This window comes from Lycium barbarum, chromosome 11 (genome assembly GCF_019175385.1).
Source record: "Lycium barbarum isolate Lr01 chromosome 11, ASM1917538v2, whole genome shotgun sequence".
Taxonomy (NCBI): domain Eukaryota; kingdom Viridiplantae; phylum Streptophyta; class Magnoliopsida; order Solanales; family Solanaceae; genus Lycium; species Lycium barbarum.
Window position 1 is genome coordinate 3,813,133 of NC_083347.1, and position 72,089 is coordinate 3,885,221.

The 72,089-nt window shown below is 38.5% G+C and overlaps 3 protein-coding genes, 1 long non-coding RNA gene and 1 pseudogene across 4 annotated transcripts; 4 read left to right on the top strand and 1 right to left on the bottom strand.

Annotated features, from left to right (window-relative positions):
• The first annotated feature begins 984 nt into the window (after positions 1-984).
• Positions 985-2,563, top strand: LOC132620362 (uncharacterized). Its single transcript, XR_009574815.1, has 2 exons — positions 985-1,231; positions 2,195-2,563. It is a non-coding gene; the product is annotated as an uncharacterized LOC132620362 (long non-coding RNA).
• Positions 2,564-11,243: 8,680 nt separating this feature from the next.
• LOC132617208 (uncharacterized) lies at positions 11,244-11,726 on the top strand. The gene has a single exon (XM_060332161.1). It carries the CDS (start codon positions 11,244-11,246, stop codon positions 11,724-11,726), a length of 483 nt encoding a protein of 160 aa, XP_060188144.1.
• Positions 11,727-12,233: 507 nt separating this feature from the next.
• Positions 12,234-14,877, top strand: LOC132617207 (uncharacterized). The gene is made up of 2 exons (XM_060332160.1): positions 12,234-13,237; positions 13,497-14,877. Exons 1-2 carry the CDS (start codon positions 12,249-12,251, stop codon positions 13,510-13,512), a joined length of 1,005 nt encoding a protein of 334 aa, XP_060188143.1. The 5' UTR covers positions 12,234-12,248; the 3' UTR covers positions 13,513-14,877.
• An 878-nt stretch (positions 14,878-15,755) lies between these two features.
• LOC132617589 (probable protein phosphatase 2C 80) lies at positions 15,756-16,088 on the bottom strand. Its single transcript, XM_060332630.1, has one exon. It carries the CDS (start codon positions 16,086-16,088, stop codon positions 15,756-15,758), a length of 333 nt encoding a protein of 110 aa, XP_060188613.1.
• A 45,201-nt stretch (positions 16,089-61,289) lies between these two features.
• Positions 61,290-62,860, top strand: LOC132617593 (probable alkaline/neutral invertase B; annotated as a pseudogene).
• The last annotated feature ends 9,229 nt before the right edge of the window (positions 62,861-72,089 follow it).

Below are 72,089 nucleotides of genomic sequence, written 5' to 3' on the forward strand. Positions count from 1 at the left end.
TAATATCATTATTTATACTAGTAAATCTTAATTCAAGTTAATAAGATGTTATGCATGTATATGTAAGACATCACCTTGGATTTGGTTGTAAAAAAAATATTTACTAATATGAAGATTTGATTAGTTTAATCAATGTACTAAAATATTTTTAATGTTAAAACATGAATAGTCCTTCTTTCTTTCCTTTTAAATAAATTCTTGCATTTTTTTTCTTCTACAAATTTAACATTATATAAATAAAAATAAAACAACAAATTCACTATTAATATTTTTGAAAGCCCATGAGGAGATTATTATTTGATAACACGGAAATATCCAGCTGATTCACACAATTACCCTTTTCTAAGTCACCATCTACATTTTATCCTTATCTTTAAAATTGTGTGAATATTACCCTTAGAACTTACAAAATATTAGATTGTCGTATAACGTTTACAAAATTTTAGACCGTGAGCAGAGGCGGAGCCAGGATTTGAAGTTTATATATTAGGTATTCTAGTTCATTTAAGTTACTGAGTTCTAAATCAATAATTTATACATATTAAATGGATTTCTTAAGATAAATACAATATTTGGACTAAAACTATTGGGTTCGGCCTAACCCGTAAGCTCTACACTAGCTTTGCAGCTGACCGTGAGCTAATGTTTTCTCAAAAGATTTTTAATTTGCTCAGAATTTTAAGATCATAGTCTAAAATGTCTATAAAATCCTAGAGAAATAAAAAGAGAATTATTTTTTAAAGAGTTGTCCAAAAGAAATTGGGGCTATTTATAATTTCCCAAAAAGATAAATAAGTAATTAAGATGGTTAGTTTTTAAAGCAAAAAAGGACTAAAAGGATAATTTTTCTATACATTAAAGACTATTTCGATTATGTGATATATATGAAGGACTAAAAAGATAAACATTTGTGACTATTTTGGATATGTGGTACATATGATGGACTAAAACAGTCCAATGACCCATAAATGAAGGACCGTTTTAATAGTTCTCTTCCCAGCGGGAAGTGAGCTTTCTTAAAACGAAAAAGAGAAGCAACTCCATCGTTTGAAGAAAAGCAAGGGAAAGGAAAATAGTGCTTTTCCATGTAGCTGATGCCGTCCTACTAACCCTTGCTTTTCAATTTCAATGATAAGGGTATAGTCTCATTAGAGACTCTGGCTATGCCATCAAGGAAGACATTGTTGTAGAAAATTGCGGGGGTTTTGTTTGAGGAGCTCTTGTTATAGGGGTAAGTTTTTTTGTTTCCTTCTAATTAAAAGCACCTTTTGATTTTACCCAAATACTATAAAAGTATTGAAAAGCTATATTGGCTTAAAAACACCTAAAATAAGCCCACTAAACTATACTGGGCCAATTTGTACTAGAGGGATCTCATCCCTATTGCTAATGGATTAAGAGCTAATAGAGCAAATTAAGGAAACATATCACTGTAAAAATGTCAATCAAATATTGTGTTACCTTAATCATAATATTTTCCATTATTGTAGTTGATATTGTGGATCTTGTTTCCATTCAAAAGTTGTATATATACACATGTAATTAGTCATTACTCAATACAAGCAAGTTTCCAACTTCATTGAATCTTATATGGTGTTAGAGCCTCTCCAAAACTCAAACGAGTAAACTCCATTCGATCATCTCTCTCTTTTTTTTTGTTTTTTTGTTTTTTTAACTGTTTATCTTCATTGCTCATTCATGGAAGAAACACAAACTTCAGCCACCAATACATCATCCGCTGCCCCTTCACTGTTGGTCAATCCAATCACGCAAATTATGAACTTCAATCCTTCTTCCCAACTGCCTATAATAATAGTCTTGAAACCTGATACTCATAAGCAAACGGTGACTAATAGAAATAATTATTTACCTCTAATATTAATTTATAAATGTTATGAAGAAATGATATGAAACGTCTTTTGATCCCTAGCTATCCGTACTAAAGGTATGTTCAACCGTTAGGTCCTTTGTATGCTAATTCAGGAGGATTTTTTTAAAAAAAATCTAAATGGACAGTTAAACACTTCATAGAATAGAAAAAATGAAAAATCAGAGAGGTAATTTCATCTTTCGTGGGAAGCTTTTTCCCCTTTCTTTTGTGGAACTATTTACTAATAATTTTGGTATATACGTTGGACTAAAATAGTCCAACCCCCATAGATAAGGACCATTTTGATGGTTTTCTCCCTCGTAGGAACTGATCTTTCTAAAAAAAAGGAAGAGAAAGAAGGGCTCGATATCTTACTCGATCGTTTATGAAGAAAAACAAAGAAAGGGGAGAGAAAAGTGAAGAAGAATGGCGATGTTTTTTGCATTTGGCTGAATTCATAGCGGACCCCCGTAAAGAAGGGTCTTTTGAAGACTCCTTTGTTCAGAAAAAACGAGTTAAAGTTTCCCTTAAGGTAGTATACAATGAGCTTCTTTTTAATTGCATAATAGCCTATTTACCCTTGCTTTCAATGATACAGGAGTATAGTCTCATTTGAAACTCTGGCTATGCCATCAATTAAGACATTATTGCTGGAACTATGCGGATTTTCTTTTTGAAGCTTTTGTGATATTAGTAAGTTCTTTTGATGAACTTTTCATTTTGTTTTTTGAATTGGTTTTCAGAACGAAGAAAAAGGGCTCGATTTGTTTGTTAAAACCATCTCTATGAGTTTGAATTCAAAATAGAAATTGGTTTTTAAGTAGCGTTCCGAAAACTTTCAATTAATTTATGTAATGAACCCAAATAATAAAATAAAATGGTTCAGCTAGGTTCTCAAAATGATTTGGGTTGGGGTTGAATTATGGGTTTCAAGGGGTCGAGTCGATCCAGGCAAAAATTAGCCCACCGGTCATAGGCTGGGAGGTACCTATCTTAAAGGGGTCGGCGTTTGGGGTCCAAAACTAGCCAATAAGTATATTGTCGTGGAGAAGTGCGTTGAGTTTCTCTCTATACAAAACTAAGTCACTAGTCGAGTTAAGATTTCATATATGTTGCAAATGTAATCCAAATCATTGAATTGAAAATTTATGTATTAATCTATTATTGTGAAGTGATAAGGATTACATTTTGTGAAGTGAAACTAATTTTCTAAAATATTGTAGCTTTTATATACCACTGTCAAAACCCATAATTCTTTAGTATAAAGTGATTTTTCGATGGTTTTAGTTATTCTTTCCGACTTTATGTGAATATTTGCCTATGGTGGATGCACCAGAGAATGTTGTGGTAAAAGGAGAAAAGAATTGCTGAAGGAAGAAATTATGGTAGATATTATGCAGATTTTGGGTGATTAAAATTTTGAAATAAATAAAAGAATTACAACTTCATATAATTTATCAGTGATAGAGTATGTTAATAACATGAGAGTTGTACTTTTAATGATGCTTGATAAGTACGAAAAGATGAAGTTTATAAACACTCAGTGAGAAAAGATAATGGACTACACATCACATCCAAACATTTCAAACCAGTGTATTAGCGAAGGAAACTATCATTTCAGTTAGCTATGAATATGAAAAAGAAAAGAAAAGACCACCTATTTGTCAAAAGTAAAAGTATTTTAGTACAATGATTAAACTAATCAAATTTTCATATTAGTAAATAAATTTTTTCTTAAGATCCAGAACCTTGAATAACATCATCCATAATTACATATGAATGTCACCCATTTAGGTCCAAAGTTCACAAGATTATGCTCAATCCACTGCGATTGATCCAATCCGACTAAATCTACACAAAACCTTGTCATCCTCATTTATGCTAAAATAGTCTACATAATAAAGGAAAACAAACTACAAGAAAGGAATTGGGCAACACTAGAAAAAGACACTGTGCATACATGGAAGACACAAAACTGCGCATACAAGTGTTAATTGGATTGCTATATGTATTCTGTATTATGTGATTTTCTAGAGTTTGAAAACGAGAAAAACAACACTTCTTCTTTGGTCAGAATACTAGGGTAATCTTTCCCATTTATCGGAGCTTAGGACTAACAATATGAGCAAGTATGTACATGTGAAGTTTATACTTCAGTTTTTGGAATTGCAATTTTTTTGAAAAAAACTCTCTTATGCAAATAAACAACTTATCTAAGAGTTTAAAGTTCTATGTACTGAAAGTATAGAAATATTTACCAATTATATTACTTATCAGGTAATTATAGATAATCTCGTAAAAATGGTTACTATTTGCTTAAATTGCACTGATACGGTAAAATAACATTATACTGTCACTTTGTGATATTGCCCTATTCCATGTCTTGCAACATTTAAGCTTGTCTTTTCACATTGCCAATTTGTGATAGTCATAGAGGGACTTCAATTCTGTTGTGAGTCATATCCACCATGTTGCTCTTCTAAAATAAATTTAAAATTTATATATCGAATTTATTATGAGAGAATGACTTACATGAGATAGGTTTCTTCCTTTATCAAAATTAACTACTCCCTCCGTCCCAATTTATGCGATATAGTTTGACTTGACACAAAATTTAAGAAATAAACGAAAACTCCGTCCCAATTTATGCGATATAGTTTGATTTGACACGAAATTTAAGAAATAAACGAAGACTTTTGAATCTTGTGGTTTAAAACAAGTCAAAGATATTTGTGTGGTTATAGATCATCTCGTTAAGCGTTAAAGGTAAAGTTTAAAGTTAAATTGTTGTCAAATAAGAAAATGTGTCATTCTTTTTGGGACGGACCAAAAAGAAAAGTGTATCACATAAACTGAGACAGAGGGAGTAAATATTATCAACACTCGTCATTTTAAAAAATAAAATATTTTTTTTCTTTAATTTCTGTTACATAACCCAAACACGATTTTAATATTAACATTTCTACAAATTTTGTGCTCATTAATAAGGATATATGCACAAGCTGGAAGTGCTAACTTATAAATTCATCTCTTCATTTTTTAAGGGAATTTTACATAAATGACTAACATTTAGGGGTTTTAAATTGGGCATAACTACATTTTAGCTATTTATATTTTGTAGCTACAGCGCGCGCTAGAGTAGTTTGCTACAGTTGATTGTATTCAGAAATCAGATTGTATTCAAAATTCGGTTGAGTCAGATTTTGCTGTATTCAATTCAGATTTTGCTGTATTCAAATCAGATGTATTCAACTAAAACATCAAAAACACAAAAATTTGCACTAAAAAAAATAACGAATACACTCAAAAACTGAATACAAGAAATAAATTTCACTTTATTCATTTGTATACACTTCAAAATTCACTGTATTCATTTGTATACAAGAAATAAAATTAACGAATACACTCAAAACTGAATACAAGAAATAAAATTCCGATCAGATTCCGGCCAAATTTGGTTGTTCCCGTCTAGATCTGACCGTTGTCACCGTCGTCGTCATCAACACCGGATTGTATTAAAAAATAGAAAGTCATTTCCGGCCAGATCTGATTGTTTCCGTCCGGATCTGACCATTACGGGAAGCGGAGTTGTAAGCCGTCGTCGTCGTGAGGGAGAAGAGAGAGAGAGACGGTGAACAACAACAACCACCACAGCCAACAACAACAAGAACACCGTAAAAATGAATACAAAGTCTCCTAATCTTCTCCGCCACAACAACAACAACAGCCAACCCATGAGCTTACTTCTCCGGCGAACCACAACAACAACAACACGAACCACAACCAACATCAACATGAATTAATCAGTGATTCCCCAAGTACAAGAAATATCCCTACAATGTTCCGTCTGGCTTTCGCATGAAGCAATGGTGACGATGAGGGAGCAGTGACCGAAGCTCGTTCACCGGAGCTCCGACGGCGATATTGAGAGCAGAAGGGAGGGAGAAGGAGGGAGGAGAGATAAAAATGTGGATACAGGGGATGTTTTTTTATTTTAACCTATTTTGTATGTTTTAGTTATGGAGTGTAATTGATATACACGTTTTAGCTACGAGGTGTAAATAAATTAAAATATAGCTACTAGTTAAAAATAAGGTCTAATGTTAGCTACACCATGTACATTTCCCTTTTTTTTAAACCAAAAAAGTTTCACTTACCATTTAGTACCCAAAAAGAGAAAAAGAAAATTGTATTATTAATTAAGAATAATAGAAGAAGGACCTAGGCGATTTTCTTTGGGCCAATAGAGACTTTTCCAGAAGCCCAAACGACGCCAGATTTCATTTTTTTGCACGGATTGCCCTTCTTTTGGGGTGGTCTTTAAATTTTGCCCCTCATATTTGTGGTCTTTAAATTTTACCCTTGGTTGGATACCTGAGATTCTGGGTTCGAACCCGCTCAGGCATAAAATAAAAAAATAATTTCGCAGGGCAGGGCTGGGGGGAGTGTATGCCGGATCCGGCATAAAGTCCTTAAGGAAAAACTAAAGTTATGCCGGAGGGGGCATAACTTTTCCTCAAGGCATAGTTTAGTTATGCCTTATGGGGCAAAACTTTTCCTTAAGAAACTATGCCTTATGGGGCAGACTTTTAATTAAGGCATAACTAAAAGTATGCCCCATAAGGCAGAACTTTTTCTTAAGGTATAGACTTTGCCTTATAAGGCAAACTTTTAGTTATGCCTTAAGGAAAAATTCCGCCTTATGTGGCATACTATAAAAGTTTGCCCATTAAAAGTATTTCCCCAACGGCATAAACTTGTGAAGGAATTACCAAAGTTATGCCGAACCCGACATACTTATGCCAAGTCTGCCCATAAGGCAAAAGTATGTCAGGTCCGACATAAGTTTAGTAATTCCTTAACAAGTTTATGCCGGTAGGGGCATACTTTTAATGGGCAAACTTTTATGCCGGACCCGACATAAACTTGTGAAGGAATTACCAAAGTTATGCCGGACCCGGCATAATTATGCCAAGTCTGCCCATAAGGCATAAGTATGCCGGGTCCGGCATAACTTTGGTAATTCCTTCACAAGTGTATGCCGGTGGGGGCATAGCGAAATTTAAACTTTGCCTTGCGATTTTTTTTTAAGATTTTGACTGTGTGGGGGTTCGAACCTGGAATCCATGGGGTTTAGCCGAAGGTCAAAATTTAAAGATTTCAAATATGAGGGGCAAAATTTAAAGATCACCCCAAAAGAAGGGCAATTCTGCGAATTGCCCGCCAGATTTCCGCCATACTGGTGTAGTACTTCCTTGTAACGGTGGCCCCCATATTCTCTCTCGAATCTTTTAAGTTGTTAAAAGTGAATATTTTTCGTCTCTATCAAGTATTTAATAAGGCGAAAGAACGCGTGTACCCCCTCAAATCAAAATAATTACTCGCTCATACTTCTATTACTTTCGTACCTCCAGAAAAAATTAAAACTATTTACTCGAGATGCCCTCAAATTATGATACCAACATGGTGTATATATATACTGAGATGGTATCATCGAAGATTGCTTCAGTTCTTCTCTTAGTCCTTCATGATACCATCATGATATATGAATATACTGAGATGGGATTATGGATGATCATGTTCATTTATTAAAAAAGACACACTTTTCTCGAAAAAAACATTTGTGATACCATCATCTTTTATACATATATTGTGATGGCATCATTGAGGACTACTTCCGTCCTTCAATGAGATATTCCTCAGGACCATGGTACCATCTTGGTATATAAATATACCGAGATGATATCATGGAGGACTGCTTCAATCCTTCGCTTAGTCCTTCATGATACCATCATGATATATAAATATACTGCGATGATATCATGGAGGAAGGGGTTTGGGCGAGGGGGTGTCGGGCAAATAGTTTCAGTCGGTCGGGTAGTAAGAAGCGAATTAGTTTAGGAGGGGCATGGGGCGAGTAATTATTTTGTATTTTAGGGGTATTTGGTGTTGTTTTCCTTTTAATTAATTCTGGTTAACGAAGATTATGAAAAAAGTGATTTATTGGACTCCTTTATATTGATTTTTTTTCCAGTTTGGCGAATAAAAGAGATTAATTATTTTCTTTCATTATTGTCCTTAATATCAAGTACCCCCCTTCCGATTTTTCTGAAGTTACAATTTTAATAATTATTAACAAAGGTTAATTAGTAAAATATATTCTTAATAAATACTAATTTATTTAGGGGCGTGCTTAGTTAATAGAGTAGTAGAGGATTAGTAAAAAGTAATGGAGAGAAAAAGTAGGATATGTTGCACTTAACACTTCATCGGAAAGAGGCTTTTCATCATCTTCGTGGGAGGCTCTTTTTAATTTTCTACTATATTAGAAGAGTGGGTTTGGTCGTCAACCACCCACTCTTCTAATATACTCCCTCCATTTCAATTTATATGAATCCATTTGACTGAGCACGACATTTAAGAAAGAGGGAAGACTTTTGAAATTTGTGGTTCAAAATAAGCCTTGAAAATTTATGTGGCTGTAAATCATTCATAAAGTGAATTTGTTTCCAAATTAGGAAAAAGGAAATAGGTTCAAATAAATTGAAACAGAGGGAGTAGTTACTAAAATTTTCTTTTTAAAAAAAAAAAATTAAAGGTGGGGTCCACGTGAAGAATTAGGAGATAATTATAAAAAAAAATTAAGGTGGGGTCCACGTGAAGAAGTAGGAGACAATTGCGAAGAAAAAAAAAGGACATTTAAATAATGATAATAAGTTCAGAAAATGGTAAAGGTACGCTTAGAGAAAATTTAAAGAAGAGAAATTTAGGAAAAAAGAAATAACGATTTAAATTGAACACAAAAACCGCTAAAGAAGTCATAAAACCAAAAGATTTAAAACTTATACCTTTGGGTAAGGTAAAAAATACACTAATTTTAGACACATACGTCTCACACAAATAATGAGGAATAACATCAAGAAGACGAAATATAAACGGTCAAGAAACTTATACACATATTTTCTTAAAATGATGAAGTTGGTCTATATTAAAAATTTAAGACTACAACAGATGCTAACACATGAAAGCGCTTTTCAGTGTTGTTGAGTAGAATGAGATGATGGCATGAAACTCGGTAGGAGAAGGTGTATTTCAAATCTTTCAATTGGAGAACCAAACCAGGAAAGTCATATATGGGAGAAGCGGACTAGGTAAAATAATTTATTGATATTTTCAATTAATTGATTTATAATACTTTCTATAATAAAAATTCCATAATTATATTACTAAAAGGTACTCTTTCTGTCCTAATTTATGTGACATAGTTTGACTAGGAACGAAATTTAAAAAAGAAAGGAAAGATCTTTGAAACTTGTGGTCTAAAACAAGTCATAGATATTTGTGTGGATTTAAATCATTTCATTAAAGGTAAAAAGGGAAGTTTCAAGTTAAATGATTTCTAAACATAAAAATATATTATTCTTTTTTAGACAGATAAAAAAAAAAGTGAGGTACTATTTTTTGTGTTGGACCTGTGCTAGCACGAGCTGTCATCATCTAGTCTATGGCTAATTTATTGAAGACTAAAGAACGTAGAAATAACCAACATTCATATTTGAAGGTTTTTTTTTTTTTTTTTACTGCTATTTGACGGTTCTTTTATTTTTTTCTCCTTCTTGCTATACATGTGATAATAAGATATTGATGTGATCGTGAGAGAAAAAGGTCAAATAAATACACAGTCTTTTATTCGATTTTTCATTTAATCGCTTGTACTTAGTACCTATTGAACACTCAAATCCTCCAAAAGTGTACCTAATAAACGTTAAGAGGACAAGAAGTGATATAAGCGTTAAGAAGACAGGAGGATACCAGAGTGATCAATAAGATGATGCAACTTTAATATTAAATGCTAAACAACTCCAACACTCATATAATTAAAGGAATGTGAACTTGAATAATAATAAAAAAAACAAATGTGACATAATTTCAGGATCGTCATTTCTTTCTTGTTGAGATACTTCTCTCCTTTTTGTCAGAAAAAGCATATGAAAATTAAATAAACCACAAAAAAATCTCCTTTAATTGCTTGAGATGATAAAGTAGAAGGGAAAAAGAAAGAGAATTTTTTTTAAGAGTGGAGTAATTATTTTTGGCATGTTCAGAAAAGTGTGGCAATTAATGCAGCTACATGATTCTTGCCTATAAATAGAATTTTGAGCTGAAATAAAAAGAATATAAATTAAGAGCAAGGTGCAAAATTATCTCTGTATGGGTTATTCTGTCCCATAATAATATTCTTGAAACCCTGATGAGAGATGCGAATTGTGAGTAATAGAAATAAATATTTTTTTCCCTCTAATCTTAATTCATAAATGAAAGAGTTTAAGTTATGAAAAACGTTTTTGAAACCTCTTTTGATCCCTAGCTATCCATGGTAAAATTATATATGTTCAACCACTACGTCCTTTGTAAGCCAATGTAGGAGGAATATGTCATCTAAAATGGACAGTTAAACACTTCATAAAATAAAATAAATAAGAAAATCAGAGAGGTAATTTCATCTTTCGCGGGAAGCTCTCTCCCCCCCCCCCCCCCCCCCCCCCCTCCCCAATCCTCCTTTCTTTCGTGGTAATTTCATAAATGACTTCTTCGATCTTCTTGTGATATAAGTGTAATGTTGAAAAAAGAGTCCTTGAGAAGATAAAAAAAATGGTCTTTAAAAGACAAAAAATGTAATAGAGATGTGATGAATAATAAATTTAGAAACAACGCATAATTTTAACCTCACCATAATAACCATGAAAGATCATGCAAAGTTTTTATATTAAAATGTTAATTAACTCCTGTATCATTAAATGAATGAATTTATAACAAAAAAGGAATATGAACTTGAAGAAAATAACATGTTACGTAAAATATTGCTATTTTATCCCAGATAAGGTATGAGTCCAAGAGTCAAAGAAAAATTCAATGTTTTAGAAACTTTCCACTTTTCTGTTATGAATGAAAATGTGGTTGTTGTTTCCCTTTTCTTGTTTCTTTTTTCTTTTGGCATGTCCAGCTAAAAGTTGCTAATGCCACTACGAGATTCTTTGCCTACAAATAGAATTTTGAGCTGATCATATTGCTTTGTGTTTGGTAAAACTTGCCCCAGGTGTTTACATCAAAGCAGTGTAACTTACCGTGGTTAAGTGATAGTTGTATATATTCATAACACATGTCATGCATACATTTCATGCACATACCAGAAAAATACCACATTACATGCACTTGCATTTGTGGCAGTGTGAATACACACAGAGCAAATTAAGTGCACAACTATCTTTTTTCTTATTTGGGTTATTTATATCCTACTACATTCTTGAAACCCTGATGTAAAAAGGGGTAACAAAGAAAGAAAGAGAATTCAAAAACTTGATATTGATCAACAATGGATGATTCAATCCTGGAAGAGAGAGAGGAGCTAATGGTTTCACTTGTTGATGAACAAGTAAAACCCATTTTTAGAGTTGCTCATTTTCTAAAACCAACTATATATTCTGCTGAAAAGCTTCCATTTTTACCTTCAAGATCCAATATTTCTTGTTCTTCACTAAAGGTTCAGTTTAGGGGTGTTTTTTTATACATGAATGGATGGTATGAATGGGTTGATGAGTTAAAGCCATTATACGAAGATATATGGAAAAAAGCTGGAATCTTTGAGGCTATTATAGCTTCCACATTCGAGATTTATAGGCATAATGATTTGATTCTTGCTCTAGCAGAGAGATGGTGTTCGGAGACTAATACATTCATTTTACCATGGGGAGAATCAACTATTACTTTGGAGGATATGGTAGTTTTAGGTGGTTTCTCTGTTTTAGGCCATTGTGTGTTGAAACCTGTTAAAGACCAAAGATTCAGTAGAAGTTGAAAAAACTCTTCGAGAGGCTCATAAAGTTATTAGGGCAAGCAAAGGGAATATTGTTAGTCACCATGACTGGATGGAATATTTTGCAGGAAAAGGTGACCATTTAGAGCATGTTGCATTTTTGACCCTTTGGTTGTCAAGGTATGTGCTTCCTGCTAGATGTTATAGGAATGTGCAACAAGCTCTTTTCCGTATTGCAATTTATCTTTCTCAAGGAATTCCAATAGCACTTGCCCCTGCTGTTCTTGCTAGTATTTATAGAGATTTAAACTTTATTATGTTCAGTTATGGGCATGGGAGAGATTTGCGAATTTGCAGCCTAAGCCTAGTGTTATTTACTGTGGGGAGCCAAGAGTGGCTAGATGGCATAAGGTGAAAAAACAAAATTGTGTGGATCCTAGGCTTGAATTAGATGATGCAGCAGAATGTTTTCTGTGGCGTCCTTATGCTATTGATACTGTGAAGAATTGGGACACCAGCAAATATTACAAGGAAAGGGAGGAATATGTGGAGTTTGGACCAAAGATGGGAAGAGAGATTTTGATGTTCACTCGACTTATTCGTGCTTCTGAATTAGTTGGAATGGATTGTGTAGAACAGTATAGTCCACATAGAGTATCAATGCAATTTGGATTTGATCAAGATGTGCCCGGTTGTGTGAATCATGCTTGGAGAGACTATGACAGACCAATCAAAGATGCCAACCTCTATATACCTTCTAGGCTCTTCGAGTCAGATGTCAGCAGCCAATACTTGGAGTGGTGGAAGAACCAAAATGTTGCACCTGAGGATGCAGCTAAAACTCGTGAAAGGATGCCAAGAATGTCGTGGGGACATCACGGAAAGATTAATGCCTCTGCATGTTGTGATTTTTTGCAGAATGGTGATGAGGTTAGCAAAGATGGTAGTTTTCAGGATTGTGAAATGAGAGCTGTAGAATCATCATCAGATGATGACAATATACCAATTTCGGAATCTTTACACAAGAGGAAGCTCATGAAGAAAGAGAGTACTCTACCTGGTAGTCAAGAACCCGTTGTTAGCACCCAAAGCCAATCTTCTTCAGCTTCAAATGATGGAACTGCTAGAGAAAGGGAGACTATATTGGAATCAAAACTATTAAACGAGAAGCTTGAGACTTCAAATGGAAAATCAGAGGAATTAGATGAACATGAGGCACATGTAGTTAAAGAAATGGTGCCACTAGAGAGCAAGGACAAGAATTACAAAGATGTCTCTAAGCTCAACTTGCCTGATAATTTAGAACTTGCAAGAAAGGGTCCAGATGCAAGTGGTAGATATGCAGAATTTTCGAGCAAAACTTCTGTGGAAGCACCTAAGGTAACTGCAAAAGGCAGGACCAACATAACGGAAGGAAATATGGAGACGGGAAACACTAACCACCATGAGAATGTGAACAATAGATATGAAATGACTGATATTCTGAAACTTGAGATGAGGATTAGAAACCTTGAAAACATTAATGCTGGAAAGGTTCCAAGATTCAGGACAAGGTGAAAACAAGATAAAACTAGACTACAGTGTTGATGCTTCTCTAGCTTAGTCTTTGTTTTGTCCAAAAAGTAATATATTCTTCTCTATTTCCTATTCCTCAAAGATACTGAGATACTGGCTTGTTCTTCTATTTAGGTCCTCTTGTAACTACTCAGCTTTATGCGATTTTACACTTGAATTATGTTTCAGTTCACTTTGTTTATTTTCCAGGTTGCAAACAGTTTTGCATATTAACAGCCATGCATTTTTTTCTTCCAGGGAGTGGCTGTTGTGAATGCAAAGTCAAGATTACAGATAACTTCGCCTATGCTAATTTTTTCACTCTCCCCTGGAGTTCATCTAGCACTGTTAGGTTCCCCATTTGAATTACTGCTTCCATATCTACAATCATGAAGTTCAAATAATTTGCTTGATTGCTAGTAACTGGCACATGAAACACTTTGTGGAATATTATTATAACTCGTGTGACTATCTGCATGCATCTTCTATAATTGAAATAACCACTGCTGTGTTTCACTTCACTCGTCAATTCTCATCCTCTCATTGTGCTAAAAATGGTTTAAACCTGCATGATTGCTTTTGTTCCAGTATATCAAGTTACTCTGAACTCTGAGTTCTTTTTTAATTCCTTTTCCTTCTTCAAACAAAGCAAGTTGAGTAATGAAAATCTCCTTTATGGTGTGGAGACTGGAGAGTAATTAGAAGTAAAATTCCGGTGGGTGAGGTAATATTGAACTTTGGCCATCTTCTTGTCTCAAAGTGTACTTGTTGCATATAGAAAAAACTATTGGGCGTGTCTTTGTTTCAGGGGATATTGCAAGACAGGTATGGAGCTATTTTGCAGGATCATTTGGCATATCCAGAGAATTTAAATGGAGAAACATGGTTGTTCTTCTTGTTACCATTCAAAAAAAAAAAAAAAAAAAACATGGTCATTCAAGATTTATATAGCCGGGTCCAACTTGTTTGAGACTTAGGCGTAGTAATCGTTATTGTTGCAGTATTAGGCATAGCCAGACAGGGGCACACGCTTGGTACAATGTTAAAGGTTAATGCTCAATTTCAAGAATCATTCATGACATTATTTTCCACTTGAAGATATTCTCGAAGAGGAGATGGTCAAGGATATAAATTAGGTGGTTTTGGAATAGAATATTCAGAAAAATAGAAGTATGTTATGGAAGAAACCATAGTAGTAATGCAACTAGGAGGACTGCAGATAGGAGAATTATTAGGATTTTTTTTTTTTGGAGAATTTGTACCAAGAATTAGTCCTGATCATAGGAGAATTGTGCACATTTTTTTTTGATTAACTATCAGATATCCCTAACCCACTGGCCAGACTAATTTGGATTTGCATTTGAAACCGAGACATCTGATTAAGAGTTGAGAAATTCCAACCATCCCACTACACCCCCCAGTGGTCAGTACTCCTACATAACTGAAAGAAATATGGAGATGGGAAACATTAATAACTATGAGAAACGGAGCTACCGAAACTTGAGATGTGGATTAGCTCATTCTTCTATTAGGTTCTCTTGTAACTATCTCAACTTTAGTGAAAATTTTACACTTGACTTATATTTCAGTTCACTTGTTTGTATTCCAGGTTGCTGACTGTTTTGCATATTAACAACCATGCAAAGTCAAGATTACAGATAACTTCGGCTATGTTAAATTTTTAGCCCTTCCTGGAGTTCATCTGGCACAGTTTATTCCATTTGAAGTTCAATCTACAACATTACTGCTTCCAATTCTACGATCATGATGCTCATATAATTTGCTTGATCGCTAGTAACAACTTTGTCGAATATTAATACTACTCATGTGAATGTTCGCATACATCTTCTGTAACTGAAATAACCACTGCTGTGTTTCACTTATCGGTTCTCATCCTTTCATTGCGTTAAAAATGGTTTAAACCAGCATGATTGCTTTTGTTCCAGTATATCAAGTTACTCTGAACTCTGAACTCTGAGCTCTTGCCTAATTCATTTAACCCCTTTCCAAAACAAAGCAAGTCGAGTAATTAAGGTCTCCTTTATGGCGTGGAGAGTAAATAAGGAGGAAAATTCCCAGTGGATGAGATAATATTGAACTTTGGTCAGATTCTTGTTTGAAAGTGTACTTGTTGCAGACAGCCTCAAGAAAGAAAAAACTGTTGAAGCATGTCCTTGTTTCATGTTGCAAGTTATGTATGGAGCTATTCTGCAAGATCATTGTGCATAGCCAAACAGGGTCACACTGTCCGCAAATTTTTCATAAGATTTACGTTATAAGTGATTTGATTATGTAAATATTTTTATATACCGTGCATGAAATTTAAACTCATAAAGAAAATAAAGGGGAAAGAAGAAGACTATTAACATTATCAATACCTAAAATTATACTGTAGTAAGAAAGTCCATTCAAACTCATCTGTTTGCGAATTTGGTCAGGCATATTTTACATCATACGTTCATAAAAGAATGAAAGAATATGTTTTACAGCTAATTAATCCTAAACCCTTAAATCGAACTATAGAGGCAAAATATGGGCAACTATCACTGTGATGTCATCAGGCTTGCCACCAACATGATGTTTTCCAACTTCGGAACACTCTCTAGCAAAAGGTGTATAATTCTTCTTACTTTGTGAACTCCGCAGTGCATATTCTGCAATCCTCTGTGCTAACATCTTCGAAAATATTCCCAGTTCGCGCAAATCCACTAGCCCCTTGCGTACTAATTTCTCCAACTCCAAGTCATGAACGTTATCGAACAATCCATCTGATCCCATCACTATCACATCCCATGTTTTTACTGGAACCTTAATTTCTTGTGCCACACTTGGATGATCACATGTATCCATTCCCTAACTGAAAGGGACAATTGAATCTTTTTTGCTGAATTTCTGATTTGTATACTATTACCCCGTCTCTTATAACAACAAACCCACTATCTCCAACGTTGACCGCGTGTACAATATCACACGTTAAAGTCAAAATACAAGCTGTCGATGAACCTTGAGATTTAGCGTTAAAATAAGCTTCATTGAGAACTTTCATCGGGTGAATTTTAGTCCCTTGTTCTTTCTGCTTGTGAATCGATAATTCAGCGTTTTTAACCAACTATCTCGAATATTCTCCAGAATCGATACCTTTTTTTGCCCAGCCACCAACGCCTTCGGCTACACCTATGGTTTCTTCCTCGATGCAAATAAAATGTGCATCTTCCCCTAGAGGGGCTTTGTTATATTTTGGTATGTAAAATGCGCCAGCCGCCATCCTCGTGCTGAAATTCCCATTAATAGAACTCGGAACGTTAATACTCTCATTGTGAAAGTTTAGACACTCGACGTCTATATCCATCTCGTCTATATCCATCTTTTCTATAGCCATTTATGGAACTATTAGAGAAGTGTCACTTTCTGAAATACTAAAGTACTATAACACCTAGTATATGAACTGCGACCTAAAGCAATTTTTGAATTCCTTTTACCACAATAACATAATCTTGACATATTTGTTTATGTCATGGAATTTCACCGGTTCGCATGTAACTAAAAACAAGAAGAGCAAAATCTTTTTTTCCTATTTGTGCATAACCCCAAACAATTTATCGAGACTCTGAATAACACCTTGAGAAAGTACTAGGTATATTATAAAATAAGTTAATTTCTTTACATGGAGGCAACCTACTTCTACAATATTTTGGATTTGTTTAAAGGTTCGGGAATTTTAATCCGGTTAGGAAATGTAAATTGACGTTTTTTCTTTAAGGAGAATTTACGCTTTTAATCCCTGAAATATTGAAAAATTTCATTATTTGTCCTTATATAACAATGTCACAACCTAAAATTAAAAAAAAATCAATTGCATTCCCGTTAAATCGTTAACCTTTTCATAGTGGATGATTTTTTTTTTTTATGAACACATTATGCAAAGGGAAAAGAATACTGTGTGTCTAATGGCCCAAAGTAATGTCATATTTGGTCAATATTTGGGCCTAATAACCCCAGGAGTCCGCTCAACCCAAAATAATGCCAAAAAATGGCCGGCCGGCCCAAAATAATACCAAAAAATGGCCGGCCGGCCCAGCAGCTCAAGCGCTTTTTTTTTTAAAAAAAAAGTCGCCACTAAAGGCCTGCTATAGAAAAATCAGGCTTTTTAGTGGCAATTAAAAAAGTAGCCACTAAAGGTTAAATATCCCAAAACATGTATAATATGTGTATATTTAGTGAGAAATATCCCAAAATATGTGTATATTTAGTAGTATATACAAGAATGATACATGTTTATATACATATGCTGGAATTAATTATACATTTATTATACACATATTATACAATAATGATATGATTTTTTTATTTTACATATACAATAGTGATACATATTATATACCACAATGAGACAGTTTCTATGATGCATTTTTTATACGTATGATATACTTTTTATACAAGACTGATACAGTTTATATACACATGCTGGAATTATATATACACTTTTTATACAAAAATGATACATATTGTATACAAAAATGATACATACCTTAGTGATTCATATTTTATACAGTTTCTATACATTACAGATAGGTACTGATACATATTTTTATACACAAATAATACTTGTTATATACAAAAATTGCCTCAGATTTTTTTGGAATATTTTTTACAAAATATACACATATTGTACATGTTTTGGGATATTTAATCTAAAAATTCGCCACTAAAAAGCCTGATTTTTCTGTAGCAGGCCTTTAGTGGCGACTTGTAATTGCCACAAAAAGTCTGACTTTAAAAAAAAAAAAAAGCGCTTGGGTTGTTGGGCCGACCAGCCTTTAGTGATGAGTTTTTAAATCTTTTGTGGCGACTTTTAGTCGCCATAAAAAGCTTGCTACAGATTTTGGCTACCGGATGGAAATTGTTTAGGGACTACTTTTTGGGTTTGGGAAAACTTGAGTCAGGGCGTGGGTTTATTTTAGGCCCAGCGGCCATTTGTGTCCTTTTCCCTTATGTAAAACTAAATGAGTCTTACGTGGGCCCAACGATTTGGATTTTAATACAACTTCACTTTAAATTGCAAGTTTGCAACTAATAAATCAACATAAAATTTCCTCAGATGTATAGTTAAAAGTTCTGGTATGCCAAAAGAATACAGGCAAATACCAAATTAGACACAAAAACTCTACGATGACAAACATGCCCGTCGGCTGATATCTCCAAGTTGCGAAAAAGTAACATTCAACCTTGAAAAATCACCCTAGGATCAGGGGATACCTCAATGTGTTCGCCATGAACTTGATTAAAGAAAAGAGTCACCTTCAATCTTCTCTTGCAATTGTATGTAGGCTGTAGCCAAGACAAAATGTTTTGCCCTATAAATTTCCAGTGTGTTCCATTTTTGTTTCTTGTACGTCTATACCTGCTGAAACTAACCCCCTCCTCCTGCTAATGCGGCTGGTGGGTAGGAAACCAAGTACCGACATTTTCACCATGCATAAAAACTATAACTTATGGCTGCACCCTTGACTCGACCTATATAAATAACTCATAGGTCTTAAGGATAAATCTCTTTTCTCTACATTTTTCAACTTCTTTCGAGCTTATGCAGATACATAGTGAACATATGGGTTTCAGTTAGAGCCTTGAACAACCTCTATCGAGGTAACTAAGAACGTGAGAATTTTGAAAGATTGGAACTTCAAGAGACTGGATTTTAAATTATAGGAAACTTTTGTCATAAAAAAGTGATTCCCTATCACTTAGCAAAAAGATATACTCTTTTCGTCAAAGCAGAAAGTAGAATTTAGTATAAAAACCAACGAAATATAAAGTAACGAAATACTTATCGAATATCATTCTAATTTGATAAATGGCTGAAACCAAACAGAAAAGCCAGGACTTTGATTTTTCAACCTGAAGAACAAAGTCATAGAAATGCAATGTTTACCAAAACAACCTTAATTCAGAGAGAGCATATAACACTTGTCACACCCCTTTTTCGCGCCCCGAAGGATAAACACACTCAGGTTTTTATTGTTTAAAAGGGTTTTTCCATTTAAAGTGACGGTTTTGAATAGAGATTATTTATTTACAGAGGCGTCACTTGGAATTGAGTTTTGGTGTTTCAAGTCACCTTATTAAATCCCTAATCAAAAGGAAATGACTCTTTTATTATTGTTCTGTGAAAACAAAAGACCGGGTAAGGAATTCTGTTGACTGGGGAGAAGGTATTAGGCATTCCCCGAGTCCCGTGGTTCTAGAAAAGTGGTCCTCTAATGATTCTCCTAATTTCCTCTAAAATACTGACAACTCATTTCTTCGTCTTACTTCAAGCAAGTCTTACTTACCGGGAAAACTGGATTAATTAATCGAACGGGTTGCTAATGTACATAACTGGCATACTAGCTTGATCAGTCTTGGGGAATTGTTTTTTGTGATAACTCTTAAGGCTCTTCTTCTGTAGCTTGCTCTTTTAATGCTTAGATGGTTTTCTTCTTTCACCCATTTCTATACCTCAAATTTAACTTAAACCCTTTAGGTTATAAAACGCCGTCGGTGTATTCAAACGGTTACCCACTCACTAGTATTAACTTAACTAAGTAACTTAAATCGTACTTCTACTAACTCTGGTGAAAATTTTTGATTCACTGTATCTACTCAAACTTACTTACTATGCTTCTTTTAACCACTTGCTAGCACCATATTCTCTAATTCTTCTCTGAGTACTAAAGTGAAACATAAGGTTATTTCTAACTTTTCTTGGTCATCTGAACTATAGACATGGATCACACTTAGGGAAATTTCATATGTCTCAAACGAGAAATTGGAACAACTAACCCAAAACTTCCTATACACTTTCAAAATTATATCATGCTATACACATCAGGGATAAATACTTAATCACATAACCTAAGAGGGAATTGTCATGTCTTTTATCTCATAGTAATATCTGCTTCTTGTAGTAACTTACTAACGTCATACTCTCCAGGTTTGATTTGAATAAGCTTAAATAATTTAAAACTAACCCTAAAAAAAATCAACATTGTCTCCTCGTGGTTTTCTTATCGCATCAATCCCTTCCTAATCATGTGCATAGATCATATGGCAAATATATATATATATATATATATATATATATATCCTTGAAAAAGTCGAGACTTTCTAGTATTACAGGGGGTCGGCTCTTAGGCTATTTCCTGCTCAAAACTACCTTGGACAATTTATGCCTGCTGCGGTTAACTTCATAACATGATACCTCGTGGGGTCTTAAATATGAACCATCACCCTTATACTATAGCTCCATGGTCAAAGAGTCCAAATAAACTTACTCTATTAGGGTATATAACCTATGTGTGCTACCATACCGAAACTTGTCTTTCAAATGGTACTATCACCTGATAAACACACCATGCACTATTTGGCAAGTCTTGGGGCTCGAATTTCCTTCTCGCCGCTTACGCATTCTTTACGTTCAGAATTCGATGGAAAAAGAATGTTACTTACTGCTCTAAGCTTCATGGCACGAGTTAGAATAATTCATGATGACTCCATCTGAAAGCAACACATCGCTAATGATTATATTTACATCTTCCTCATCCATTGAGACGAGGCGTAGTCGGTACAACGGGAAACAACACACGAGTCCGAGTGATTTCTGAGAACATAGCTCTATTGCACGATCTAGAGATGAAAGAAGTGAGACAATCTTAAAAGTCTTGGTGGTCAACTATTTATATGTGTGGGCGCCACACACATATAAAAGTGACCCCACTAGACACGGTTTCATAGACTCCCTAAGACACTTGAACCTAGGGCTCTGATACCAAGCTTTGTCACGCCCCAAACCATGGTTGGGCGAAACACGACACTCGGTGCCATACTGCATGTGACCGAGCGAACCTCATTGCTTGCTGAATCATCATGAGGCATACATGAGCGAAAATATAGCATGAATGTGATGAGCTTTTATAAAACATGAGATGTCATAATAATTTAATGAAATACTTGTTTAAATCATAAATGCGGAAACAACATGAGTTGAGCCAAAGATGGCTAAACACCCTGCATGTCTAACATAACTAAACTGACTAGTCTATGAAACCTCTAATCGTGAGTCTTGACTGGAAAACGTACTTGCTGGGACAAGGCCCCCAGCATACCTTTAAATGCATGACTAGTAAAATAAATATAACTGACTAAAACCCCGAATGAGATGGGGCTCACCGATGAGCTGATACGGGAAAATCCTACTGAGCAGATGTGGCGTCTTGTAAATCCGTACCTGCATCGTGAAATGCAGACCCCGGTCAATAAAAGGGGACGTCAGCACATTGAATGTACTGGTATGTAAAGCAACTGAATGAAATAACATGGGACATGGAAATAACATAACAGAGACTGAACTGAAACATGATCATGAACATGAGTACATATACATATATAACATGTGTAAAGTATCGTGAGTAAGGAGAGCATTAAATATAACCGACAACATGGTCCGGTACTTGCGTCCTACCAACAGAATACTCATACTTTGCCAGAGATATGAGATTTAATAATGTTATGAAAGGATCCAGTCATTATGAGAGATCGTCCGGGACATGGGAGGAGTGATCCTCATCCTATGGTGACTACATATTTTCAGGCTATCTAAAGCCTTCCTCGGTAATTAAAGCAACTCCCAAAAACATGAACATGTAAAATAAGTGGCACTTGCTGCCCATGGTTTTCATGAATATAACTTGCTTGTACATAGATATCATGAATTATAACTTGCTTGAATGAACTTATAAAACACGTATAGTATTTCCTTGAAAATAGCATAATATATCATAAACTAGCATGCATAAACCCATGGAATGAGATATATGAGTTTTTCATAGATTACACAGATTCTTAATAATTATAAAGAAATATTAAGAACTCAATGATGAAATTATAACAATTCATACATAATATAATCATGGACATGAACCTAGGATTATCATGAGCATGGTATAGAAACCCTAGTTTTCGTAGAGAATCATAATTTATGGATTATGAGGCGTGGGGAAGAACAATGATGTTCCCACACGTAGATATACCTCTACACACCTGATAATGCTCCAAAACTTGAATTAAAGACTTGAACTTTGAAGAAGATTTCCAAAATCTTGAATTCTTGAACCTTAAAATGGGTTTTCTTGAAAACCCTAGGTTAGGAATGATGATTTCTTGTTTAGATTACAAGGATATGTATTAGAATTGACTTGGAATAATTAGAGTAGGCTTACCTTGGTGTTCTTGATGATGGGAGACGGTAGGAGGTCGTTCTAGGGCTTGAAGAAATGAAAAATAATGATTTGGATTGATATGGACGAATATATACTATTCTGGAAAATTGAATTTTACGCCTAGCAAAATATTGGCCGTATTTTGAAAGACGGTCCGTATTTTGAAATACGGTTCGTATTCTGTGTGGACTACACTGCGACTCGTCAGTAAAATGGCCATAACTCTTTGCACAGATGCCCGTTTGACCCCACAATATACCGTTGGAAAGGTATTTCAAAGTTCTACAACTTTCATCAAGGAAGTTTTCCTAAATTCCAAATACGTTTTGAAATACGGGCCGTATTTCAAAATACGGTCCGTATTTAACAATGTAACCTCCAAATGCCAAATTCCAGAATGCTCAGAAATCTTTGGTACCAGTTTACGACTTGAAATACGGCCCATATACTGAAATACGATCATTGTTCATGGTCGTAAACCCCCATCTTACAACTGAAGAGGAAATTTCAAATTCCCACACTCTTTATCTGGTTTTCTAAGTCTAGGAGCATGGTCAAAGCTTAGGTTAAAGGTACAAGGTGTTACAAGTATAAATTAAAGATTACCAATTTGAAGGGCAAAAATTAAAGACCACCCCAAATGAAGGGCAATACGCGTAAAAAAAAAGTACAAGTATCCTAAGACTACTAGAGTACATTAATTCATGAATTAAGATAATTTATGCCCCCGTTTTGCCATAAAAATTATTCACTTTATTCCGGAATTTTTTTTCACTTTTTTCCGGAATCAGCGTTTGGCCATGAAAATTCCGAATACAACTTGAAGTTGTATTCCGGAATACCAAAAACTCAAAAAACTTGTTTTTCAAAAAAAATTCACTTTTTTACAATTACATTTCACCAAAAACTATAATTTCAAAAAATATGGTCAAACACAACTCCAACTCCAACTCCAACTCTAACTCCAAAATTTAAAAAAATATATATATATTTTTTTTTTTGGTATCTATGAACAAACGGGGCCTATGTATCACAAAAATCAAGAAGTCTTTTCAACCACACTTAATTCTTTTTGACTTAAACTACCTATATAGTTGAAGCAATTTTCGGGATTTATTTTACACCAAAAATCATTGGATTTACTAAATTAAAATCCTCGATCCTTCAACGATCAAAATCAGTCTTAGATAGGAGCAATTAACGGGAACTAATAAACCCTTCACATGGCGCAAGACAGCACCATATATAGTAACCAATAATGCAAGCATAAGAACAATATGTTTCATAATTTTGGGAGAATGGAAATCAGTAGTATGTTATGTCTGTTGGTGTGGGGAACACAAGATCCAAAGTGTTGATACTTTGAAAGGTAAATCTTCAAAGTAACAACTGAGTGGCTATTTCTGTTGTTTTCTCTATGTACATGACCCTCCCAGAATATGCAAAATAAAGAACCATTGGAATATATATGTAGCCCGTGAACTATATTGTACATTGAAGTTTTTTTAGTACTAACGTTTCGAACCAACCATATTGTAGTGACCTACATCTGTAGGCCTCTAGTTAGGTAAACTGATTGGTAAAATTCGAGTTTGAGAAGCAATGTTAGTCCAAACTATATTGCTCTGGCTCTTAAAAAAAATCGTCGGATTTGGCTTGATTATTCTCCAAAAGCTATGTATCTTTTAAGGATCTGATATATAGGTGCGACAATATTGTGGAAGATCCGAGCAAAATAGATTCCACGAGTCTATCTATAGGCAACACAGTCACCTGCTTGTTATGCTGCCTTTCTACATTCAACAATGCAGCATAACGGTCAATCAGTACATGGTTAGAATCTTAATTGAGAAAAAAAAAAGACAAGCGTTTAATTTCTTTTTAGATGTTTAAGTTTTGATGAACAGAGTTATTTAATACTCGTCCTAGTGAAAGGATATATATACACATTACACACCTGATAGTCCTTTCACTAGGATGAACATTAAATAACTATGTTCATCAAAATTTAAAGTAAGCTGGCATGGGACACCATTAACTTATTTTTGTGCCCTGTTTTAAGTTTTTCTAAAATAAGATGATAAATCTATGATAATGAATCTTTCATAGATGTTGCTACTTACGAGTTAAATAGTTGGATTATGCTGTAAAACGTATATGTGTGGATAGGGATGAGAAGAGGCCCCTCCCAAAGAGTCCAAATAGATGTTCTAATATGTGTGAGTAAAAACATAGGAGTAAAATCCTTAATCCCTATATTGTTTATCTAAAAAGTAATCCTAGATTTGGTTGGTTAATAGATACCATTTCCTACTTTTCGATTTTTTCTATTGATTGGTCTATAAAAGTTTTCTTCGAATATGGATATATACATCTCTTCATCCAAATTTACGTGAAGGAGTTCGAAATACAATGATTAAAATAATTAATTTTGATTATAAATTTTTAAAATAAAATTTACATATTTGAAAACTAAATGGAAGTACTACAACAAAAAAATTGAAGTCAAAGAAAAAATTGTTGATTCCCCAAATAATAACACCTCCATATGAATTGAAACGGATGGAGTATGAATAGGAGTTGATAAACTCTTTCTTTTAGCTTGACTTATCAAGTTGAAAAAGTTTAAAATTATATATTTATATATAACCAATAAGTGAACTGACTTCTTGGTTACAGAAAACAGTTTAATGATATTTAGGTAAGGTTGATTTCATTATAAAAATATGGAATGAAGGAAAACAACCCATTGATATACACATTACGAATACTAAGCAACAACTGAGTAATTTAAATGCGGTAGTCGAAAGAGCGGAAAAATCCAAATGGCAAGAAATGATTGATTGATATGTTTTATATGTTGGCACTTCACGTACACAGAGTGCAGTAACACATTAACGAACCAAAATCGCCATTGATCTGTGTGAGTAACCTGCTACCTTCCCATTCATCACACACACACCAACGCCATTACTCTCTCTTTTTTTTTTTTCCCATCATTAATGTCGTTTCTCTTTCTCGTTTTCATCCTATTTCAGTCCTCCAATGCGTAAGTAATTGCAAATGCCCTTTCATTAACATAAGTCTAATTTTTTGTGTGATTTCTTCGTAAAATAGTGCGTAATGGATAGTCGATAATATATATATATATATATATAATTCATATAAGTAGTTGTTTTGTCTTCGTCATTTCGTTCGTCGTATGTGTAAGTTGCAAATGCCCATTCATGAACATATATTGCTTTTTCCTTTTTTTTTTTTTTTTGGGTGTTATTTCTTCTTTATATTTTTTTTCGTGAAATGGGCCCGGACTGAGTCGTAATGGACAATCGATAGAGATAAATTTATGTAATCGACCCGAACTAGTTGTTGTTTGTCTTCTTCATTATTTTGCTTTCGTATTGTTAGTACATGCATGCATTGGATTGGGCTCCATTTGAAATTTTTATATAGGTTATTGACATTCATCATCATTTATCGATTTTTATACATCTGATATGATGATTCCCCCTGTTTGGTTCCAAAGAAGAAAGAAAAAAAATTACAGGAGATTTGAAAAATTAAAGAGAGAAATCGTGATTGTTGAATCTAAGCTAGCGTTTGGCTATAGATTAGTTGAAACCTGAAAAAAATGAGTTTATGAAGTTGTATACGGTAAAAATCGGATATATGTTAAATCGGTAAGACCGGAGACCGAGGGAAGAAAGGGACAAGCACGTGCACGAAGACTCTTTCTGAACCGGAGGAATGCTTGAACCGAAGCAAAGGAAGGGCATCATTTGGTCCGGCTTCTCCATAGCCAAGTTGGTCGTGGCCGTTGGTCCGTTTGATCGTGACCGTTGGTCCGGGTGATCCGTTATACAATTGCCACGCGTCAATACCGTTCTGCCACATTGTACTGCCAATCACACGGGTGTCAGACCGTACGACCAACCTTATCCATTTTAGGGTTTTTCTTTATTCTTTAGGGCCTTATGTTGTATGAAGCCCATGAGGCAAAACTATAAATAAAGGTCATTATCCTACTTTTAGGGGTTGGCTTCTTGAACTCTATAACATTTTGTAATAACAAATATATACGATTTCTCTCTCCCAAAATCAGATTTTAGTCCGGATTTATTGTGTTCATCTTTAGATTTGTGCAATCAAACAATATTCAACATATTAGCATATACGTTTAGCGCAAACCATCAACTACCATCTAGATTATTCATAGTTGATTACATTCCATTTTCTCTCAATCGAAGAATAGATTAAAGTTTTACCACATATCCTATACCTCACTTATAAATTTAATTGATTATCCAAATTTAGGGTAAACAGTTTGGCGCCCACCGTGGGGCTAGGATAATAGTGGTCTTTGATCATCTCTTACCCGTCAGATTCGAAAAAATCCGTTCTCTGTGAAAACAAACCAAATGGCTAACAGTGGACAATCTAGTCACGTCAACAACCTCGAAATCGTGACCGAAAATGAAGACAGCGGGTCACGAGGATTACCAAACCCCGCTGACCCTAACCACGTTAATTCGAGGGAGGGCCTCAACCGACAAAACACCGTGGACTAGGAGGACTAGGAGAATGTCGCTCAGCCGGCCACTGACCCTTTAAATACTCACAATTCAATTACTTTGTCCCGGACACAGGGCCGGAAAGAACCGGATACCCCGAATGATAATATTGACTTACGTTTAATTTTTGAAATGTTGCAGGAACAGAGAGCGGCGATTGCCGAACAAGGAATCACAATAGCCCAGTTGCAAAACGGAAGAGATAAAATGACCTCGGAGAAGGCGAAGGGTGTTGCTGAACCCAGAAGAGATGAGGCACGTATGGTTGAAAGCAATGGGTCCGGAGCTGGTTCATCCACCGAGGTTCTGAGAATGCTCGAAACATTGGCGAAACGGGTAGACTCGACTGAAAAAAGGGTGGAAACATACAACTCTCGGGTGGATCAAATCCCGGGGGCTCCGCCTATTTTGAAAGGGCCGGATTCGAAGAGGTACATCCAAAGGCCTTTTCCTCCGAGTGCGGCTCCGAAATTGATCCTGAAGAGGTTCAAAATGCCGGGTATCCAGAATATGATGGCACAACGGACCTTCACGAACACGTGACCTCATACACCTGCGTTATAAAAGGCAACGATATGGAAGAAGATGAAATCGAATCCGTGTTACTGAAAAAGTTCGGAGAAACTCTGTCAAAAGGGGCATTGACTTGGTATGACCATCTGCCCGAGTATTCAATCACTTCTTTTGAAATGCTCGCCGATGCGTTCGTAAAAGCACACGACGACTTCGTTCAAATTAAAGGAAAGCTTGCTGGAATACGAAGCTGTGACATGGGAAGATGTCCATAACTGATACGAGTCAAAGATTCGGGTGGAGAATGACCAACTCGAGCTTCCCCTGGGTCAGTAAATATGAACAAAGGTTTTGAGAGACCAAGGAAAAATTACGAACCGGAGGCCAGATCATCGAGGGAAAGGTATCGGCCATATTCTCGCTTAGAAAAAACAAGCTTCAGGTCGGAGAAATCCAGGGTTGGCCCGAGCCATTTCTCCGATCGGGGAGATAAACGGGTCGAGCGCCCATCGAATAGTCGAGGTCTCTCATTCAGGAGCGATGCCGGAAGCTCTGCCAGCAATAACGACTTGCCGAGGATATCGGAGTATGACGACCCACCTCTGGGGACCCACTACTCAGGTATTGTCTATGCCAGGGTACAGCCAGTTCGCACATCTATCCCTCTTCACGCTGCAGCGCTACGGGGTATCGAACCCGGAACCTCAGGCTCCTTTACATTCCCCAGAGGGAATCGCCTCTTACCAATTGAGCAGCTCAATTGGTAAGAGGCGATTCCCTCTGGGGAATGTAAAGGAGCCTGAGGTTTCGGGTTCGATACCCCGTAGCGCTGCAGCGTGAAGAGGGATAGATGTGCGAACTGGCTGTACCCTGGCATAGACAATACCTGAGTAGTGGGTCCCCAGAGGTACAATTTCAACGTCAGTACTCGGACCTCGTCTCGGCTATTGGCCGCGTCTCAGATGTAAGATGGCCGAGACCTCTAAGGTCAGATCCAGGCCAACGGGACCCGAACATGATGTGTGAATATCATGGAACCCATGGGCACAGTAAAGGGAGACTCATAAAAGGGTCGATCCAGTAAAACCCCAGCTTATAATCAACATGATAATCGGGGGCACCGATACCCCACGAGGGCCGGTGATGAAACGAACCAAGGTTTCTGCTGTGCGTGAAAAGAGCGACCGGGATTATATACCCGAGGGTTCCATATCTTTTAGCAACGAGGACGCAGAAGGCATTATTCAACCGCACAATGATGCATTGGTAATCTCTATTCTTATTTTTAAAACTAAAGTTAAGCGAATTTTGATTGACCTAGGTAGCTCGGCCAACATCATCCGGTGGAGAGTGGTCGAACAGCTAAGGCTACTCGATCAGATTGTACTGGTAGCCCGGGTACTCAACGGGTTCAACATGGCGAGCAAAACCACAAAAGGGGAGATCTCATTGCCAGTAAACATCGATGGCACTATCCAGCAAACGGAATTCTATGTGATCGAATGAGATATGAAGTACAATGCATTACTGGGTAGACCCTGGATACATATCATGAGGGTTGTGCCATCGACATTGCATCAGTTGCTTAAGTTCCCGACCCCGGAGGGGATAAAAACCATCCGAGGTGAACAACCCGCTGCAAAGGAGATGTTCGCGGTCGAGGAAACGACACCTCAGCCCAAAAAACCGGATCAAAAGAAAGAAGATTCAACCGGGGGAAAGGATACCAAATAGCAATCAAAGCACTCGGGGTTAGATCCGGGGTATGAAGAGGATGATTTCGGTGTACCCAAATCATTCGTCATGCCTGATGATTCGGATGCAACCAAATCAACGGTAGAAGAGCTGGAGCATATCATCTTGTTCGAATATCTACCGGACAGAAAGGTATACCTGGGCACGGGGTTAACCTCGGAGCTCAGGAACAAGTTAATTGAATTTTTTCGAGCTAACGCCGATTGCTTCGCATGGTCCCATATAGATATGACAGGTGTGCCATCGAAGGTAATAACTCACAAGCTCGGCTTAGACGGGAGATCCCCCCGGTAAAGCAGAAGAGGAGGCCCATGGTAGAAGCAAAACACGTCTTCGTAAAAGACGAGGTAACAAAGCTTTTAAAAATAGGCTCTATCCGGGAGGTAAAGTACCCGGACTGGCTAGCTAACGTAGTAGTGGTACCGAAGAAAGGTAAAAAATTTCAAATGTGTGTTGATTACAAGGATCTAAACAAAGCATGCCCGAAGGATTCATTTCCGTTGCCTCACATCGATAAAATGATCGATGCGACGGCCGGGCATGAGATGTTAAGTTTTCTCGATGCTTACTCCGGGTATAACCAAATTCGGATGCACCCGGAGGATCAAGAGAAAACATCCTTTATTACCCAATACGGGACATACTGTTATAATGTCATGCCTTTTGGACTAAAAAATGCCGGTGCAACTTACCAACGCCTAGTTAATGGGATGTTCGAAGAACAAATAGGGAAAACAATAGAAGTTTATATTGACGACATGGTGGTCAAGTCCCTGGAAACAGAGGACCATTTAAAGCATTTGTAGGAAACCTTCGATGTACTCCGCAAGTATAACATGAAGCTCAACCCGGAAAAATGTGCCTTCGGTGTCCGGTCTGGAAGATTCTTGGGTTTCATGGTGTCAAACCGGGGGATTGAAATCAATCCGGACAAGATTAAGGCCATCGAGGATATCGAGGTAGTGAATAACGTCAGGGGATTGCAGAGGCTCACCGGAAGGATAGCGGCGCTGAGTCGCTTCATATCGAGATCCTCGGAAAAGAGTCATCGCTTCTTCTCCTTACTGAGGAAGAAGAACGACTTCGTTTGGACACCGGAGTGTCAAAGAGCTTTACAAGAATTAAAGAGATACTTGTCCAGCCCACCGCTGTTGCACACACCAAAAGCGGACGAGCAGCTTTTTCTCTACCTTGCTGTCTCCGAGGTGGCGGTAAGTAGCGTTTTGGTCCGAGAAGAATCAGGTACGCAGTTCCCTATTTATTATGTAAGTAGAACTTTGGGGGATGCAGAGACCCATTATCCCCACTTGGAAAAATTGGCATTGGCATTGGTAAGCGCTTCTAGAAAACTCAAGCCCTACTTTCAATGTCATCCGATATGTGTAGTGACTACTTACCCCTTAAAAAACATCATGCACAAACCAGAACTATTGGGTAGACTAACTAAATGGGCCGTAGAAATTAGCGGATATGATAGCTAATATAAACCTCGGACGACCATCAAGTCCCAGATCTTGGCCGATTTTGTGGTGGATTTCACCCCGGCTATGGTCCCCGAGGTTGAGAAAGAACTTCTGCTGAGCTCGGGAAAATCTCGGGTATTTGGTCGCTACACACGGACGGAGTCTCGAACCTCAAAGGTTCCGGGCTAGGAATCGTCCTTAGGACACCGGCCGGGGATGCCGTTCGACAATCCATTAGAACTGTTAAATTGACTAACAATGAAGCCGAGTATGAGGCTATGATTGCAGGTTTGGAATTAGCTCTGAGTATGGGGGCCGAAATAATCGAGGCAAAGTGCGATTCTCTTTTGGTCGTTAACCAGGTAACTGGCGTCTTCGAGGTCAAGGATGAACGGATGCAGAGGTATCTGAAAAAAATCCACGTGATACTACACCGATTTAAATAATGGACCATACAACATGTACCGAGGGAGCAGAACAGTGAAGCCGATGCATTGTCCAATTTGGGATCTTCGGCCGAAGGGGAAGAAATCAACCCTGGGACTACGGTGCACTTGATGAATACGACGATAGAAAATGGACACGCCAAAATAAACACAATGGGTTTAACTTGGGATTGGCGCAACAAGTACATCGAATACTTGCGTGATGGAAAGCTCCCGAATGACCCAAAAGAATCACGGTCATTAAGGACGAAAGCTGCGCGTTTCTTCTTGGTAGACGGCCAATTGTATCGACGGTCTTTCTTCGGACCCCTGGGCAAGTGTTTGGGTCTCGGAGAAACGGAGTATGTGATGAGAGAGGTGCACGAAGGAACCTGCGGCAACCACTCCGGTGTTGAAGCTCTGGTCCGAAAGATTATCAGGGCCGGTTATTACTGGAACCGGATGGAGGAAGATTCAAAGAATTTTGTCCGGAAATGTGACGGGTGTCAGAGACATGCACCGATGATTCATCAGCCCGGGGAGTTGCTGCATTCGGTGGTGTCACCGTGGCCTTTCATGAAGTGCGGAATAGACATTGTTGGTCCATTGCCATGGGCACCAAGTAAAGCCCGATTTATTTTGTTTATGACTGACTATTTCTCCAAATGGGTTGAAGCACAGGCCTTCGAAAAAATTAGAGAAAAGGAGATCATTGACTTCATATGGGACCACATTATCTGTCGTTTCGGCATCCCTGCCGAGATAACTTGTGATAATGGTCCTCAGTTCGTGGGAGACAAAGTCAACGATTTCCTCGAAGGGTTGAAGATCAAGAAAATTGTGTCAACTCCATATCACCCGTGTGCGAACGGACAGGCGGAATCCACGAACAAAACAATAATCCAAAATATGAGGAAAAGACTTGAAGCATCGAAGCATCACTGGAGGGAAATATTACTGGATGTATTGTGGGCTTACAGAACCACATCAAAATCAAGCACGGGAGAAACTCCTTTCTCGTTGGTCTACGGGGCCGAAGCCCTTATTCCCGTAGAAGTTGGTGAACCGACTCTCCGGTTCAACTATACCACCGAGGAGTCAAACGAGGAGGCCATGGCCGTAAAACTCGACCTCACGGATGAACTTCGCGAAAACGCGTTGATCCGTATTGCAGCCAAGAAACAAAGAATGGAAAGGTACTACAATCGGAGAGCCAATTTTTGGCATTTCCAAGTTGGGGACTTGGTGCTTCGGAAAGTTACTTTGAACACCAAGAATCCCAACGAAGGAAACCTGGGTCTGAACTGGGAAGGACCGTACAAGATAACCGAGGTAACGGGCAAAGGATCGTACCAGTTGGAATCCATGGATGGGAAACGGTTGCGTAATAACTGGAATGTGGCTCATTTGAAAAGATACTATTGCTAAGGTATGGACTCCCCGTGTTTTTCTATTAACCTTTTTTTTTTGCAGGAAGTCAAGTACCGGATAAAGTTAGAATCTAGGCCTGAAAACACGTGTTGAACTCATTTCCTTAGTACGGTTTTGTCCTAAAATGGGTTTTCCGATAAGGTTTTTAATGAGGCAACAAGTACAACGTGTTACTCGACGAAGACAAGGACAAACACTCGGAAACTCGGGGTCACCCTACGAATGGGGACTTAATAGCGCTTACCCGATCTTGCAGCTCGAATAAGCGCTAAGGGACTATTATATCCACTTCGAAGTTTACCCCGGTTAGCGGAAATCGGAGGAGCTCAACAAAACAAAGCCGGACCTTTTATATTTGGTTTCGATGTAAGGACCAAACGATCAGAATGAATCGTGTCCACTCAATATTTGCTACGGCAAAACTAAGAACTGGCCTTCTGCATTAGGTTTCGATGTAAGGACCAAACGATCAGAATGAATCGTGTCCATTTAGTATTTGCTATAACAAAAACAGAAGGAAAAATTCTCATATCTTGTACAAATACTTGCAATACAAAAATCATTGAAAGTTCGGATAACGATATCTCGGATGTCTTCTTGTTAAAACACTCTACCCCGATGATTATCGTCGTATTTCGACATTACTTCATTCATATACCCTATTCCGGGTACTACGGTCGAAATTCGACAAATGCAACAATGTCATAGTGAACCGAACCAAAACCGTTAATCCCTCAAACGGGGACTGTTACATCAAAATTTAGCTAAGGCTGAGATTCAGGTTTCCGAAAAATACCGGCCCTAAAAAATAGCCGAAAAATACCGGCCCTAAAAATGCCCATCGTGATTCGGAGACGTCTGAATTCACAAAGCATAAGATAAGTCCCACGGGCAAAAATTCCATAAAATTCCCGGACAAAATATACCGGATGAAGAGATAAGCCAATATTCAGGCACAGTCAGAAATAATGACTCCTTAAAACGGACCGACAATTCGGGCAGAAGTTATAACAAACATTCAAACAAAGTAAAGAATCAAGAAAAATGCATATTCTATTTATACAAAAGATTTTACATCGGAGACTCCTACAAAGGCAAAAAAATTAAAGGCTAAGTACAGGCCCTAATCTATCCGGTATGGCTGGATCCAGAGTGTTCGGACACTGTCCGCTTGGAGTCGTCGGAGTCAGCCCCGAGGGCACCCTTAGCCTCTTCCTCGACTCTTTTAGCCTAGAGTATCAGGGCCGGAAGATCAGCAAAGCCATGCTCGGCTTGCTCAAGGGTGATCCTCCGGGACTTCCACTTTTCATACTCAGCAGCAATAGTAGTATGAGCCTCGACGGCTTCCATGCTCTTTAGAGCTTCTTCCAAATCGACCTCGGCCTGGGCTAGCTTTGCCACCAGAACATCCCGAGCCTCTTTGAGGACACTTTGCATTTGAATGTATGACTCGAGTTCGGCCTTGAGGGTGTTATTAGCATTGACTGTCTCCTCGAGCTCGGTTTTTAGATCATCACACATCTGGGCCCTCTTTTTCTCCTTCTCCTCAAACACCCTCATATGCTCTTTGTATCGGGCAGCCTCAGATTCGAGCAGCCGATTCCTCTCGGCCATGCTCGTAGCATCGGACTTGGCAGAGTCCAGCTCCTCCCGGAGTTGAGAAATGGTGGTTTCGAGTTTACCAAGCCTTGATGAAAGACGGGTGTTATCTCGGCTAAGGCCGATCTTGTCCGCTTCGAGACGCCGGTTATATTCGACCATCTCGGCCAGCTCACCCTTTAATTGACGATTTTAGGCCTTTTGTTGCATTAAGCTCGGGTTGGAGGTTTTGAAGAGTGACTGCTCGGTTCAACTCGTCCTCCTTCACTCACAGAAAGTACAGATATTTCTCTATTTCTCGGCCTTGAGCATCCAGTTGACCCTTGAGATTGTCCACCTCTTGCTGGGCACGGACGAAGGCTTCGTTAACGAGCACCACACTCTGCAAAATGAGGCAAGTTAAACACTTGAATAAACGAGATTAAAATTCTCAATGAAATCATGCAAGGATGGCTGATAAACTTACTCGATTGCCCGCATGCATACCCTCGTTAATGAGGCACTGCCAAGGGACTTCGTTCATCTTTCGTTTGTCCGAGTCCGAGACAAGGGGCCTCAGGTAGCTTGCCACACCCACCGGGCGAGAAAGAAAGCTGCAATCCTCGGGAATGGTGATCACAGCCGATCTCGTCCTCCTCGGTTCCACACTTGGGGCCGGAAAGGTGCGCACCAAGCTATCCCTGGCACCGGACTTAGTGGTCCGACTAGCCGCCCTCGTGGCTCGAGGGATCGGGAGATGTCCGAAACCAGCAGCTTCGCCGGTAGCAGGAGGAGTGTCCGATAACATGTCATCAAACTCATCCGGTCTTGAGGCCGGAGTTGGAGAACTCGGAGGGACTTCAACAGCTTCGGCAAAGGCAGGGATCTCCGAAGTTGCGGCAGTCTCATAGTGGGGCAGCGGACCAACATCTGTGGGGACTTCGATCTCGGGGACCGGCTCCGGCAGCAGGTGCCTCCCCGGATCTTCTTGTCCTTTGCAGAGGGGTTTCTTCGGAAGAAATATCACCTCAAATATCAACGAATTCAATCGACTTAAAGGAGCCGGATAATGAATTTCTTCCCCACCTGTGCGTAATACCGGAGCCGAAGGTCCTTTCCTAGCTGAAGGAAATGGTGACACGGTAATACCCTTCTCCGGAATGGGAGCCACGGAAGGGGCCACACTGATCCTCCGGACAAGGAGCTCGGGCTCTGTTTCATCCGTTAAAGTCCTAACGACGCTCCTCGCCCTCTTCTTCGGTTTCTGCCCTTTGTCCGAGGGCCTTTTTCTCTTGGCGACGGCAGTAAGGATACGAGATGCACCCGCTGAATCGAACTCGGGTGCCGACGTTGCAGGTTCAGCTGATGACCTCGGCCTTGGATCCACCGAGACCTTAGGTAAAGCTGAAAATCGAAGATGTTACAGAAGGGTAGAAGATGGAATGAATACAGATATAAGCAAAGTATTACCGTGGTTCTGGGCGACCCATCGACCACGTGACAGGTGTTCCCACGTCCGATCATCGTGGGTATGTTGGCTGAGGAGAGCAATAACCCATTCGTTGAGATTCCGGATGACCGGAGGAATCCAACCCACGGCTAATATAAATAAGAAGACAAGAGTGAGAAGGTGGAACTGAAGTTTGACAGAACATACGAAAGAAATTATTAAAAGGGTTCAGACTTACGCTTGTTATTCCACCTTTCCGGAAAAGGCATGTAGTTGTCCGGAATAATGTCCGAGGTCCGCACCCGGACATATCGCTCCAACCAGCCCCGGTCTCTATCTTTATCCATTTTTGAAAAAATTAGATTCCGGCTACGCTTTGCGAGTTTTATTACACCACCCCGAAACAACCTCGGGGAGTATAACCGTATTAAATGGGCCAGCGTAAATTCCTTATCTGTATTATTGGCCAACAGCCGGAGGCAGGCCACGGCCCTCCAGGCCAAGGTTCCGTTATAAGTCCGGCACATGTCTAAAATGACCGGATCAACCGGGGGGTCGAGTTTGAGGGTGAAAGGATAAGTATAAATATATAGGAAGCCCTCCCGGTGGTCGGTGACTAATTCATCTGGCCCGGGGACAAAAGCCTGGACTAAGCGGTTGTCCCATCCATAATCAGTCCGGAATAAGTTGAGTTTGTCCTCGGTAATAGATGAGGGATATCTTCTCACATCAAACTCTCTATCGGATACCAGAGAAGGTTTTTCAACCTCGAAATCTTTGTTGAAATTAGGTTTGGACGGAACAATATCCAAAGCAGTGGGCTCGAAGGTGATTTTTGCCTTAGGTGGTGAAGTTGGCTCGGTTTTTTGAGATGAAACCGAGGGAACATCATGAGAAGTGGTCTCGGTGTTGGCAGACATTTGAAAATATGGAAAAGAGAAATTAGGTGAATTTGAAAAAGAAGTTAAAAAGTGGAGTAAGGGAGCAGTCAAAGAATTCAAAATGGCAAAAAACGAGAGGAATAAGCAGCAGCATACTCAACAAAAATGGTAAAAGTGGAGAAGTTGGCAGAATCGTTCCTTTTTACGTAGTATAAGCAGCGAATCAACAAGAAATGTGAGTTGAAAGATGATAAGTGAAGAAGTGAAATGGAGAGGAAGTGAAGAACTGAAAAACAGAGAAGTGAGTTGAAGAGGTAAAAATGTTCAAATGAAGAGGTAAAGTACGTTATATAGGCATGGGATCGAGGCGGTTACAGGTCCCAGCCAACCGGGGAGAGCCACATGTCCCATAATTAATTAGAAGTTGTCACGACCCGTCTAGAGGGCCGCGACGAACACCCGGTGCTAGCCCACCCGGGCGCCCCCCGGCTTACACTTATGCTTACATCTAGGTGAGCCATACAATTAAACATATGAATCTATTCGTTCATCATACTAGTCCCATTGGACGACAATGCCTTTATATAATGATTGGCATCTAGGCCACATCAACGTACATGAGCCGACAATGCTATCAAAATGATATACAAAATATAGGCCGACAAGGCCAGACATATCTAACCATATACACGTGACTACGAGCCTCTAAGAAGAGTATAACATATCACATGAGCGGGACAGGACCTCGCTATGCCCATAATTATATACACAAAAGGATAAGTACCCAAAAGTTATGGCTCCGAATGAAATGGAGCTCTGCTATGAAATCTCTGAGAAAGCAGCTATGGGTCGAGCCTGTCTCCCTGTGCACCTGCGGGCATGACACAGCGTCCACAAATAAAAAGGACGTCAGTACGAGGAATGTACTGAGTATGTAAAGCATGATCAATATCGACATAGAAGCATAAATAGCAACATACGAAATAGCATAGGATGGGAGATGGCAAATTAATCGTCATATGCACTTACTTGCCTTTCATGGGAACTTTCCATTTCTAATACGTATTTGTGTACATACATCATTGTCCGTATTCCACAATAGTACTCGTACCATATTTGTGCTCGTATTCGTAAACAGGCCCTTATTCACATTCATACACATAGTCATATCATATTCGTATTCATATCATATACATAATCATGTCATATACATAGCATTTACATAGCATACCCGACCACGTAGGATCGGTGTTTCATACATATCCTTATATAACATACCCGACCGTGTAGATTCGGTGTTTCACGTACCCGACCATATATAGGCTCGGTGATCATACATACCTGGCCATCCAAGGCTCAGTGTTATCCATACTCAATTGCAGTGGTGTGCGCGCGTTATGTAAACATACATACATATACATCTATACATATACTACTCGGCCATATAAGCTCGGTGTTTCATAGTAGCCATATAAGGGCATACATACATATAGCTTATATATACACTTTTTATACAAAAATGATACATATTGTATACAAAAATGATACATACCTTAGTGATTCATATTTTATACAGTTTCTATACATTACAGATAGGTACTGATACATATTTTTATACACAAATAATACTTGTTATATACAAAAATTGCCTCAGATTTTTTTGGAATATTTTTTACAAAATATACACATATTGTACATGTTTTGGGATATTTAATCTAAAAAGTCGCCACTAAAAAGCCTGATTTTTCTGTAGCAGGCCTTTAGTGGCGACTTGTAATTGCCACAAAAAGTCTGACTTTAAAAAAAAAAAAAAACGCTTGGGTTGTTGGGCCGACCAGCCTTTAGTGATGAGTTTTTAAATCTTTTGTGGCGACTTTTAGTCGCCATAAAAGGCTTGCTACAGATTTTGGCTACCGGATGGGAATTGTTTAGGGACTACTTTTTGGGTTTGGGAAAACTTGAGCCAGGGCGTGGGTTTATTTTAGGCCCAGCGGCCATTTGTGTCCTTTTCCCTTATGTAAAACTAAATGAGTCTTACGTGGGCCCAACGATTTGGATTTTAATACAACTTCACTTTAAATTGCAAGTTTGCAACTAATAAATCAACATAAAATTTCCTCAGATGTATAGTTAAAAGTTCTGGTATGCCAAAAGAATACAGGCAAATACCAAATTAGACACAAAAACTCTACGATGACAAACATGCCCGTCGGCTGATATCTCCAAGTTGCGAAAAAGTAACATTCAACCTTGAAAAATCACCCTAGGATCAGGGGATACCTCAATGTGTTCGCCATGAACTTGATTAAAGAAAAGAGTCACCTTCAATCTTCTCTTGCAATTGTATGTAGGCTGTAGCCAAGACAAAATGTTTTGCCCTATAAATTTCCAGTGTGTTCCATTTTTGTTTCTTGTACGTCTATACCTGCTGAAACTAACCCCCTCCTCCTGCTAATGCGGCTGGTGGGTAGGAAACCAAGTACCGACATTTTCACCATGCATAAAAACTATAACTTATGGCTGCACCCTTGACTCGACCTATATAAATAACTCATAGGTCTTAAGGATAAATCTCTTTTCTCTACATTTTTCAACTTCTTTCGAGCTTATGCAGATACATAGTGAACATATGGGTTTCAGTTAGAGCCTTGAACAACCTCTATCGAGGTAACTAAGAACGTGAGAATTTTGAAAGATTGGAACTTCAAGAGACTGGATTTTAAATTATAGGAAACTTTTGTCATAAAAAAGTGATTCCCTATCACTTAGCAAAAAGATATACTCTTTTCGTCAAAGCAGAAAGTAGAATTTAGTATAAAAACCAACGAAATATAAAGTAACGAAATACTTATCGAATATCATTCTAATTTGATAAATGGCTGAAACCAAACAGAAAAGCCAGGACTTTGATTTTTCAACCTGAAGAACAAAGTCATAGAAATGCAATGTTTACCAAAACAACCTTAATTCAGAGAGAGCATATAACACTTGTCACACCCCTTTTTCGCGCCCCGAAGGATAAACACACTCAGGTTTTTATTGTTTAAAAGGGTTTTTCCATTTAAAGTGACGGTTTTGAATAGAGATTATTTATTTACAGAGGCGTCACTTGGAATTGAGTTTTGGTGTTTCAAGTCACCTTATTAAATCCCTAATCAAAAGGAAATGACTCTTTTATTATTGTTCTGTGAAAACAAAAGACCGGGTAAGGAATTCTGTTGACTGGGGAGAAGGTATTAGGCATTCCCCGAGTCCCGTGGTTCTAGAAAAGTGGTCCTCTAATGATTCTCCTAATTTCCTCTAAAATACTGACAACTCATTTCTTCGTCTTACTTCAAGCAAGTCTTACTTACCGGGAAAACTGGATTAATTAATCGAACGGGTTGCTAATGTACATAACTGGCATACTAGCTTGATCAGTCTTGGGGAATTGTTTTTTGTGATAACTCTTAAGGCTCTTCTTCTGTAGCTTGCTCTTTTAATGCTTAGATGGTTTTCTTCTTTCACCCATTTCTATACCTCAAATTTAACTTAAACCCTTTAGGTTATAAAACGCCGTCGGTGTATTCAAACGGTTACCCACTCACTAGTATTAACTTAACTAAGTAACTTAAATCGTACTTCTACTAACTCTGGTGAAAATTTTTGATTCACTGTATCTACTCAAACTTACTTACTATGCTTCTTTTAACCACTTGCTAGCACCATATTCTCTAATTCTTCTCTGAGTACTAAAGTGAAACATAAGGTTATTTCTAACTTTTCTTGGTCATCTGAACTATAGACATGGATCACACTTAGGGAAATTTCATATGTCTCAAACGAGAAATTGGAACAACTAACCCAAAACTTCCTATACACTTTCAAAATTATATCATGCTATACACATCAGGGATAAATACTTAATCACATAACCTAAGAGGGAATTGTCATGTCTTTTATCTCATAGTAATATCTGCTTCTTGTAGTAACTTACTAACGTCATACTCTCCAGGTTTGATTTGAATAAGCTTAAATAATTTAAAACTAACCCTAAAAAAAATCAACATTGTCTCCTCGTGGTTTTCTTATCGCATCAATCCCTTCCTAATCATGTGCATAGATCATATGGCAAATATATATATATATATATATATATATATCCTTGAAAAAGTCGAGACTTTCTAGTATTACAGGGGGTCGGCTCTTAGGCTATTTCCTGCTCAAAACTACCTTGGACAATTTATGCCTGCTGCGGTTAACTTCATAACATGATACCTCGTGGGGTCTTAAATATGAACCATCACCCTTATACTATAGCTCCATGGTCAAAGAGTCCAAATAAACTTACTCTATTAGGGTATATAACCTATGTGTGCTACCATACCGAAACTTGTCTTTCAAATGGTACTATCACCTGATAAACACACCATGCACTATTTGGCAAGTCTTGGGGCTCGAATTTCCTTCTCGCCGCTTACGCATTCTTTACGTTCAGAATTCGATGGAAAAAGAATGTTACTTACTGCTCTAAGCTTCATGGCACGAGTTAGAATAATTCATGATGACTCCATCTGAAAGCAACACATCGCTAATGATTAGATTTACATCTTCCTCATCCATTGAGACGAGGCGTAGTCGGTACAACGGGAAACAACACACGAGTCCGAGTGATTTCTGAGAACATAGCTCTATTGCACGATCTAGAGATGAAAGAAGTGAGACAATCTTAAAAGTCTTGGTGGTCAACTATTTATATGTGTGGGCGCCACACACATATAAAAGTGACCCCACTAGACACGGTTTCATAGACTCCCTAAGACACTTGAACCTAGGGCTCTGATACCAAGCTTTGTCACGCCCCAAACCATGGTTGGGCGAAACACGACACTCGGTGCCATACTGCATGTGACCGAGCGAACCTCATTGCTTGCTGAATCATCATGAGGCATACATGAGCGAAAATATAGCATGAATGTGATGAGCTTTTATAAAACATGAGATGTCATAATAATTTAATGAAATACTTGTTTAAATCATAAATGCGGAAACAACATGAGTTGAGCCAAAGATGGCTAAACACCCTGCATGTCTAACATAACTAAACTGACTAGTCTATGAAACCTCTAATCGTGAGTCTTGACTGGAAAACGTACTTGCTGGGACAAGGCCCCCAGCATACCTTTAAATGCATGACTAGTAAAATAAATATAACTGACTAAAACCCCGAATGAGATGGGGCTCACCGATGAGCTGATACGGGAAAATCCTACTGAGCAGATGTGGCGTCTTGTAAATCCGTACCTGCATCGTGAAATGCAGACCCCGGTCAATAAAAGGGGACGTCAGCACATTGAATGTACTGGTATGTAAAGCAACTGAATGAAATAACATGGGACATGGAAATAACATAACAGAGACTGAACTGAAACATGATCATGAACATGAGTACATATACATATATAACATGTGTAAAGTATCGTGAGTAAGGAGAGCATTAAATATAACCGACAACATGGTCCGGTACTTGCGTCCTACCAACAGAATACTCATACTTTGCCAGAGATATGAGATTTAATAATGTTATGAAAGGATCCAGTCATTATGAGAGATCGTCCGGGACATGGGAGGAGTGATCCTCATCCTATGGTGACTACATATTTTCAGGCTATCTAAAGCCTTCCTCGGTAATTAAAGCAACTCCCAAAAACATGAACATGTAAAATAAGTGGCACTTGCTGCCCATGGTTTTCATGAATATAACTTGCTTGTACATAGATATCGTGAATTATAACTTGCTTGAATGAACTTATAAAACACGTATAGTATTTCCTTGAAAATAGCATAATATATCATAAACTAGCATGCATAAACCCATGGAATGAGATATATGAGTTTTTCATAGATTACACAGATTCTTAATAATTATAAAGAAATATTAAGAACTCAATGATGAAATTATAACAATTCATACATAATATAATCATGGACATGAACCTAGGATTATCATGAGCATGGTATAGAAACCCTAGTTTTCGTAGAGAATCATAATTTATGGATTATGAGGCGTGGGGAAGAACAATGATGTTCCCACACGTAGATATACCTCTACACACCTGATAATGCTCCAAAACTTGAATTAAAGACTTGAACTTTGAAGAAGATTTCCAAAATCTTGAATTCTTGAACCTTAAAATGGGTTTTCTTGAAAACCCTAGGTTAGGAATGATGATTTCTTGTTTAGATTACAAGGATATGTATTAGAATTGACTTGGAATAATTAGAGTAGGCTTACCTTGGTGTTCTTGATGATGGGAGACGGTAGGAGGTCGTTCTAGGGCTTGAAGAAATGAAAAATAATGATTTGGATTGATATGGACGAATATATACTGTTCTGGAAAATTGAATTTTACGCCTAGCAAAATATTGGCCGTATTTTGAAAGACGGTCCGTATTTTGAAATACGGTTCGTATTCTGTGTGGACTACACTGCGACTCGTCAGTAAAATGGCCATAACTCTTTGCACAGATGCCCGTTTGACCCCACAATATACCGTTGGAAAGGTATTTCAAAGTTCTACAACTTTCATCAAGGAAGTTTTCCTAAATTCCAAATACGTTTTGAAATACGGGCCGTATTTCAAAATACGGTCCGTATTTAACAATGTAACCTCCAAATGCCAAATTCCAGAATGCTCAGAAATCTTTGGTACCAGTTTACGACTTGAAATACGGCCCATATACTGAAATACGATCATTGTTCATGGTCGTAAACCCCCATCTTACAACTGAAGAGGAAATTTCAAATTCCCACACTCTTTATCTGGTTTTCTAAGTCTAGGAGCATGGTCAAAGCTTAGGTTAAAGGTACAAGGTGTTACAAGTATAAATTAAAGATTACCAATTTGAAGGGCAAAAATTAAAGACCACCCCAAATGAAGGGCAATACGCGTAAAAAAAAAGTACAAGTATCCTAAGACTACTAGAGTACATTAATTCATGAATTAAGATAATTTATGCCCCCGTTTTGCCATAAAAATTATTCACTTTATTCCGGAATTTTTTTTCACTTTTTTCCGGAATCAGCGTTTGGCCATGAAAATTCCGAATACAACTTGAAGTTGTATTCCGGAATACCAAAAACTCAAAAAACTTGTTTTTCAAAAAAAATTCACTTTTTTACAATTACATTTCACCAAAAACTATAATTTCAAAAAATATGGTCAAACACAACTCCAACTCCAACTCCAACTCTAACTCCAAAATTTAAAAAAAAATATATATATTTTTTTTTTTGGTATCTATGAACAAACGGGGCCTATGTATCACAAAAATCAAGAAGTCTTTTCAACCACACTTAATTCTTTTTGACTTAAACTACCTATATAGTTGAAGCAATTTTCGGGATTTATTTTACACCAAAAATCATTGGATTTACTAAATTAAAATCCTCGATCCTTCAACGATCAAAATCAGTCTTAGATAGGAGCAATTAACGGGAACTAATAAACCCTTCACATGGCGCAAGACAGCACCATATATAGTAACCAATAATGCAAGCATAAGAACAATATGTTTCATAATTTTGGGAGAATGGAAATCAGTAGTATGTTATGTCTGTTGGTGTGGGGAACACAAGATCCAAAGTGTTGATACTTTGAAAGGTAAATCTTCAAAGTAACAACTGAGTGGCTATTTCTGTTGTTTTCTCTATGTACATGACCCTCCCAGAATATGCAAAATAAAGAACCATTGGAATATATATGTAGCCCGTGAACTATATTGTACATTGAAGTTTTTTTAGTACTAACGTTTCGAACCAACCATATTGTAGTGACCTACATCTGTAGGCCTCTAGTTAGGTAAACTGATTGGTAAAATTCGAGTTTGAGAAGCAATGTTAGTCCAAACTATATTGCTCTGGCTCTTAAAAAAAATCGTCGGATTTGGCTTGATTATTCTCCAAAAGCTATGTATCTTTTAAGGATCTGATATATAGGTGCGACAATATTGTGGAAGATCCGAGCAAAATAGATTCCACGAGTCTATCTATAGGCAACACAGTCACCTGCTTGTTATGCTGCCTTTCTACATTCAACAATGCAGCATAACGGTCAATCAGTACATGGTTAGAATCTTAATTGAGAAAAAAAAAAGACAAGCGTTTAATTTCTTTTTAGATGTTTAAGTTTTGATGAACAGAGTTATTTAATACTCGTCCTAGTGAAAGGATATATATACACATTACACACCTGATAGTCCTTTCACTAGGATGAACATTAAATAACTATGTTCATCAAAATTTAAAGTAAGCTGGCATGGGACACCATTAACTTATTTTTGTGCCCTGTTTTAAGTTTTTCTAAAATAAGATGATAAATCTATGATAATGAATCTTTCATAGATGTTGCTACTTACGAGTTAAATAGTTGGATTATGCTGTAAAACGTATATGTGTGGATAGGGATGAGAAGAGGCCCCTCCCAAAGAGTCCAAATAGATGTTCTAATATGTGTGAGTAAACATAGGAGTAAAATCCTTAATCCCTATATTGTTTATCTAAAAAGTAATCCTAGATTTGGTTGGTTAATAGATACCATTTCCTACTTTTCGATTTTTTCTATTGATTGGTCTATAAAAGTTTTCTTCGAATATGGATATATACATCTCTTCATCCAAATTTACGTGAAGGAGTTCGAAATACAATGATTAAAATAATTAATTTTGATTATAAATTTTTAAAATAAAATTTACATATTTGAAAACTAAATGGAAGTACTACAACAAAAAAATTGAAGTCAAAGAAAAAATTGTTAATTCCCCAAATAATAACACCTCCATATGAATTGAAACGGATGGAGTATGAATAGGAGTTGATAAACTCTTTCTTTTAGCTTGACTTATCAAGTTGAAAAAGTTTAAAATTATATATTTATATATAACCAATAAGTGAACTGACTTCTTGGTTACAGAAAACAGTTTAATGATATTTAGGTAAGGTTGATTTCATTATAAAAATATGGAATGAAGGAAAACAACCCATTGATATACACATTACGAATACTAAGCAACAACTGAGTAATTTAAATGCGGTAGTCGAAAGAGCGGAAAAATCCAAATGGCAAGAAATGATTGATTGATATGTTTTATATGTTGGCACTTCACGTACACAGAGTGCAGTAACACATTAACGAACCAAAATCGCCATTGATCTGTGTGAGTAACCTGCTACCTTCCCATTCATCACACACACACCAACGCCATTACTCTCTCTTTTTTTTTTTTCCCATCATTAATGTCGTTTCTCTTTCTCGTTTTCATCCTATTTCAGTCCTCCAATGCGTAAGTAATTGCAAATGCCCTTTCATTAACATAAGTCTAATTTTTTGTGTGATTTCTTCGTAAAATAGTGCGTAATGGATAGTCGATAATATATATATATATATATAATTCATATAAGTAGTTGTTTTGTCTTCGTCATTTCGTTCGTCGTATGTGTAAGTTGCAAATGCCCATTCATGAACATATATTGCTTTTTCCTTTTTTTTTTTTTTTTGGGTGTTATTTCTTCTTTATATTTTTTTTCGTGAAATGGGCCCGGACTGAGTCGTAATGGACAATCGATAGAGATAAATTTATGTAATCGACCCGAACTAGTTGTTGTTTGTCTTCTTCATTATTTTGCTTTCGTATTGTTAGTACATGCATGCATTGGATTGGGCTCCATTTGAAATTTTTATATAGGTTATTGACATTCATCATCATTTATCGATTTTTATACATCTGATATGATGATTCCCCCTGTTTGGTTCCAAAGAAGAAAGAAAAAAAATTACAGGAGATTTGAAAAATTAAAGAGAGAAATCGTGATTGTTGAATCTAAGCTAGCGTTTGGCTATAGATTAGTTGAAACCTGAAAAAAATGAGTTTATGAAGTTGTATACGGTAAAAATCGGATATATGTTAAATCGGTAAGACCGGAGACCGAGGGAAGAAAGGGACAAGCACGTGCACGAAGACTCTTTCTGAACCGGAGGAATGCTTGAACCGAAGCAAAGGAAGGGCATCATTTGGTCCGGCTTCTCCATAGCCAAGTTGGTCGTGGCCGTTGGTCCGTTTGATCGTGACCGTTGGTCCGGGTGATCCGTTATACAATTGCCACGTGTCAATACCGTTCTGCCACATTGTACTGCCAATCACACGGGTGTCAGACCGTACGACCAACCTTATCCATTTTAGGGTTTTTCTTTATTCTTTAGGGCCTTATGTTGTATGAAGCCCATGAGGCAAAACTATAAATAAAGGTCATTATCCTACTTTTAGGGGTTGGCTTCTTGAACTCTATAACATTTTGTAATAACAAATATATACGATTTCTCTCTCCCAAAATCAGATTTTAGTCCGGATTTATTGTGTTCATCTTTAGATTTGTGCAATCAAACAATATTCAACATATTAGCATATACGTTTAGCGCAAACCATCAACTACCATCTAGATTATTCATAGTTGATTACATTCCATTTTCTCTCAATCGAAGAATAGATTAAAGTTTTACCACATATCCTATACCTCACTTATAAATTTAATTGATTATCCAAATTTAGGGTAAACAGTTTGGCGCCCACCGTGGGGCTAGGATAATAGTGGTCTTTGATCATCTCTTACCCGTCAGATTCGAAAACATCCGTTCTCTGTGAAAACAAACCAAATGGCTAACAGTGGACAATCTAGTCACGTCAACAACCTCGAAATCGTGACCGAAAATGAAGACAGCGGGTCACGAGGATTACCAAACCCCGCTGACCTTAACCACGTTAATTCGAGGGAGGGCCTCAACCGACAAAACACCGTGGACTAGGAGGACTAGGAGAATGTCGCTCAGCCGGCCACTGACCCTTTAAATACTCACAATTCAATTACTTTGTCCCGGACACAGGGCCGGAAAGAACCGGATACCCCGAATGATAATATTGACTTACGTTTAATTTTTGAAATGTTGCAGGAACAGAGAGCGGCGATTGCCGAACAAGGAATCACAATAGCCCAGTTGCAAAACGGAAGAGATAAAATGACCTCGGAGAAGGCGAAGGGTGTTGCTGAACCCAGAAGAGATGAGGCACGTATGGTTGAAAGCAATGGGTCCGGAGCTGGTTCATCCACCGAGGTTCTGAGAATGCTCGAAACATTGGCGAAACGGGTAGACTCGACTGAAAAAAGGGTGGAAACATACAACTCTCGGGTGGATCAAATCCCGGGGGCTCCGCCTATTTTGAAAGGGCCGGATTCGAAGAGGTACATCCAAAGGCCTTTTCCTCCGAGTGCGGCTCCGAAATTGATCCTGAAGAGGTTCAAAATGCCGGGTATCCAGAATATGATGGCACAACGGACCTTCACGAACACGTGACCTCATACACCTGCGTTATAAAAGGCAACGATATGGAAGAAGATGAAATCGAATCCGTGTTACTGAAAAAGTTCGGAGAAACTCTGTCAAAAGGGGCATTGACTTGGTATGACCATCTGCCCGAGTATTCAATCACTTCTTTTGAAATGCTCGCCGATGCGTTCGTAAAAGCACACGACGACTTCGTTCAAATTAAAGGAAAGCTTGCTGGAATACGAAGCTGTGACATGGGAAGATGTCCATAACTGATACGAGTCAAAGATTCGGGTGGAGAATGACCAACTCGAGCTTCCCCTGGGTCAGTAAATATGAACAAAGGTTTTGAGAGACCAAGGAAAAATTACGAACCGGAGGCCAGATCATCGAGGGAAAGGTATCGGCCATATTCTCGCTTAGAAAAAACAAGCTTCAGGTCGGAGAAATCCAGGGTTGGCCCGAGCCATTTCTCCGATCGGGGAGATAAACGGGTCGAGCGCCCATCGAATAGTCGAGGTCTCTCATTCAGGAGCGATGCCGGAAGCTCTGCCAGCAATAACGACTTGCCGAGGATATCGGAGTATGACGACCCACCTCTGGGGACCCACTACTCAGGTATTGTCTATGCCAGGGTACAGCCAGTTCGCACATCTATCCCTCTTCACGCTGCAGCGCTACGGGGTATCGAACCCGGAACCTCAGGCTCCTTTACATTCCCCAGAGGGAATCGCCTCTTACCAATTGAGCAGCTCAATTGGTAAGAGGCGATTCCCTCTGGGGAATGTAAAGGAGCCTGAGGTTTCGGGTTCGATACCCCGTAGCGCTGCAGCGTGAAGAGGGATAGATGTGCGAACTGGCTGTACCCTGGCATAGACAATACCTGAGTAGTGGGTCCCCAGAGGTACAATTTCAACGTCAGTACTCGGACCTCGTCTCGGCTATTGGCCGCGTCTCAGATGTAAGATGGCCGAGACCTCTAAGGTCAGATCCAGGCCAACGGGACCCGAACATGATGTGTGAATATCATGGAACCCATGGGCACAGTAAAGGGAGACTCATAAAAGGGTCGATCCAGTAAAACCCCAGCTTATAATCAACATGATAATCGGGGGCACCGATACCCCACGAGGGCCGGTGATGAAACGAACCAAGGTTTCTGCTGTGCGTGAAAAGAGCGACCGGGATTATATACCCGAGGGTTCCATATCTTTTAGCAACGAGGACGCAGAAGGCATTATTCAACCGCACAATGATGCATTGGTAATCTCTATTCTTATTTTTAAAACTAAAGTTAAGCGAATTTTGATTGACCTAGGTAGCTCGGCCAACATCATCCGGTGGAGAGTGGTCGAACAGCTAAGGCTACTCGATCAGATTGTACTGGTAGCCCGGGTACTCAACGGGTTCAACATGGCGAGCAAAACCACAAAAGGGGAGATCTCATTGCCAGTAAACATCGATGGCACTATCCAGCAAACGGAATTCTATGTGATCGAATGAGATATGAAGTACAATGCATTACTGGGTAGACCCTGGATACATATCATGAGGGTTGTGCCATCGACATTGCATCAGTTGCTTAAGTTCCCGACCCCGGAGGGGATAAAAACCATCCGAGGTGAACAACCCGCTGCAAAGGAGATGTTCGCGGTCGAGGAAACGACACCTCAGCCCAAAAAACCGGATCAAAAGAAAGAAGATTCAACCGGGGGAAAGGATACCAAATAGCAATCAAAGCACTCGGGGTTAGATCCGGGGTATGAAGAGGATGATTTCGGTGTACCCAAATCATTCGTCATGCCTGATGATTCGGATGCAACCAAATCAACGGTAGAAGAGCTGGAGCATATCATCTTGTTCGAATATCTACCGGACAGAAAGGTATACCTGGGCACGGGGTTAACCTCGGAGCTCAGGAACAAGTTAATTGAATTTTTTCGAGCTAACGCCGATTGCTTCGCATGGTCCCATATAGATATGACAGGTGTGCCATCGAAGGTAATAACTCACAAGCTCGGCTTAGACGGGAGATCCCCCCGGTAAAGCAGAAGAGGAGGCCCATGGTAGAAGCAAAACACGTCTTCGTAAAAGACGAGGTAACAAAGCTTTTAAAAATAGGCTCTATCCGGGAGGTAAAGTACCCGGACTGGCTAGCTAACGTAGTAGTGGTACCGAAGAAAGGTAAAAAATTTCAAATGTGTGTTGATTACAAGGATCTAAACAAAGCATGCCCGAAGGATTCATTTCCGTTGCCTCACATCGATAAAATGATCGATGCGACGGCCGGGCATGAGATGTTAAGTTTTCTCGATGCTTACTCCGGGTATAACCAAATTCGGATGCACCCGGAGGATCAAGAGAAAACATCCTTTATTACCCAATACGGGACATACTGTTATAATGTCATGCCTTTTGGACTAAAAAATGCCGGTGCAACTTACCAACGCCTAGTTAATGGGATGTTCGAAGAACAAATAGGGAAAACAATAGAAGTTTATATTGACGACATGGTGGTCAAGTCCCTGGAAACAGAGGACCATTTAAAGCATTTGTAGGAAACCTTCGATGTACTCCGCAAGTATAACATGAAGCTCAACCCGGAAAAATGTGCCTTCGGTGTCCGGTCTGGAAGATTCTTGGGTTTCATGGTGTCAAACCGGGGGATTGAAATCAATCCGGACAAGATTAAGGCCATCGAGGATATCGAGGTAGTGAATAACGTCAGGGGATTGCAGAGGCTCACCGGAAGGATAGCGGCGCTGAGTCGCTTCATATCGAGATCCTCGGAAAAGAGTCATCGCTTCTTCTCCTTACTGAGGAAGAAGAACGACTTCGTTTGGACACCGGAGTGTCAAAGAGCTTTACAAGAATTAAAGAGATACTTGTCCAGCCCACCGCTGTTGCACACACCAAAAGCGGACGAGCAGCTTTTTCTCTACCTTGCTGTCTCCGAGGTGGCGGTAAGTAGCGTTTTGGTCCGAGAAGAATCAGGTACGCAGTTCCCTATTTATTATGTAAGTAGAACTTTGGGGGATGCAGAGACCCATTATCCCCACTTGGAAAAATTGGCATTGGCATTGGTAAGCGCTTCTAGAAAACTCAAGCCCTACTTTCAATGTCATCCGATATGTGTAGTGACTACTTACCCCTTAAAAAACATCATGCACAAACCAGAACTATTGGGTAGACTAACTAAATGGGCCGTAGAAATTAGCGGATATGATAGCTAATATAAACCTCGGACGACCATCAAGTCCCAGATCTTGGCCGATTTTGTGGTGGATTTCACCCCGGCTATGGTCCCCGAGGTTGAGAAAGAACTTCTGCTGAGCTCGGGAAAATCTCGGGTATTTGGTCGCTACACACGGACGGAGTCTCGAACCTCAAAGGTTCCGGGCTAGGAATCGTCCTTAGGACACCGGCCGGGGATGCCGTTCGACAATCCATTAGAACTGTTAAATTGACTAACAATGAAGCCGAGTATGAGGCTATGATTGCAGGTTTGGAATTAGCTCTGAGTATGGGGGCCGAAATAATCGAGGCAAAGTGCGATTCTCTTTTGGTCGTTAACCAGGTAACTGGCGTCTTCGAGGTCAAGGATGAACGGATGCAGAGGTATCTGAAAAAAATCCACGTGATACTACACCGATTTAAATAATGGACCATACAACATGTACCGAGGGAGCAGAACAGTGAAGCCGATGCATTGTCCAATTTGGGATCTTCGGCCGAAGGGGAAGAAATCAACCCTGGGACTACGGTGCACTTGATGAATACGACGATAGAAAATGGACACGCCAAAATAAACACAATGGGTTTAACTTGGGATTGGCGCAACAAGTACATCGAATACTTGCGTGATGGAAAGCTCCCGAATGACCCAAAAGAATCACGGTCATTAAGGACGAAAGCTGCGCGTTTCTTCTTGGTAGACGGCCAATTGTATCGACGGTCTTTCTTCGGACCCCTGGGCAAGTGTTTGGGTCTCGGAGAAACGGAGTATGTGATGAGAGAGGTGCACGAAGGAACCTGCGGCAACCACTCCGGTGTTGAAGCTCTGGTCCGAAAGATTATCAGGGCCGGTTATTACTGGAACCGGATGGAGGAAGATTCAAAGAATTTTGTCCGGAAATGTGACGGGTGTCAGAGACATGCACCGATGATTCATCAGCCCGGGGAGTTGCTGCATTCGGTGGTGTCACCGTGGCCTTTCATGAAGTGCGGAATAGACATTGTTGGTCCATTGCCATGGGCACCAAGTAAAGCCCGATTTATTTTGTTTATGACTGACTATTTCTCCAAATGGGTTGAAGCACAGGCCTTCGAAAAAATTAGAGAAAAGGAGATCATTGACTTCATATGGGACCACATTATCTGTCGTTTCGGCATCCCTGCCGAGATAACTTGTGATAATGGTCCTCAGTTCGTGGGAGACAAAGTCAACGATTTCCTCGAAGGGTTGAAGATCAAGAAAATTGTGTCAACTCCATATCACCCGTGTGCGAACGGACAGGCGGAATCCACGAACAAAACAATAATCCAAAATATGAGGAAAAGACTTGAAGCATCGAAGCATCACTGGAGGGAAATATTACTGGATGTATTGTGGGCTTACAGAACCACATCAAAATCAAGCACGGGAGAAACTCCTTTCTCGTTGGTCTACGGGGCCGAAGCCCTTATTCCCGTAGAAGTTGGTGAACCGACTCTCCGGTTCAACTATACCACCGAGGAGTCAAACGAGGAGGCCATGGCCGTAAAACTCGACCTCACGGATGAACTTCGCGAAAACGCGTTGATCCGTATTGCAGCCAAGAAACAAAGAATGGAAAGGTACTACAATCGGAGAGCCAATTTTTGGCATTTCCAAGTTGGGGACTTGGTGCTTCGGAAAGTTACTTTGAACACCAAGAATCCCAACGAAGGAAACCTGGGTCTGAACTGGGAAGGACCGTACAAGATAACCGAGGTAACGGGCAAAGGATCGTACCAGTTGGAATCCATGGATGGGAAACGGTTGCGTAATAACTGGAATGTGGCTCATTTGAAAAGATACTATTGCTAAGGTATGGACTCCCCGTGTTTTTCTATTAACCTTTTTTTTTTGCAGGAAGTCAAGTACCGGATAAAGTTAGAATCTAGGCCTGAAAACACGTGTTGAACTCATTTCCTTAGTACGGTTTTGTCCTAAAATGGGTTTTCCGATAAGGTTTTTAATGAGGCAACAAGTACAACGTGTTACTCGACGAAGACAAGGACAAACACTCGGAAACTCGGGGTCACCCTACGAATGGGGACTTAATAGCGCTTACCCGATCTTGCAGCTCGAATAAGCGCTAAGGGACTATTATATCCACTTCGAAGTTTACCCCGGTTAGCGGAAATCGGAGGAGCTCAACAAAACAAAGCCGGACCTTTTATATTTGGTTTCGATGTAAGGACCAAACGATCAGAATGAATCGTGTCCACTCAATATTTGCTACGGCAAAACTAAGAACTGGCCTTCTGCATTAGGTTTCGATGTAAGGACCAAACGATCAGAATGAATCGTGTCCATTTAGTATTTGCTATAACAAAAACAGAAGGAAAAATTCTCATATCTTGTACAAATACTTGCAATACAAAAATCATTGAAAGTTCGGATAACGATATCTCGGATGTCTTCTTGTTAAAACACTCTACCCCGATGATTATCGTCGTATTTCGACATTACTTCATTCATATACCCTATTCCGGGTACTACGGTCGAAATTCGACAAATGCAACAATGTCATAGTGAACCGAACCAAAACCGTTAATCCCTCAAACGGGGACTGTTACATCAAAATTTAGCTAAGGCTGAGATTCAGGTGTCCGAAAAATACCGGCCCTAAAAAATAGCCGAAAAATACCGGCCCTAAAAATGCCCATCGTGATTCGGAGACGTCTGAATTCACAAAGCATAAGATAAGTCCCACGGGCAAAAATTCCATAAAATTCCCGGACAAAATATACCGGATGAAGAGATAAGCCAATATTCAGGCACAGTCAGAAATAATGACTCCTTAAAACGGACCGACAATTCGGGCAGAAGTTATAACAAACATTCAAACAAAGTAAAGAATCAAGAAAAATGCATATTCTATTTATACAAAAGATTTTACATCGGAGACTCCTACAAAGGCAAAAAAATTAAAGGCTAAGTACAGGCCCTAATCTATCCGGTATGGCTGGATCCAGAGTGTTCGGACACTGTCCGCTTGGAGTCGTCGGAGTCAGCCCCGAGGGCACCCTTAGCCTCTTCCTCGACTCTTTTAGCCTAGAGTATCAGGGCCGGAAGATCAGCAAAGCCATGCTCGGCTTGCTCAAGGGTGATCCTCCGGGACTTCCACTTTTCATACTCAGCAGCAATAGTAGTATGAGCCTCGACGGCTTCCATGCTCTTTAGAGCTTCTTCCAAATCGACCTCGGCCTGGGCTAGCTTTGCCACCAGAACATCCTGAGCCTCTTTGAGGACACTTTGCATTTGAATGTATGACTCGAGCTCGGCCTTGAGGGTGTTATTAGCATTGACTGTCTCCTCGAGCTCGGTTTTTAGATCATCACACATCTGGGCCCTCTTTTTCTCCTTCTCCTCAAACACCCTCATATGCTCTTTGTATCGGGCAGCCTCAGATTCGAGCAGCCGATTCCTCTCGGCCATGCTCGTAGCATCGGACTTGGCAGAGTCCAGCTCCTCCCGGAGTTGAGAAATGGTGGTTTCGAGTTTACCAAGCCTTGATGAAAGACGGGTGTTATCTCGGCTAAGGCCGATCTTGTCCGCTTCGAGACGCCGGTTATATTCGACCATCTCGGCCAGCTCACCCTTTAATTGACGATTTTAGGCCTTTTGTTGCATTAAGCTCGGGTTGGAGGTTTTGAAGAGTGACTGCTCGGTTCAACTCGTCCTCCTTCACTCACAGAAAGTACAGATATTTCTCTATTTCTCGGCCTTGAGCATCCAGTTGACCCTTGAGATTGTCCACCTCTTGCTGGGCACGGACGAAGGCTTCGTTAACGAGCACCACACTCTGCAAAATGAGGCAAGTTAAACACTTGAATAAACGAGATTAAAATTCTCAATGAAATCATGCAAGGATGGCTGATAAACTTACTCGATTGCCCGCATGCATACCCTCGTTAATGAGGCACTGCCAAGGGACTTCGTTCATCTTTCGTTTGTCCGAGTCCGAGACAAGGGGCCTCAGGTAGCTTGCCACACCCACCGGGCGAGAAAGAAAGCTGCAATCCTCGGGAATGGTGATCACAGCCGATCTCGTCCTCCTCGGTTCCACACTTGGGGCCGGAAAGGTGCGCACCAAGCTATCCCTGGCACCGGACTTAGTGGTCCGACTGGCCGCCCTCGTGGCTCGAGGGATCGGGAGATGTCCGAAACCAGCAGCTTCGCCGGTAGCAGGAGGAGTGTCCGATAACATGTCATCAAACTCATCCGGTCTTGAGGCCGGAGTTGGAGAACTCGGAGGGACTTCAACAGCTTCGGCAAAGGCAGGGATCTCCGAAGTTGCGGCAGTCTCATAGTGGGGCAGCGGACCAACATCTGTGGGGACTTCGATCTCGGGGACCGGCTCCGGCAGCAGGTGCCTCCCCGGATCTTCTTGTCCTTTGCAGAGGGGTTTCTTCGGAAGAAATATCACCTCAAATATCAACGAATTCAATCGACTTAAAGGAGCCGGATAATGAATTTCTTCCCCACCTGTGCGTAATACCGGAGCCGAAGGTCCTTTCCTAGCTGAAGGAAATGGTGACACGGTAATACCCTTCTCCGGAATGGGAGCCACGGAAGGGGCCACACTGATCCTCCGGACAAGGAGCTCGGGCTCTGTTTCATCCGTTAAAGTCCTAACGACGCTCCTCGCCCTCTTCTTCGGTTTCTGCCCTTTGTCCGAGGGCCTTTTTCTCTTGGCGACGGCAGTAAGGATACGAGATGCACCCGCTGAATCGAACTCGGGTGCCGACGTTGCAGGTTCAGCTGATGACCTCGGCCTTGGATCCACCGAGACCTTAGGTAAAGCTGAAAATCGAAGATGTTACAGAAGGGTAGAAGATGGAATGAATACAGATATAAGCAAAGTATTACCGTGGTTCTGGGCGACCCATCGACCACGTGACAGGTGTTCCCACGTCCGATCATCGTGGGTATGTTGGCTGAGGAGAGCAATAACCCATTCGTTGAGATTCCGGATGACCGGAGGAATCCAACCCACGGCTAATATAAATAAGAAGACAAGAGTGAGAAGGTGGAACTGAAGTTTGACAGAACATACGAAAGAAATTATTAAAAGGGTTCAGACTTACGCTTGTTATTCCACCTTTCCGGAAAAGGCATGTAGTTGTCCGGAATAATGTCCGAGGTCCGCACCCGGACATATCGCTCCAACCAGCCCCGGTCTCTATCTTTATCCATTTTTGAAAAAATTAGATTCCGGCTACGCTTTGCGAGTTTTATTACACCACCCCGAAACAACCTCGGGGAGTATAACCGTATTAAATGGGCCAGCGTAAATTCCTTATCTGTATTATTGGCCAACAGCCGGAGGCAGGCCACGGCCCTCCAGGCCAAGGTTCCGTTATAAGTCCGGCACATGTCTAAAATGACCGGATCAACCGGGGGGTCGAGTTTGAGGGTGAAAGGATAAGTATAAATATATAGGAAGCCCTCCCGGTGGTCGGTGACTAATTCATCTGGCCCGGGGACAAAAGCCTGGACTAAGCGGTTGTCCCATCCATAATCAGTCCGGAATAAGTTGAGTTTGTCCTCGGTAATAGATGAGGGATATCTTCTCACATCAAACTCTCTATCGGATACCAGAGAAGGTTTTTCAACCTCGAAATCTTTGTTGAAATTAGGTTTGGACGGAACAATATCCAAAGCAGTGGGCTCGAAGGTGATTTTTGCCTTAGGTGGTGAAGTTGGCTCGGTTTTTTGAGATGAAACCGAGGGAACATCATGAGAAGTGGTCTCGGTGTTGGCAGACATTTGAAAATATGGAAAAGAGAAATTGGGTGAATTTGAAAAAGAAGTTAAAAAGTGGAGTAAGGGAGCAGTCAAAGAATTCAAAATGGCAAAAAACGAGAGGAATAAGCAGCAGCATACTCAACAAAAATGGTAAAAGTGGAGAAGTTGGCAGAATCGTTCCTTTTTACGTAGTATAAGCAGCGAATCAACAAGAAATGTGAGTTGAAAGATGATAAGTGAAGAAGTGAAATGGAGAGGAAGTGAAGAACTGAAAAACAGAGAAGTGAGTTGAAGAGGTAAAAATGTTCAAATGAAGAGGTAAAGTACGTTATATAGGCATGGGATCGAGGCGGTTACAGGTCCCAGCCAACCGGGGAGAGCCACATGTCCCATAATTAATTAGAAGTTGTCACGACCCGTCTAGAGGGCCGCGACGAACACCCGGTGCTAGCCCACCCGGGCGCCCCCCGGCTTACACTTATGCTTACATCTAGGTGAGCCATACAATTAAACATATGAATCTATTCGTTCATCATACTAGTCCCATTGGACGACAATGCCTTTATATAATGATTGGCATCTAGGCCACATCAACGTACATGAGCCGACAATGCTATCAAAATGATATACAAAATATAGGCCGACAAGGCCAGACATATCTAACCATATACACGTGACTACGAGCCTCTAAGAAGAGTATAACATATCACATGAGCGGGACAGGACCTCGCTATGCCCATAATTATATACACAAAAGGATAAGTACCCAAAAGTTATGGCTCCGAATGAAATGGAGCTCTGCTATGAAATCTCTGAGAAAGCAGCTATGGGTCGAGCCTGTCTCCCTGTGCACCTGCGGGCATGACACAGCGTCCACAAATAAAAAGGACGTCAGTACGAGGAATGTACTGAGTATGTAAAGCATGATCAATATCGACATAGAAGCATAAATAGCAACATACGAAATAGCATAGGATGGGAGATGGCAAATTAATCGTCATATGCACTTACTTGCCTTTCATGGGAACTTTCCATTTCTAATACGTATTTGTGTACATACATCATTGTCCGTATTCCACAATAGTACTCGTACCATATTTGTGCTCGTATTCGTAAACAGGCCCTTATTCACATTCATACACATAGTCATATCATATTCGTATTCATATCATATACATAATCATGTCATATACATAGCATTTACATAGCATACCCGACCACGTAGGATCGGTGTTTCATACATATCCTTATATAACATACCCGACCGTGTAGATTCGGTGTTTCACGTACCCGACCATATATAGGCTCGGTGATCATACATACCTGGCCATCCAAGGCTCAGTGTTATCCATACTCAATTGCAGTGGTGTGCGCGCGTTATGTAAACATACATACATATACATCTATACATATACTACTCGGCCATATAAGCTCGGTGTTTCATAGTAGCCATATAAGGGCATACATACATATAGCTCATAAGCATCTTTACTATTATCATTACTATCATCATCGTCATCGCTATTACCATTATAGTCGTCATCAATATCATTATCACTATTATCATCATTCATCACACTTATCTTTATAGGCTTACTCGTCATACAAGGAACTTAGTACAATCGTAGCATATCAAGAATCGTGAGCTTAATAGCTCGGAAGATCGAGTCATTTATGAGACATCACAGACTTATGGAAGATTTAGATGTTTGGCCAAAGAACCATGCCTTATGAAAGAAGAGTTAGCCTTACATACCTTTTCTGTTCGACTATTTACCACTTGCACGTTCTCTTTCAACGGTTGCGTTTATACCTTCATTAAAGTCATACTATCGTTAGAATCGACAACTAGCACACATGGCTAAAGCTAGAGAAAATCGGACAACATCTCCTTTATTTATACAACATTCCTCCATATCGTAATTCAACTCCCAAACGTCAACAATACATTCACAATACCATAACAATGGCCATTAATCATTTACGTTAACCACATTATCTAGATTTCTCAATTCGCTCCCAATTCACCCATATTCATGGTCATATCCCCGACTTCGTCCATTCATATAAAATGCCCATTTTCATGATCTTAACATCATTTATAACACATTCATATCACAACACAACAAGAACCATGGTTCAATTCAAACTATCTCTCAAAATGTCACTATTCATCATTCATGACCCATTTTTCTATACTCATCTAATGTCCAAGCATTTTAACTCTCAACTACCTTGAACCACATATAAATACCATAAATCTTACCTTAGAGGTTGTAGGAACGAGCCTTGGTCGAAATACTTCACTTGGGAAAAAACCCTAGTTTTCCTTCAATAAGATTTTCTTGACTTGAATAACCTTAATGGGTTTCCTTACACTTGATTTGTGTTGTTGATGACTAATAATCCTTGAAATATTGTGGAATAAATGTAGAGAGATATTTTATATAGAGGGGATGAAATGTGGAAATGAAATAATAAACTTGGTCCTTTATTTAATAACCCAAAATCTGATCTTAAGTGAACAACACAGTGGTCGTAAACTTGGTTTACGGTCCGTATTCCAGTTTATGGACCGTCCTTCGTGGTCGTATTTAATCATAACAGAACCAGAAACTCAGGCTGAAACATGGTGATTTACGATTATGGTTTACGGGCCGTAAACCACTTTACGGTCCATATTTCAGGTCGTATTTAACCATTTGATCATTTGGCAGAAAGTTGAAGTTTTGGAAGCCAAAATACGACATGGCAGTTTACGGACCGTATACCACTTTACGGTCTGTATTTCACTTTACGACCAACTGGCCAGAATGCAAACCTGCAACTTTTCACATTTCCAAAACCTATAATTAGTCTTGGTGGAGCATAACCTATCTCTCATTGCAATTGCCTTCGGAATCTTACTTAGGGTCGTCAAACGTTGTTTCTTACTTATGGAAATATCGTATACTCATACTCCTCACCAGATCATTCACTTGCGTACCAACGGAAGATTTTCCGAGGTGTAATAGAAGCGACTTGAAATGACGTGCGTTACGGCGGTTGTCAGAGCTGACCGCCCAGGATGAGGCACGTGGCTGATGACAGACGGGACGTGACGCAACTGTTCCCGCCAAAATGAAAAGATAAGAACGAGCATTCGGAACCACCGATTTTTTATTCATCCACTTCCCGTTACTCCGATAAAACTACGGTCCGGGAAGTGTGGGGACTATCTGTATACGGTAAAAATCGGATATATGTTAAATCGGTAAGACCGGAGACCGAGGGAAGAAAGGGACAAGTACGTGCACGAAGACTCTTTCTGAACCGGAGGAATGCTTGAACCGAAGCAAAGGAAGAGCATCATTTGGTCCGGCTTCTCCATAGCCAAGTTGGTCGTGGCCGTTGGTCCGTTTGATCGTGGCCGTTGGTCCGGGTGATCCGTTATATAATTGCCACGCGTCAATACCGTTCTGCCACATTGTACTGCCAATCGTACGGGTGTCGGACCGTACGACCAACCTTATCCATTTTAGGGTTTTTCTTTATTCTTTAGGGCCTTATGTTGTATGAAGCCCATGAGGCAAAACTATATATAGGGGTCATTATCCTACTTTTAGGGGTTGGCTTCTTGAACTCTATAACATTTTGTAATAGCAAATATATATGATTTCTCTCTCTCAATATCAGATTTTAGTCCGGCTTTATTGTGTTCATCTTTAGATTTGTGCAATCAAACAATATTCAACATATTAGCATATACGTTTAGCGCAAACCATCAACTACCATCTAGATTATTCATAGTTGATTACATTCCATTTTCTCTTAATCAAAGAATAGATTAAAGTTTTACCACATATCCTATACCTCACTCATAAATTTAATTGATTATCCAAATTTAGGATAAACAGAAGTTATGTTGAAAAATAGTTTTTGGAACGTGAAGTGTGTAGACATGCATTTTACTTGGAAAAATTGAAGTTTTGTGAGTGAAAGTGAAATTTCACCCAAAAATGGTTTGGGCCAGATTTTGGAACTTGAAAATATTTTGAAGATATTTAAGAACTGATCAAATTTCATAAACAAACAATGTTTTCAATTTTTTTTATTTTTTATTTTTGAAAATTTATGTCCAAAATCTAAGCCAAACAGGAGCTAAGGTGCATTGTTTGTGGTTCTGTTAATTGGGTTAATGCCTCTACTGCCATTCTTCTGGTTGCTTGTGGCCAAAGGAAAAATGTATAATAAGCTGCTTTTCTAGGCTTGTTTAGTCTCTTTCAAGCTATGCCTCTTATTTCAAGCTTTTATCAGTATGCATGCTGCTGAATTCTCATTTTAATGCAGATTGTTGAGCCTCTGAATAGCTTGTAAATCCTTAGAGGCTTCAAGAATGTGGACACATTCGGGGGATGTATCTAACAATGGTAATGGTATAAGAAATATTGACTCATTTTGTAGTGTAGCCGAATTGGAAGACATTGATTTCTCAGAGGTTACCCAAGCCAAGACACTTGAACATTGAGAGGCAGGTTTCATATGATGAGAGGTCCCTTACTGAAACTCAACTAGGGTTCTCTCCCCATCCCCCTTCTAGAGCTGAAAATGTCTTCCGCGCTTTGGAACATTTTGATGGTGTATTTTCGCCATCAAAAAGATCGGGGTTCACTACCCCTAGGTCGCCTTTTGGACAAGGCCCACATCCTATGATTGCCGAGGCTTGGGAGGCTTTGAGGCGTACCTTGGTGCACTTTCGTGGGCAGCCTGTTGGGACAATTGCTGCACTAGAGAATTCAGATGAAAAGCTTAACTATGATCAGGTAAGACCTTTTAGTTGTACTAATTGTTACAAGGTCAATGGTGTGTGCATTTTTGTTTTGACTAGTTAACTTTGTTGCGATCAGAGGAAGAATTTTATGTTTGCTTAGTGTGAATCATTAAATTCATAATTTGACATTTACCATTACCTTGTTAAGAGTTATCTGTAGTTGATTCGATTGAATATTTTTGCGCTATGTAACAGTAGAAAACAGCTTATACTTGTGCATGGGATAATTGTATTATGCAGTATAGTTAATCAGGCCAGATTAGTTTTAACGTTGGGAACCATGTACTATCACTCTCTTATGCTGTTTGGTCCAAATACGAAGTGCCCTTTTATAACCATCTACTGCAAGACAATAAATTTGTTGGTCAACAATGTTAGGCTCTTGATAAATTATGGTAATTGCAAGAAGATCCATTATTCAGAGGGGAGTAGAGATGCCATCTTATTCCTCTAAGCTTGTTTTGTAGGCTTTCACTTAATGAGTTATAGTTTCTTTTATCCTTTCGTAATGATGAAAGTTTCCTTTGTTCAATTGAAAGGGTTAATATCTAGATATCATTGAATGCCAATTATGTGTTTTGGGGCAGTGTTTTCCCAGACTCGAAATTCATGGTTTACTGGGATCTCCACTTTAGCTATCTTCTAGATACACTAATTTCAGGACAGAATAATTTCCTATTTGCTGTTAAAAGACTTGAAATGAAGTCTGGTCTACTGAGAAATTGAGTTGTATTCTTACAAAGTTCATTGATCAATACACTTAGTCTGGAATATATCTTGTAATTGATAAGTGTTTCTAAAGACGTATGAGAAAGGTATTCATTTTGTTGTTATTCATGATCAAGATGTTTGTTAATAGTCATCTTTAACTTCAGGTGTTTGTTAGAGACTTTGTTCCAAGTGCGCTAGCTTTTCTAATGAACAGGGAACCCGAAATAGTAAAGAATTTCATCTTGAAAACTCTTTGTCTTCAATCGTGGGAGAAAAAGATAGATCGATTCCTATTGGGAGAGGGTGTAATGCCAGCTAGTTTCAAGGTACTTCATGATCCGGTTAGAAATACCGAGACATTAATTGCAGATTTTGGTGAGAGTGCGATAGGAAGAGTGGCTCCTATTGAGAATTTGCAGATTTGATTTTGGAGATGAAGAGATGAAGGGCATAGTCGGTCCCACTGGGCGTGCCAAAAATCTGTCCGCAATAAATTTTGCTAGTAGAAAATAAATAATTACAATCATAAAACAAATATAAGAAAAAATCATTTTATTGATTAGTTTGTGAGTACAACTCTGGATGCATCCCTTGATTCTAATCTCCGTGTTGCTCGTCTTGATTCGAGAGCCAATGTAGCGTCTTTCTCGAATGAACGATGGACTTGTGTTGATGTGTTGAATCTTAAAAGAACTTTTGAGCAACACTTTGGATTGTTCTTGAGGGAAGATGCCTCTTGCTCTCCTTCTTGTTGAAAACCTTTGGAGAAGACTTATGTAGATGTCATTGCTCTCCTTTGTATAGGTGCGAGCTAGAGCTTGGGGGTATTTTGGTCTCCAAGTAATTCTAGCGGACCTTGGGCTAGAAAGACGTGGGCTGGGCTCGTCTTGTAGAGCCCAATTTATTGGACTAACTGAAATGTAATTTGGATTTCATTCAAGTCATGTAATTTTGACTTAAATAATTAATCCAACTTTATTAATCAAAATTTGACTTGGTCAACATGACAATAACTTAGAGTTTAATCCAAATTTTGTATGGATTAATTCAACTAAAATTTTGATGTCTACAATATTCTTACTTCATTTAGTAATGCGAATAAATATTTACTGCATTTCCCATCAATTGATAACTAGGGATTGTGCAAGCAAGCAAAGTCAAGGATTTCAGACTAATATAGAAGATATACTTAATTATAGTCTTTTATCCATTGAAGGAGTCCAAACCAACAGAAGACTGAAGTGGCTTAAAGTAGCATGGAGTGAGTGAACAAATAGAGGAGAGGGGTAAAATGGGTTAGAGGTGGCGAGGTGGCATGCCACGTGGCATCCACCTCATCAAATGTTAGTGCCACGTAAGATTGGATGTCCACCTTGGACAACTTTAACGGAGGAGGAGTATATTTGAACCCAAAGTATAACGGCAAGGATATATTTGGACCCAAAGTATAACGGCAAGGATATATTTGGACCCAAAGTATAACGAGGGGTATATTTGTCCCCTTTTCGATAGTACAGGGGTATATTTGACCATTTTCCGTATATAAAATTACTAGGGGTGTGTTTCATTTGCTAGGTCCGAATCATAGTTGATGCCGGCTTCGTCAATGAAACCATTTCCTGCTACTTTTCTTTAGGTTTATCCTTTAGATGACTAATGTGTGATATCATGTAATGATGGAAAACGATACAATCTATCTAAACTTTATTTAACAAAACAATACAGTACAATATAATATGACACGATATATATGAAACTATATGTGACAACCATCAATACAAGTTGTTCGTCTCTGTCAACGTCAGGAGAGTCTCAAGGGCGAAGCTAATAAACGTTTGCTTTAGGCACCCAATTTGTTTTTTTTAATTATAAAATTTACATAAAATGGGAACAAAGAAAAACAACCTACTTTATAAAAAATATATTTTAGAACTATATTAAACACTCAATTTTTCATAATAATAAATATTTTTTTACAACAACATGCAGGGTAATCATGTACTGCAAACACGTGGCTAACATCTTAGAGCCCGTTTGGATTGGCTTATAAGTTGCTTATAAGCTGTTTTCAGCTTTTTTGAGTGTTTGGCTGGCCAGCTTAAAGTCATTTTGTGCTTAAAATAAGCTCAAAAAAATAATTGGGCCCATTTGACTTAGCTTATCTAAAACAGCTTATAAGCTGAAAACAGCTTATAAGCCAACAAAAAAAATAAGTTAGACTACCCCAACTTATTTTTTTAGCTTATAAGCTGCAAACAGCTTATAGGCATAAGCTCATCCAAACAGGCTCTTACTAACTTGAATTATTTTCTTACTGTTATAAATAATAATATTATTATGTAAAGTTAAAACTGTGTTTTTTCAAGATACTACAAAAAAAAAAAAAAAAAATTTAAAAAAAGCAACACTGATTTGTGTGTGTATGTTATTTAAGGTCTCTTATTAAAATTTTACTTGTCGCTGCTTTATTGAGATTAATATGAAAAGCAGATTGAGCTGACCATTAATGTAATGGCTATTAGTATCATACATTTAGAAGGCTAGCAAGACAAAGTGAAAACGACTTGATAAAAATTAATATTAGCCTAAATCCAACTCTGCAAATCGAACTATCAATACTATTGCAGAATAAATGTAATGAACAATATATTTACATAAAAAATAAAAAATAAAATAAAATAAATAAAAACAAAAACTAGGAAAAAGTGAGAACCAGAAGAATGACAAAGACTACTCCAACTAGCTACTAAGAATTCCATGCTCGACTTTGTATAGGTGTTCTCATTCCTTCATGAATAGGTGCTGCAAAATAATCTCTTGTTAGAGTCACCCATGGACGAAGTGGAGTTCTTTCACAATACATAGGAGTCTCACCCCTTGTCCATAACGTTCTTCCATGCGAATAGAATTATGCACTTCCACATTCTCATAAGTTTGACTGCGATCAACATAAACAAACTGCATTTGAGCCTCTAGTTTTATCCGAATTTTATTCCCTTTAACTAACACAACTTTTCTAGCCATCCCGTAATAAGATCCTTGACGGATTCTGATTGAAGCATCCAGCCCGGGGTCACGCCTTACTCTTCCAAATTTGTATCCTTTCTAGCGGGTGGAGATCCGAAGTTGGTTATTGATACTAATCTTACATAACCATTTCTACTTTTATTGTTTTTATAATGAATTATATTGTTTAGGCTGCTTGTATTGGGGGTTTGTGTGCTTGGCTTGATAATTTGAAATTATACCCATAGTGAGGTTACTCAGTCCTCTTCCTTGATCTCCTTATCCAAAATGAGGGAAAAGGACATTCATATATGTGCAAGTTAATAAGGTTTTAATAAAAAAAAAATTACTCAACCATGAGATTCGAACTAAGTTTTCTGAAAATAATTAGCACATTATAAGCATGTATCGTCCTTTGAAAATATATGTCTCCACTTAAATATCAAATTGTTTAGTTAGCAACAAGGTTCAAATTTGTGGCTTGTAATAAAAATTGAATAATTTGTTCTGATCCAAATGCGTTGTTGAAAGATCGAGGACTAGTTTTTGTTTGCCCAAGAAAAGGCCATGGTATCAAACTTTTCTTGAAGATCAACTCAACGATTCACTTCTTTTATTTGACGTTTCGAAGGATTATATTATGTAAATAATAAATTTGCTGTTTATTCTCCCTTTATTGCATCTAATTTTATTTAAGAACAAATTTACCCTCACTGAAAGAAAAAAAAAAATCAACTCACGAACGTAGGGTATAGAAAATGGTAAAAATAATAATTTGCATCCGGCATTTATATTAAATTATAAATACATGTTATGTGTTTGCATTCAAATTTCTATCACTTAATCATAATTAATTAATATACATTTTTACTTCATTTAGTTATTTAACCATAGTAAGTTAACATAATTTGCTATAAACATGGGGTGCTAATAAATAGAACTTCGTCTCAATTTATGTGATACACTTTCTTTTTTAGTCATTCCCAAAAAGAATGATACATTTCTTTTTCTTAGCAAAAGTTTAACTTTAAAATTTATCTTTTACGTTTAACGAGATGATTTACAACCACACAAATATTTTTGATTTGTTTTATATATCAAGATTCAAAAGTCTTTCTTTATTTCTTAAACTCCGTATCCAGTCAAATTATATTACATAAATTGAGACGGAGGGAGTAATACTTATTATTTTCCCCTTCAAAGATTTCAGACTGCCATGAAAGATATAGGTATAAAATAGTCTTCTGCCACACGCTATACTACATTTCTTGAGCCCCTTGCCTTTATCCATTGAAGGAGTCAAAACCAAAAATAAGACTGAAGTGGCTTAAAGTAGAATGGAGTGAAGTACCTCTGCCTAAACCCGTCAACCGGTTTGGTTTAACCGGTTAAAATTGGTAAAACCGGAACCGGAATCGGTAGAACCGGTTCCGGTTAACCGTTTAATTATTACAAGTCCGGTTCCGATTTTTTTGAAACCGGAACCGGTTAAACCGGTAAAACCGGACCGGTTAAACCGGTGAAATAAAAAAAATAAAAAATTATAGCCGTTGGGCGTTGGGCCTTTGTCCGTTAATGGACCGTTGGCAACGGTCCATTTGCAAAAATGGTCGTTGCCAAACGGTCATAAAATTAATTTTTGGCCCCCCAACCCCCCAAACTTTTTTTTAACACTTTAACCCATCCCCCACCCCTATATAAACCCTTCTTCATTTTCATTTTAATTCACACCAATTCACTCTTCTCTTTCTCTGAAATCTCAATCTCTCAATTATAGTTACTTTGCAATAATTAGCCACTTTATATTTCTCTCAAATAAATATTACAAAGTCTTATTATAGTTTCAACTTTCAATTATTAATTTTGCAATTATAATATTGCTGGTGGAGTTGGTGATTTTGCAACAATCCAAAGTAGCTTTGGTGGATTTGCAATTCTACCCGCCTTCACTTTGTTGGAAATTAATCCGAAAATTTGGTACCTTCGTTCCAACTCTATCTTTATTTTTCGCAATTTAATTTACGCAATTTAATTCTAGCAATTTATTTTTTGCAATTTAATTTATGCAATTTAATTCTAGCAATTTAATTTGTTGTAATTTATTTTCTTGTGATTTATTTGATTGTGATTTAAATTAATTCTATTTAATAATGTCAAAGAGATTAAGACGTGGTGTCGGTAGTAGTAGTGGTATTGTTAGGGGTGGGCTTAATGAGGAAACATTTGTGGAAGAAACACCTAATTTAGGTATTGATGTTGGTGGAAATAATCCATTTTTAGGTCATGAGGCAATGCAACAACATTTTACCGACACTTTTAATGAAGATGATGAAACACAACCCCCCGAAAATCCCATAGGAAATACATGTCCTGCACAATCACATACACAAGACAAACCGCCTAGAACTCGTAAGCCAACAACTAAAGTTTGGAAATTTATGACTAAGAATAGGGAAAACCAATCAGCTACATGTACCCTATGTGGACAAGTATTTAGTTTTAAGCAAGGAACTGGTAAGAATGGTGGAACGGGTACACTAAATGGTCATATGAGAAGCAAACATATGGATGTTTGGGGAGAGCAAACGGGTTCAAATGTGGGGGGTATTCAAATGACAATAGACCCACGAACCGCTAGAAATTTTAAGTATGACAAGAAAAAAGAGCGTGTAGAAATAGCTAAAATGGTAGCTTATGATTGCTTACCATTTTCCTTTCCCTCGGGTTTGGGGTTTGTTACTTACATTCAACGTTGTTATAATCCGTTATTTGAGGGTATTCCTAGAAGTATTTGTAGAGCCGATGTTATAGATTTATTTAAAAAATATAGATTTTATTTGCGCCATGTATTTAATCCTTTAAATTGTAATGTTTGTCTTACCGCTGATTTGGGTCTTAGTCTTAACAAGTTAGATTTTTTTGCTATTACATGTCATTGGGTTGATGACAACTGGGTTATGCAAAAAAGAATTATAGCTTTTTTATATGATGAAGGAAAAGGTCGTCACGATGGAAAAATTTTAGCGGATTCAATGTCTACTATTATGAGATTTTTTAACATTTATAGAAAAAACACTTTGTATTGCTTTAGATAATGCTTCTAATAATACAAAGGTGATAGGTCTTATAAAAAAGAGAACTAAACCCTCCGCTAAGAAATATTTTTCATGTAAGATGTAGTTGTCACATTTTAAACTTAATTGTTAAAGATGGTCTTGTGCATTTTGAAGATTCTGTTCAAAAAGTTAGAGATGCGGTTGCGTTTCTTTTTTGTAATGCTAACAGGGGAAGAATTAGAGATTTTAAGAATGCTTGTGTGGAAAATAACCTTAGACCTAGGAAAATTCAAGTAGAAATTGAGATTAGGTGGAACTACACTTACATTATGCTACAACAAACATATGAGTATAGGATTCTCATACAACAAGTTCACAACAAATATAATATTAATAGTGATGATTGGTTAACTTTTACGCATTGGGAAGATGTTAAAGAATGTGTTGAACTCTTAGAAATTTTTTATAATGTAACTCTTGCTTTTTCTAGACAATTCTATCCCACGGTAACCGGAATTTTAGCCTACTTAGCGGAAATAGCTAGAGTTTTACAAGAGTATAAATATAAACCCGGTTATCAAGTGGCTATTTTTGAAATGATAATCAAATTTAAGAAGTATTTTTTTTCCCATCCCAACTTTATTTATATTGAGTTCTCTTTTAAATCATTGTTTAAAAGTGTCTTATACTAAAAATTTGGTTAGTCAAATTTATACATTTTTAGAAATTGAAGAGGGAGTTCAACCATCTTTAGCTGAAGCCGAACTCGCTATTGATGATGAGTTTAGAAAAGTTTTTACTCATTATTCTAGTTTGGAAGAATGTGCTACACCCGTTGCTCCACGGCCTACTACTTCTCAGAGTAGCAAAAAGGGCTTGTCGGGTTTAAAAGTTTTACATTCACAGCCAACGTCTTCTTGTACTGCAAACTTTGATGAATATAACTTTTATTTGATGCAGCCAAATGTGGATATCAAGGAACTGGATGACTTGGACGTCTTAGCATAGTGGAAGAAGTACAAGGCAAGTTATCCGGTACTTTCAAGAATGGCTTGAGACATCCTTACAGTTCAAGTATCAACCGTGGCTTCGGAGAGCGCATTTAGCCAAGGAAGACAGCAAATTGGAGATCATAGACATTCATTATCCGGCTTTAGCTTGCAGGTACTAGTGTGCATTCGCGATTGGATAAGATCGGAGCGACGCAACCAAAACTTAGAAGCGGAGGAAGGCGAAGAGGAAGAAATTGAAGATTTGATAGCTAGTGGACCGGACCAAATGGAAGATTTTGAAGATATTTCCATGACCGAATATGATATGGGGGAAATTAACGAAATGATTCAAAATTGGTGATTTTATTATTCTACTATTTCTGTACAACTCATGTATTATTTGCAAGTTAAAAAAAACTACAACTTGCAAATAAATGTTATCCAAGAATGAATAAAATATATGGCTCATTGAGCTTTCTTCTATTTACTTGTGTTCATATTAAAAATAAAAACTAGAAAGTTATATATGTGTGTGGGTGTGTTTAAGTTATACTTATAGTATACTATACATTATAAGTATATTCTTAGTATATTTTAGTTATATATATATATATATATATATATATGTATATATATATATATATATAAGTTATATAACCTAAGTATATTGATATATATACGTATATTCTTACTATATTTTAGGTATATGCAGTATAACACTATAACTTAAGCATATGACTTAATATATATATGTATACACGTATATTATGTATTGCTGACTTGCTGTTAGCCTGTTGGTCAGTAAATATTTAAACTTTACTTATAAACTTGTATAACATATGTAAATATACCTACAATATACTAATAAATACTATAATATATATATATATATATAAATAATACAAAAAAAAAAAAAAAATAGGTCTTGGAAACTTTGAACCGGACCGGTTTCGGTTTGAGGTTTCAAACCGGTAAACCGGAACCGGTTAAACGGTTCCGGTTTTTTAACCGAAACCGGCCGGTTCCCTAACCGGTTAACGGTTAAACTGGCTGTGCCATAACTTTGGCGGACCTCATCATATACTATAATCTGATAATGAACAGTGTATCCCACTACTCAGCTTAATTTCAGGGGACCACCACCAGATGCAAAAGAATGTAAGCTTTTAAAGTCAGTAGCAACATCTAAAAATACTAGTACTAAGGATGTGCCGACTTTCCCGCGACACGAAAGAGATTTAATTTGGTAATTTGGAAAATTAAGATAAATAAACTTTCTTCTCCAAATAAATTTATGTCAGGTAGCTTACGAAAGATTTAAGAATTTTATTTCGTCTCATTAGCTGGACATAGCATAGGGATTTTAAGCTTCATGCACGGACGGCACAAAAATATTTACAAAATTAAGTCACTTATTAGCTAATCACAAGTTAATCACTTGATAGACATAAATTGTCAATTAAAATGGTAACTAACATGTCATAATAGGTGCAAAAGGATTTATAAACTACACTTTATCGGTGTATATAATTTAAATATGTGTGTTTATAACAAGAAAATAAGAATCCAAACAAGGGTTTCGTTTTCATTTTTCTTTTTGCAACTTTTGGGCACCATTTATTAATATCCGTAATTGCAAGTTTCCAGGGTTTATGTCCAATAATCTTACTGCTTGACGAAAGAGTCTACGCACTATACTTTGTCTGTTTACCTATGTTTTTGCCTATTGACACCAAAGTGGTTGAAGGAACAATAATAATATTAATAAATAATCAAATCGTCGCTCAATTATCGGATTGATATCAAACCTCAAAAGTCATTCTCAGGCCAAATAGGGTCTTTGGCACCAATAATTGCATTCGACGATTTCATATCCTTCATGATTTCGATAAATTCTAATCCGCAATATATCAAGCTAGAATTATGGTCAAATAGGATTCATTTCAGACTTGACAACAAAGAAAAAAGGGGATATTTTGGGAAACATGATTAAAGCTTAAAACTTAAGAAATGACAACACTAACTGAATCCATTTAGTCGCGTGTTGGAGATATTATTTCGGGGCGGCATCTACCGTTGCGTGTCCGTTGGTCGGGTATAGCATGATTGGGCGCTCATCACGGCCATGGTTGAGCGGTGGAGGCCAGAGACACATACCTTCCATCTTCGCACTGGTGAGGCCACGATTACACTTCAGGATGTGGAGGTCCTATTTGGATTAGGGGTAGATGGAGAGCCACTATGCACTCGGTATGAGCCTCCTCCTGGTCAGACGTGGGTGACAGAGTTGACTAGGCTCACCCACTTCGTGCATGATGCCGCGACCCAAATATCGGAACAGAGTCGAGTTCAGCTTAGTGCACTCTGCACTTATTTGGAGGGTCTGGATCCGGTTGTGGACGGCACCCCGCAAGACGATGTTGATCGTCATGCCCGTTTGTACCTGCTTATTATATTCGGGGGCATCTTGTTCCCGAACTCATCGGGTGTCTTTGTCAGTTTACGTTATTTGGTTTTCTTGGAGCATCTGGATCGCTTGGGAGACTACAGCTGGGGCGGTGCTGTTTTGGCGTATCTTTACAGATGCCTGTGTCGAGCGT

Bases quoted from the DNA above. Each gene is read 5' to 3' on its own strand.
- LOC132617208 (XM_060332161.1), top strand. From the start codon at position 11,244: ATGGATGATTCAATCCTGGAAGAGAGAGAGGAGCTAATGGTTTCACTT.
- LOC132617207 (XM_060332160.1), top strand. From the start codon at position 12,249: ATGGGAAGAGAGATTTTGATGTTCACTCGACTTATTCGTGCTTCTGAA.
- LOC132617589 (XM_060332630.1), bottom strand. From the start codon at position 16,088: ATGGATACATGTGATCATCCAAGTGTGGCACAAGAAATTAAGGTTCCA.